This window comes from Oncorhynchus kisutch, linkage group LG5 (genome assembly GCF_002021735.2).
Source record: "Oncorhynchus kisutch isolate 150728-3 linkage group LG5, Okis_V2, whole genome shotgun sequence".
NCBI classification, from domain to species: Eukaryota; Metazoa; Chordata; class Actinopteri; order Salmoniformes; family Salmonidae; genus Oncorhynchus; species Oncorhynchus kisutch.
This window is the reverse complement of record NC_034178.2, coordinates 50547592-50619680: the sequence shown is the minus strand read 5'-3', so window position 1 is coordinate 50619680 and position 72089 is coordinate 50547592. Positions and strand designations below refer to the sequence as shown.

The 72089-nt window shown below is 42.6% G+C and overlaps 1 protein-coding gene across 2 annotated transcripts; it reads right to left on the bottom strand.

Moving 5' to 3' along the window:
• Positions 1 to 17427: 17427 nt before the first annotated feature.
• Positions 17428 to 67054, bottom strand: LOC109875941 (retinoic acid receptor gamma-A-like). 2 transcript variants are annotated; one of them, XM_031825269.1, is made up of 8 exons: positions 66689 to 67054; positions 25263 to 25411; positions 21736 to 21877; positions 21252 to 21415; positions 20885 to 21061; positions 19201 to 19405; positions 18130 to 18288; positions 17428 to 17848 (listed from the first exon to the last, which is right to left on the bottom strand). In XM_031825269.1, exons 1-8 carry the CDS (start codon positions 66855 to 66857, stop codon positions 17535 to 17537), a joined length of 1479 nt encoding a protein of 492 aa, XP_031681129.1. In that variant the 5' UTR covers positions 66858 to 67054; the 3' UTR covers positions 17428 to 17534. The 2 variants fall into 2 exon arrangements, with proteins under 2 accessions (XP_031681129.1, XP_031681130.1); XM_031825270.1 differs by lacking the exon at positions 66689 to 67054 and adding an exon at positions 41208 to 41576.
• Between the last annotated feature and the right edge of the window lie 5035 nt (positions 67055 to 72089).

Here is a 72089-nt window from a genome sequence, read left to right as displayed (position 1 = left end):
CCATAGTTTTCCTGTCTCATGATGCCACCTATATTGTGAAGTCCCTCCTGCAGCAAAGCACCCCCACAACATGATGCTGCCATCCTCATGCTTCACGGTTGGTATGGTATTCTTCGGCATGCAAGCCTCCCCCTTTTTCCTCCAAACATGACGATGGTCATTATGGACAAACAGTTCTATTTTTGTTTCATCAGACCAGAGGACATTTCTCCAAAGACTATGATCTTTGTCCCCATGTGCATTTGCAAACCATAGTCTGGCATTTTTATGTCGGTTTTGGAGCAGTGGCTTCTTCCTTGCTGAGCGGCCTTTCAGGTTATGTCGATATAGTACTCGTTTTACTGTGGATATATATACTTTTGTAGCTGGATTCATTTGCACTTTTCACACCAAAGTACGCTCATCTCTAGGAGAAAGAACACGTCTCCTTCCTGAGCAGTATGACGGGCAGTATGACGAGCAGTATGACGGCTGCGTGGTCCCATGGTGTTTATACTTGCGTACTATTGTTTGTACAGATGAACGTGGTACCTTCAGAGGTTTTGGCTGATTTCTTTTGATTTTCCCATGATGTCAAGCAAAGAGGCACTGAGTTTGAGTTTGAAGGTATGTCTTGAAATACATCCACAGGTACACCTCCAATTGTCTCAAATGATTTCAATTAGCCTATCAGAAGCTTCTAAAGCCATTACATAATTTTCTGGAATTTTCCAAGCTGCTGAAAACTTCTTATGGGCAGGTGAGATGGTAGTGTCCCACCTGGCAAACATCCGGTGAAATTGCAGATCGCCAAATTCAAAATACAAAAATACTCATAATAAACATTCATAAAATATATAAGTGTTATACATCGGCTTAAAGATTAACTTCTTGTTAATCCAGCCGCTGTGTCAGATTTCAAAAGGCTTTACGGCGAAAACATACCATGCGATTATCTGAGGACAGCGCCCCGCTTACAGAAGCATACAAACATTTTCCAGCCAAGTAGAGGAGTCACAAAAGTCAGAAATAGCGATAACATTAATTACTTACCTTTGATGATCTTCATATGGTTGCATAAACAAGACTCCCTGTTACACAATAATTGTTTGTTTTGTTCGATAAAGTTCCTCTTTATGTCCCAAAACTCAGTTTTGTTGGCGCGTTTTGTTCAGTAATCCCCTGGCTCCAGGGCGGTCAAAACATGCAGACGAATACATCCTAATAGTACCTGTAAATTTCATCGAAACATGTCAATCTGTGTTTATAATTAATCCTCGGGTTGTCTATTGTCTAAATAATAAATAATATTTAAACCAGACAATAGCCTTTTCAAAAGAAAGGAAAAACAACGAACGGCGCGCTCACGGTCAGGCGCCCAATCCAGCTCTGCATACATCCCCTGTCCACTGACCAAAAGTTATTTTTACTCATCGTTTTTCAAAATACAAGCCTGAAAGCATGTCTAAAGACCGTTGACATCTAGTGGAAGCTATAGGAACTGAAATCTGGGCACTAACTCATAAAATAGTCAATAGGCATTCAATGGAAAACAAATTGCATAAAACAAATCCCACTTCCTGGATGGAATTTCCTCAGGTTTTCGCCTGCCATATCCATTCTGTTATACTCACAGACATTATTTTAACAGTTTTAGAAACCTCAGACGGTTTTCTATCCAATACTACCATGCCTATGCATATCCTAGCTTCTGGGTCTGAGTAACAGGCAGTTTACTTTGGGCACGTTTGTCATCCAAACTTCAAAATACTGCCCCCTACCCAAGAGAGGTTAAGACATCCAGGGATTGCCATTGATTAGGCCTACATTAATAGATGTGTTTGTCTATTGTTGTGACTTAGATGAAGATCAGATCCAATTTTATGACCAATTTATGCAGAAGTCCAGGTAATTACAAAGGGTTCATATATATAAAGTTGGATTTAATTTGATTTGAATACGGCTGAAACTGTCCTGGGAAAAACGGGATGGTCACCCTAACACACACAGTCAACTTACTAAGGTAGGCTACAAGGTGTATTACCATCAACTTCAAATAGGACTACCATTAGCCAGTGATGTAGTATTAACAAAAATAGATGGGTAAACTGATTGCTGATTGCAGGGAAAAAACTAACACTCCCTATACTTTCAGTGCATAGCAAAAATGCGTTTAGAATCCACTAGGCTGCTGGTCGCCTACCCTCTCATCCAAAGCTATTTTAAACACATACACACATGCAGAATAGGTATCCTACATTCAATATAATACACAAGTTGAATCAAAACATGTTTCACAACCTAGTTCATGAGTTGTCCATAATGAATTAGTTCATGTTTTATCTTGACAGATCGTGTGACATAAAACACTACCTTTCCTTACGTTAATTACATTTATGACAGGGTTATTTGTCATTATTCAGCATTTAACAATTGAATTAGAACATTGAACATTTCAATGTTTTGGTGTGAAAACAGTTCCAATGGGCACACAAATCTAAAATAATGTCCGAAAGAGTCAATTATAGGCATACTGTCATTGACATATAATTGTTGGATGGATTGGATGCGCATTGGTGTCTAGATGTAGTTGTCACGCTGCTATGAAGAATTTGGAGACAGGCGCAGGAATTCATAACAGGGTTTTTAATACACCCCCCAAAAACAGCATACAAAACACTGGGATGTACCCAAACATAAGAGCGAGGGTAAACATTGTAGAATGACACGGGATGAGACCCGTAATACACAACGCACAAAACACTCCAACGGACATGGGAACAGAGGGCACATATATAACATCATAATCAAGGCCTGGGAACCAGGTGTGTGTAATCAGACAAGACTGTCAGGGGTTGATGATAATGAATCGAGTTCAGTGAAGCCTGGAAGGCCAGTGATGTCCACCTCTGGTACTGGTGAACAGAATTAGCAACATTACTGTTTAGATCCGTGACAGTAGGCTAGTTGTCTAGTATTATTGTTGACCATCATCAGCTGGTCCAGGAAAGAAAACAAATATTGATGGAAAATAATAAAGCTAAATAAATGGTCAACTACTTTTGGCCACGGATGGCACCAGTACCTGTGCGCACCTGAAAAACAAAGCAATGAGCCTCTAAACAGCTGACTGACAAAAGCAAACAATGATACATCAACGGATAAATCTAATGTATTGGAATAAAAGCATAGGCTATTTTTATCAAGACGCATAGCAAACAAATGGTGCAAATGAGGAAGTAGGCCTACAAAGAAAAATCTATGCGTAAAGGAGTTCAGCAGAGGCCTTAATTCAGCGCTATCAGATGGACAGCACTGCCACATAGACATAAATGGTTTAAACATGACAGAGGTGGGGGTGTTTGTTTCATTAGAATATTTTCATATTTACCACTTTAAAACATATATACCACTGCATTTTAAACAAATAGAAGAATGGTTCAATTATCATTATTTAGAGACCCCCCCCCCAAAGTTGGACTTTTGTTGAATTTATGGCAGCTAACGTCTCTTTCAGAGGAGATGAGCTTGCTCCCCGTAATTCGCACCATGGGCGCAACCAACAGACCGGGTGGCGAACTTGACGATGACTTATGGGCAGTGGGTTCCAAACAGAAATTACCAAAACATTTATATCAAAAAATATTTTGGGGGAAATGATACCACCACCCAAAAGGGTACTTTGGAGACTGGAAGGGCAAGGGGGCATGTCCTCTGCACAGGTAGAGCCAGGGCCGGTGGCAGAACAAATCAGTTGGACGGCTGATAGGTCGGCACGTGAACCTCCCATGTGTGCACACGCTTGCGTGTTTACATTTTTTAAATGAATGTTATAGTAAAGTCCATAGGCCGGCTAATGAGTTTCAAGTTTGTGGAAGCTTGCAATTTATGCTACCATTTTTACCGATCTGCATGCCAGACGGTTATGATATTTTTTTATAAGCGCATTGTCGTGGAACAGTTACATTTCAATAATAACGTTTTCGGTTCTCAAAATCATTTTCACATTGTCAATCATAACATGTTTAATTAAAATGATACACATCTAAAAGTTGAAATTCAACTAATGTGGGAGCACCAGCCTCTGCCAAATAGACACCTAAACCAGGTTTCCATCAAACCTTTTTATGCAAGTAAAGGACTTTTCGGATAAAAAATGTAATGACAGATCTGACATTTGTCCATAAACTTTCCAAACGTCGACAAAACAGAATACCATATACATGGTGGGATCATTTTGTGTCAGTAAAATGAATTATGTAAGAAATGTTTTTATGCGTAAATATTAATATAATAACCATCATATCACACAATGAATGATATGTTGTGTGGTCCTCCCACTATGGCTCGTCAGGAAAACAAGCAATTTATCAGGCAACAGATTACTTCACAGGGTGGTGAAAGTGCAAGGTGATGAGCTTGATGCTCCTTTCCAATGGTGACATCGATCCTTGGCTACCGTTTGACAAATAAAAAGAATAAAAAATAAAAAGAATCTCAGTGCACTGTTGGCTAGAGCGCACGTGCAAATACCAGAGTGGATACACGCTATATAATGCAAAAAAATTTTTGTTAGAAATCAGTGGAGTTGAAAATGTCATGGAAACCCATTTAACTTGTACTTTTTTATTCGGTACATGGGAATTCAACTTCGATTTCTACTCATCTGACCAGGGCTCTTTCTGCAATTCTGACCCAAATTTTGAGGTATGCAAGAGGAAACGCCGGCGTTCCAGAGGCAGGAAAGGGGAGGCCTGGTGAGATTAAGGCGAAGGGAAAACCGGCTACCTCTTCCTTTACTTCTTTTGATAATAAATCAAATCAAATCAAATTTATTTATATAGCCCTTCGTACATCAGCTGATATCTCAAAGTGCTGTACAGAAACCCAGCCTAAAACCCCAAACAGCAAGCAATGCAGGTGTAGAAACACGGGATATGTTCAATAAGATGGATGACCTCCGATCATAGATTTTGTACCAATAGGACTCTCATAACTTCAATATTCTCTGCCTTTCTGAAACATGGTTTTTGGACAAGATACCCCCCCATGGCTATCCAACTCAATGGATTCTCCATTCACCGAGCAGACAGGATAGTAGAGTCAGGGGAATCGAGAGATTCAACAACAAATGGTGTGCTGAATCGAGCGCAGTGGTAGTCTCAACCCATTGTTCACCCGTCTTGGAATACCTGATGGTCAAATAAGGAACTGTCTACCTCCCGAGGGAGCTGTCAGCTGTTATCATGACTGTTGTATACATTCCACCTCAGGACAAGAAATATAACACGCTGGCACTTAAACTGTACGAGGCTATAAACAAGCAGGAAAATGTGCATGCAGAGGCTGCCTTTCTTCTCGCTGGCTATTTTAATTCTGCGCCATTAAGACACGCGATTCCCAACTTCCATCAATACGTCTCTTTCACCACTGGGGGTGAAAAGGTCCTAGACCACTGTTACTTTAACCACAAACAAGCATACAAGGCCCTCCCTCGTCCGGCATTCGGGAAATCAAAACATGACTTCATACACCTGCTTCCTGTTTACAAGCAGAAGCTCAAACATGAAGTACCTGTGACTCTGTTTTGTTGAGAAATGGTCATCAGAATCAGAGATTATGCTACAGGACTGCTTTGCTAGTGCTGATTGGAATATGTTCCCGAGACTCCGCTGATAACATTGACAAGCTAACCACCTCCGTCATCGGCTTCATAAGGAAATGCATCGGGGACGTTGTCCTCACAGTGAAGGTTTGCTGAGTCCCCAATCAAAAGCCCAGGATTAACACAGAGGTTGTTGCTAAACTAAAGGACAGTGCTACCACACACAGGGCTATCCCAGACAACCCTGAAGCCATGGATGAGGACAGGAACAAGTACAAGAAATCCCACTGAAAGTGGAAATACCTATGTGAGAATGGTGTTAATTGACTATAGCTCAGCGTTCAACACCATTGCCCCCTCCAAGCTCATCACAAAGCTTAGGACCCTGGGACTGAACATATCCCTTTGAAACTGGAACCTGGACTTCCTGATGGGCCGACCCCAGGTAGAGGGTAGGCAACATCACCTATGCCATGCTGACCCTCAACATGGCTTAGTCCTCTTCTGAACTCCCTCTTCACCCGTTGCACGGTCACCATCATCAAGTTTGCTGATGACACGACGGTGGTAGGTCAGATCACCTGTGACAATGAGACAGCCTACAGGGAGGAGTTCAGTGACCTGGCAGTGTGATGCTGGGACAACAACCTCTCCCTCAACATCAGTAAGACCAAGGAGCTGATTGTGGACTACAGGAAACGAGGGGGTGGGGGGGCTCCACTCACATGCATGGGCCCTCAAATCCTCAAAAAGGTCTACAGCTGCACCATTGACAGCATCTTGACTGGCTGAATCACTGCTTGGTATGGCAACAGCACCTCCCTCGATTGCATGGCGCTACAGAGGGTGGTGCGGACAGCCTAGTACATCACTGGGGGCGAGCTCCCTGCCATTCAGGACCTCTATATCAGGCGGTGTGAAAGGGAGGCCTGTAAAATCATTAAAGACTCCACCTACCCAAACCATAGGCTGTTCTCTCTGCTTCCGCATGGCAAGAGGTACCAGTGCATCAAGTCTGACACCAACAGGCTCTTGAACAGCTGCTATCCCCAAGCCATAAGACTACTAAATAGCTAACAGAATGGCTTTACAGACTATTTGAGTTAACCCTTGTATTTTACAAAAGAATGTTGCACTGTCTCTATGCATACTAACAGGACTCTACACACTCACGTACACTAACACTCCAACACACACACATAACATGCACATATATTTATACTTAGTCCATACATGCACGCACACACTTACAATTAATCATAATTTATGCTGCTGCTACTCTGTTTATTATATATCCTGATGCCTAGTTACCTTACCTATATACATATCTACCTTTATCACTCCAGTATCCCTACACATTGTAAATATGGTATTGGAACTGACACTATATATAGTTTCTTACTTTCTTGTGATCTTTTTATTTCTTCTTTTTATTTTCTTGTTTGTTTTTGTTCTATATTGTTATTTTTAGTGCTACATTGCTATTGGTTACTGCAGTGTTGGGTTTAGAGCTTAAAAGAAAGCTATTTCACTGTACTTGTGCACGTGACATCAAAACTTTAAACTTCTTTACTTTCAATCACATTCATCTCTATTCCGCCTGTCTGCATCCCTTTCTATCTGTCTTGACTTGTGCTATCGCTAGTGAAGTCCAACATTGTATCAAATCATCAACTGGGTCCAGCATGAAGCTGTTGCTAGCGAACTTGCAACATTGTATCAACTAATCTAGAGTTTTTTATGACATTTCCACTGGATATATGGGATCATCAGATCATGATATTTTGCTCTTTCACACCAAGGCTTGGTGATTATTGAGGCCGGAAGAGTGTTGGAAAGATTTTTCAAATACTGTGAGGAACTACTATCATTCTCAATGGATGTTAAAAAAATTGACTTTGTTGATTTACTGTGTGAGATGAAGATTACTGAGAAGCTCATCTTCTTATTGGTGGATGTGTTAAGACAGAAATTAGACATCCCCAAATGGGCACTGTCCTACATTTGCGTGCAGCAGGACAGGTAAGCCTACTTCTATTCGTGCTCAGGCGCACGCACCCCCTCAACGTTATCAGGCAGAGAAGCCAGACACATGCCCATTGTTCGCATGGAGTACGCCAAACAAAAGACAATGAAAAAATTTAACAAACCTGTAAATTATGGTTATGAAATAAACCAAAACTTGTTTCTCACAAGTGTAGCAGGTTGTGAACTCTGCAATGTTTCCACTTCGATAATGTAATTAATACATGCATTAACAGAAATTAATTTATCCAAATTACGGCAATTACCAGGCCTACTGGTGACATATGCAATTGAAAATTGAACAAAATAAACAATCAAAGGGTAAACAATTCACAAACTGAAACACTGAATGTTCAAGAGTTGGCGGGAGACATCTGAGTGCATTCTGTAGAGTGACGTACCATATCATCGCCAGACACCCCTCCCCTTCTTCTTGTCTCAACATTTTAAATTATACTCAAAACACATTATCTTCACACATATTGTATACACTTTTCCCTGACAGGCGCAATTCAATAATCAGGTAGGCCTATTGCCTTCCCAAATAGACACAGGCCTACACACTAGCAATTTTAAAGAATCTAATGATCCTCTGTGGCTAAGTCAAGCTCTCTGGTAAAGTATTTTGAATGATTTTATTTAGACAGGAGTAGTTATATAATTTTGGCAAAATATACATTTACTTTAGGGGAAGCCAGCATCTGAACAGTGCAGTGGAGTGTATATATGGATGCCAAAAATGACCTGTGTTTCATAATTTTCCTTCAGTTCACAAGAGGCTGAATGTATTTTACCAGAGAAAACATCCAAGCGAGCAAAACAGCGCCCCTCTGTCTCTGTATGTGTAGCCCATCTACAGTATCTGATGCTGTCTGGTCAAAAAGAGTATGACATTGTTACCGCCAGTAGCATTGAATGCAAGGGAAGCCAGCGAGCATTTGGCCTCCCTTGATAAAAACTATAGAATAATAACCAATCAGTGTTGAACTAAATTGATTGAGCTTAACTGTGAATGGTCCTGGCGCGCTAAGGGAAGCCAGTTTGATTTGGATTCACACAAATCACACCACATCGAAAGCAAAATGTAATTGACAGAAAAAAAAGTAATTGTTGCATCTCGTTGTGTCATTATCCTGACCTCCGACGGCTGGCTATCAGCCCTTTCCCAAATTAGCCATGGATGGATATAGGGTTTGGTACTTATTGACTTATTTCTCCATACTGGCGAATGATTATAACGTAAATTCTGATTCAACCATAAATTCATACATTGTGCCTCTGGCCTGAGAGGATGGAAGTTCAATATGTAGCTAGATGTAGTAGGCTAATGTTAACTAGCTGGCTAATCATTGCCCATGAAAGGAAGTTAGGCTAGCGAGCAAGCATTTAGCCAGGTAGCTTAGGACAACAAAAACTAAAAGCGTGTCCATGACAGAGTAATCGACCGTTTCGGCAACATGAAAGAGAGGAGGATTGCATTGGTGTTCCTCTACAAATATATATTTTTCTACTTGCACTCACCACACACACACGCACACACGCACTCACCACGCACACACACACACACACACACACACACACACACACACACACACACACACACACACACACACACACACACACACACACACACACACACACACACACACACACACACACACACACACACACACACACTGTAAGGAATGACACTGGAGAAGAGAAGCAGGTACTGGGAGTCAACATTTAATAAGGAACAGACATGGAACAAGACAGGAACAGCATCAGCACACGGGTAACAAAGACAGACGACATTCAATGCAGCAGCGGGGAACAGAGATGGGGAACTGACCAATATTGGGGGAGTAATAAACAGATGATTGAGTCCATGTGAGTCCAATAATACACTGATGCGCGTGACGAGGAAAATCAGGTGTGCGTACTGATGGTGGCAGGAGTGCGTAATGCTGGGGAGCCTGGAGCCTTCGAGCTCCAGGGAGGGTGGGGGAGCGGGAGCAGACATGACACACACAGAAATCAGAACCATGGACAGCCACATCATATTTACCTTACTTTGATTGGACTAAATTGTTTTTGGTATCTTTTAGTTGTCAGTGTATTAGACTAAGCATAGGTGATTTGATTATGTTTAAATGTTGTAGTTGAAATGGTTCTAGAATAGTGGAGGCAGCTCCTGTTTTCTTTGTGACTTGCGGTAATGCTCTGTGATTCTAAATCAATAGTGTTTTTGTAGTCTGATTAAGACAAATGTGTATTTATTTAACTAGGCAAGTCATTGTAAATAAGAATTTGCTCTCCCCTAACCCAGACGACACTGGGCCAATTGTGCAGAACTACAGAACTCCTGATAACAGCTGGTTGTGATAAAGCCCAGGATTGAACCAGGGTCTGTAGTGACACCTTTGCACTGAGATGCAGTGTCTTAGACTGCTGCGCCACTCGGAGCTTGCTAGCCTAACTTCCTTTCTTGGGCAATGATGAGCCAGCTAGTTAACATTAGCCCATGCTGTAGGTCATGTAACTGTTTGTTACATGCAACATATTTTTGTGGACTTCCCTGGACAGAGGTTGCTCTCCGATTTTGTGATGAAACAAATTTATTCTGCCACAGTGTCTTCTTATTGTCTCAGCCCAGGCCTATATAAATATTCATGGTGGCAAGGCATATTAACTAACAGGTTATAGAGCAAACAACAATTACCGCAACACATATTGTAGGATGTAATATGGCTTCCTTTTTCTGGCTTCACTTCGCTAGTGATTTTACCCACTCACCGCTAATGGAACGTTGCTTTCCATTTCGCAAGAGGCTGAGATCTGTATATAATGACGATGGGAGAGCAGGCGACAAGCTTAGGTCTGCATATTATGGCCATAGAAATGCATTGGGCTTATACTGGTCAGATTCTGGCGAGTTTGAGCCCTCTCGCTTCTCCTCTTCCTCTCTGCTGAAACTATCTCAAAGGAGAAATCATCCAAGCAAGCGAAACAGGGTTCTACCTGGAACCAAAAAGGGTTCTCTTATGGGGACAGTTGAAGAACCCTTTAGGCCACTGGGTTCAAGCCCATGTAATAACAAATAAATGTGGCACATCCAACTCTGGTGTCTGCTGTCTACAGTATATTTCCATTATAGGACACATTTGGTACTTTTCACTTACATGTATTTTCTATTTTACCTTTAAAGTAGTCTATTGGCCAGGCGAAACCGCAATCCATGGTTCAGATTTGTTTAAATAGCCACCGATAAATTCAGCTTATTTAGCCACTGATAAATACAAAAAAAATGGGTAATGTCAGTATGTCCACAATTGCATGGCCAATTCAACTCAATTACTTAGTTTGATCATATCCTAATAACCTTTTCATACTACAGTATCTCTCTGGCCTGTACAGTACTGTGCTGGCTCAGATATTTTCTTTCAACATTTTCCTTTCCAGCAAAGGTTCCAGCAACTGTGGTGTATATGTAACTGTGGTGATGTAGCCAGAAGGAACATGCTAATGTTGCCCCATTCATTCCCAATAGAGTAGGAGTGGATTTAATTTACTATGGTAGAACTACATCGCCCCCCAGTGTGTTTTGACCAGGTATGCATCTGTATTGATGCTAATGACATGATGATACAGTACACATGTAATACAAATGAGCACACACATATAAAAGATACGTTTCTTTATAAAATCAAAATATTAACAACAGCATCCAAACGTACAAGAAATGACAACTGCCTTAAATGACAAAAAAAAAGTTTTTTAAGGGACAACAAAGACAGGCGAAACAAAGCGTTGTTTTGAGAAACTTTGATACGGGACAGCCGATATGGAACAACAGAAAAACAAACTACCAGTATATTTTATCTCACAAGAGCATACAAACACAAACTGGGGATTTCATGTTTTTACACAAACAGAAATACAAATCACAGACAGATTTTGAAATCCCTGAATTTAGAGTACAAAAAAGTCATAATGTTTTTACAAATTAAATTGAAAAATTAAAGTTATATTATAGTTATGAACACCAACAAATAAGAAAAATAAGAAAATTAAGACAAGTATAGTACATTCTCAAAAGCAATTATTTTACTCATAAAATACCCAACAATCCTCAAGCATTAAAAGATAAGAGCTTATCGATAATACTACAAGCTGTAAAAAGGAACAAAAATACAATAGCATACACATTTCAAATAATTGGCCTAATTGAAATTCTTCCTGAATGATAACACTGGTGTAATTGTTTTTCTTTGGTCAATCTATTTTCGGTTATCATTGCCAGCAAACAATCACTACTGTATTTCAGCTGTCTTGAAAACATTTTGTCCAAAATATATGCCCTATATTCTTCATATATATTGATCGTGCTTGCTAAATGCACAAACACCATGGTTCTTTGCTACATCCGTTTAGCTTCAAACAAAACATTGTCTATATAACAAGGAAACAATGAACACATACTTAAATCAGTACATGTCGGATAAAAATGGTCAAACAGGCCTGATAGAAACAGCACATTTGTCAGTAAACTTTCCAAATGTTGACAAAACAAAATATGCTAGACAAGGTGGAAGCACGGTGGAAACGCCTTCATGACCAAATATTGGTATATTAACTTTCATATCGAAGTAAACTTTGAGTCATGCGATGATATTGTGTGTTCATCCCACTACGACTTGGTAAAGCATGCAGTAAATAAATTATGTTGAACTTCACAGGGTGGTGAAAGTGCACGCTGATGAGTTTGATGCTCCTTTCCAATAAATATCGAGGGTCTTATTCTGGTGACATGATGATCGTCATGATGATTTGACAAATAAAAAGAATATTGCTTTTACCATGTAGGTAGCCTATACCCGCACTTTATCTGCGAGCTGTTGGCATTTCGCTACTCCTGCAATAACATCTGCTAAACACGTATATGTGACAAATGTGACAAATAAAATTTGATTTGATAGGGCGCACGTGATGTATTGTTACAAAGCCATCAGTAGAGTTGAAAATGCGATGGCAACCCATTTACCTTGTATTTCTGATTCGGTACATGGAAATTTATCTGCAAGTTATTTTTATGTGCGCACAGACTGTTATTTGCAAGTCAATTTGATGGAAACACATCTCTGGTTGGAAAATGTGCATATAGTTTTTATGCGGATTTTAGAATATTCACATGGAAATCTGTTGCCAATTGGATGGAAACCTAGCTAGTGACAGGGTCCTCTGTAGCATTCTGAGGCCACACACGCACACACACACCTACATAAATAGCCTACACACACTAAATCTGTATTTTGTTTTAAAGCAGATTTCTCACTAGAGTGGCTATGTGAACTGTGCTGCAGTGAGGGTTGAGGTTTATGCATCAGGGTGTGACTATATAGGCAAATTCTCCCCCTACTCCAAGAAGTCCTGGCTGAGTACTGAGTAGGTCTGTGCAGTGGCTGCTGACATGGAGGTGTAAATCACTCTTTCAGAATAACTAATGGTCTCAATGTACACTGGGGATTAAACTCCAAATCCATTCCTTACCCTGGAAGTCTTACTCAGCCTGAGGTCCATGTTAATGCTTTACAACCACAGACTTTTACAAGTCCACACACTGCTGTGCCTGTTGGCCATAGCTAAGAGGCAACGGCACGGTGCCGACAGTGTGGAATCTGAATACACTGTAGATGTGGAGTTTGAGACATTATGAGCATAAATACCCTGCTCCTTTATTAAAGTCAGATTGTGCACAGTCATCATTGGGGCAAGAAGATATGTTTATAGAGGAACTGGGAGGAATATCTCACTTGTGGACTTTTTGATAATTAAATGCAGTCATTCTGAAAGGACAAATTTATCTACATTTCAAATGAATCTGTAAAGCATAAAAGTAAAAAAACATAATTAAGAAAAATGACTGGAGTAATGAAATCAACCATATGGTTCTGTGAATGTTATTGGACAGAACTAGGGACTAAAAGTCCTAGAACCCAGTTCATGTAATGTATGTAGACAGTTTCCAAAATAGTATCTCATCTATTCTATGGTAGAACAAGCATAAAACACTAAATTATGTTACACAAGTAGCAAGAAACACACACAGAGAGACACATGTGGGTGCACACACACACCGACACACAAATACAGCTACATACCGCAGACACATTCATTTCCTGATTCATGGCTTTGCATATAACTCCAATATTGCTTATTCATCTATGAGATCATCCCTGTATGAGGGTGAGACTTCATTGACATCAATGATATGTGTAACTATGGCCTATACATGAGTTTTTTAATTCAATGAATGGACCTAAGACTGAACTGGTCCTGTGTTAGTGATCTAGTCCATGTATTCTGACTCATAACACTAGTAATTATGGCTTACTTTCAATGTGCTGTACTGTTATCAACACACTACCTCAGCCATGGTTTGGGGCTGGGAGCATAGCTGTGGGAAGATGTTTGGAGGTGGAGGAGTGGTGATGATTTTTCAGGGGGTGCTGCAGCACCCTCAGCATACCTACTTCCCACGGCTATGGCTGGGAGCAGACGGCTAGTTTCAGAATCACAGATGTCAGCTACAGTTGAAGTCGGAAGTTAGGTTGGAGTCATTAAAACTCGTTTTTCAACCACTCCACAAATGTCTTGTTAACAAACTATAGTTCTGGCAAGTCGGTTAGGACATCTACTTTGTGCATGACACAAGTCATTTTTCCAACAATTGTTTACAGACAGATAATTTCACTTATAATTCACTGTGTCACAATTCCAGTGGGTCAGAAGTTTACATACAGTAAGTTGACTGTGCCTTTAAACAGCATGAAACATTTTTGAAAATTATGTCATGGCTTCAGAAGCTTCTGATGGGCTAATTGACATCATTTCAGTCAATTGGAGGTGTACCTGTGGATGTGTTTCATGGCCTACCTTCAAACTCAGTGCCTCTTTGCTTGACATCATCGGAAAATCGAAAGAAATATACCTCAGAAAAAAATTGTAGACCTCCATAAGTCTGGTTCATCCTTGGGAACAATTTCCAAACGCCTGAAGGTACCACATTCATCTGTACAAACAATAGTACACAAGTATAAACACCATGGGGCCACGCAGCCGTCATACTGCTCAGGAAGGAGACGCGTTCTGTCTCCTAGAGATGAACGTACTTTGGTGCGAAAAGTGGAAATGAATCCCAGAACAACAGCAAAGGACCTTGTGAAGATGCTGGAGGAAACAGGTACAAAAGTATCTATATCCACAGTAAAACGAGTCCTATATCGACATAATCTGAAAGGCCACTCAGCAAGGAAGAAGCCACTGCTCCAAAACCACAATAAAAAAGCGAGACTATGGTTTGCAACTGCACATGGGGACAAAGATCATACTCTTTGGAGAAATGTCCTCTGGTCTGATGAAACAAAAATAGAACTGTTTGGCCATAATGACCATTGTCATGTTTGGAGGAAAAAGGGGGAGTCTTGCAAGCCAAAGAACACCATCCCAACCATGAAGCACGGGGGTGGCAGCATCATGTTGTGGGGCTGCTTTGCTGCAGGAGGGATGGGTGCACTTCACAAAATAGATGGCATCATGAGGCAGGAAAATGATGTGGATATATTTAAGCAACATCTCAAGACATCAGTCAGGAAGCTAAAGTTTGGTCGCAAATGGGTCTTCCAAATGGACAATGACCCCAAGCATACTTCCAAAGTTGTGGCAAAATGGCTTAAGGACAACAAAGTCAAGATATTAGAGTGGCCATCACAAAGCCCTGATGTCTATAGAACATTTATGGGCAGAACTGAAAAAGCATGTGCGAGCAAGGAGTCCCACAAACCTGACTCAGTTACACCAGCTCTGTCAGGAGGAATGGGCCAAATTCACCAAACTTATTGTGGGAAGCTTATGGAAGGCTACCCAAAACGTTTGACCCAAGTTAAACAATTTAATACTAATTGAGTGTATGTAAACTTCTGACCCACTTGGAATGTGATGAAAGAAATAAAAGTAGATATAAATCATTCTCTCTACTATTATTCTGACATTTCACATTCTTAAAATAAAGTTGTGATCCTAACTGACCTAAGACAGGGAATTTTTACTAGGACTAAATGTCAGGAATTGTGAAAAACGGAGTTTAAATGTAGTTGGCTAAGGTGTATGTAAACTTCCGACCTCAACTGTATGTACTGGATTCTGCCCACCCAGATATCTGATCCCCCTGGTAGACTGCATGGCATTCCACTGAGAACAAAGGGAAACTACAATAGTTCTCTTTCACATTCAGATCCCTGTAGAATGGCTTGTTGATGAAGAAAACGGGGAGAGTGGCGAACCGTCGGTGCTACCCCACAGTTCCTTGTTGTGATTGTCTTGAACATTCACGCTGGTGAGTTTTTGTCCATCTCTAGAATCATCCTGAGTCAAAGCATTGGCATTAAATTGTATAAAATTGCACACCTTTATAGACGTTAAAGGAGTGTGTTTGTGTGTTTAGTATATGTGTAGCTCACAACTATAGCTTGCAACGTGCCATAGTCCATTGGTCAAATCCTTGTTTTTGTTTCTCATCGAGCAGAGATCTACAATAAGCTCTGTCCCAATGAGTGAAGTCACAAGCACAGACGATGTAAAGATCAGAAGAGAGTTGCCCGTTTGTAAGTTGAGAATCTATCGCTAGTTTGATATTGCTCGTCAAACATGAGCATGACTGAAGCATAAACGAGACAACAATAACAGAGAAAAATACATAGTAACACACTTGAATATATGTTCAAATATAAATGTTATTTGGGGGAAAATCATACAATAGAAAAACATTAATGAAAAAAAAATGTCCAAAAACTATTCTCAAAAGGCATTTGTGGCGAATGGTTTTCACAATAAGACTTTGGATGTTGCAGTTGTCGTTTCGTCAATGCTCTTGCACTCCGAGTAGCCCTTAAGGAAAGTGGGGGAGTGCATTTCATATGGTCCACCAATCCAAGCTGCTGCCATTCAGATTAGGATCTCCTGTGTTTCTCTTTGTGTGGAGACAGCATTGTAAAGTAGCATATATGGTTGGCACAGTGATCTCTCGTGGCACTTGTCCCAACTCTGAGATTTAGTGCTTGTTTTTCTCTCTCTTCTCTTCCAGACTACATGTTCCACCTGTTTTTATTTGATTTATTTAACCTTTATTTAACTTGGCAAGTCAGTTAAGAACAAATTCTTATTTACAATGGCGGCCTAGGAACAGTGGGTTAACTGCCTTGTTCAGGGGCAGAACGACAGATTTTTACCTTGTGAGCTCAGCGATTCGATCTAGCAACCTTTCGGTTACTGGCCGAACTCTCTAACCACTAGGCTACCTGCCGCCCCAAGAAACTGTTCCTGTAGACAGTTCCTGAAACTTTTCCCGTAGACAGTTCCTGAAACTGATCCTGTAGACAGTTCCTGAAACTGATCCTGTAGACAGTTCCTGAAACTGATCCTGTAGACAGTTCCTGAAACTGATCCTGTAGACAGTTCCTGAAACTGATCCTGTAGACAGTTCCTGAAACTGTTCCTGTAGACAGTTCCTGAAACTGATCCTGTAGACAGGGCCAGTTTCACCCTGGAGTGACAGAGTAGGTTCACTACATAGAGCCTTTACTTTACTGTCTATCTAGAGCAAAGGGGAAATTCTTATGGGTATACAGCATGTATATATATGTGTGTGTGTGTGTGTGTGTGTGTGTATAGGGGTGTGGGGGGAGTTTAACAGGTGTAACAGCAGAGGTCTTGGAGTAAACAGGTGTAACAGCTAGGTCTTGGAGTAGACCCTTGTTATAGGATGGGCTGCTCATGTGGGGAGATGACTTGGTGGGTTTGTAAGGATAGGACAGGGAGTGTTGGTCTGTCTGAGGGTGGTGGAATAGGAGGTGACGAGAATGGGTCAGAGTGCATCACTATGTCACTCTCACTGGGATCTCCCAGTTGCCCCTTTCTGGGACACCGCTTCTGCCGCTGCAGCCTCCCCCCAGGGCTCCCCATCGCTGTCCGCCCCCCTCTCCCTCTCCTCGTCCCCCCACTCGTCCTCCTCATCCTCATCTTCCTCCTCGAGGCTCTTCTCCTCCCTCTCTTTCTTGATGGCTTGGATGGCAGGGGGGGCGGAGGCGCTGTCTCCAGAGTCGCTGCTGTCCTCAAAGGCCTCGGGGTTCTCCAGCATCTCCCTGATCAGAGGAGGCATGGGGCCTGGGATCTCCATCTTCAGAGTGATGGCTCTCTCAGCACCTAGAGTACACAGAGAGACCCACGCATAAACATAAGTTTACATTCACATTGACACTTTAGCCATTTAGCCATCCAGATTGACTTACAGTCAGTTATTCATTGTTAATTATTTGGGGTTCTATGTCTCTATCAATACTGATTGAATGCAGGAGTCTGAGCCTCTACTATATATGCATATTGATCTATGTGTCAGTATTGTGTTAGTATAGCCTGTGTTATGAATAAAGATCTAAGCTGTGCTATATATCTGTACTGTGTACTACATCCTTATCTGTACTGACCCTTGGTGCTGATGCCCCTGAGGTCGGTGACCTTCATCAGCATGCGGGGGAACATGTGGGGCTTGTTGGGGCGTCTGCGGCGGGCGTAGATTTTCAGGGCCTCCAGGAGGGGTTCCTGTAGCTTGTCCACCTTCTGGGGCTCCTCCAGGTCCATACGGTCTGAGGGAGAGAGCCAATCACACTGGGTCAGGAAGGGGGAGAGCCAATGATGGGAATAAAAAGAGTCAGCAGCCAATGACATCAGGGAGAAGGGTCAGGGAGAAGAAAAAAAATGAACGAAAATAGAAGAGGCAAGATTCTGATAAGTGTATTGTACCTAGGATATTGAGCCAGGGCTCTAAATTCAGAATATTAATTGGTAGCACTAGTGCTCCCAACTTATAAAAGTTAGGAGCACAACATAAAATGTGGGAGCACCAATTCAGATATAGCCTATACTGGGCCTATATGTACTGTATTCTAGCTGCTTCTGATACTGTTCCCTAGAAACTAACATGTAACCCTGTAAATAATAAATGTGTATTATAAAATACTAAAATGTTGATACAATTACCTGTCATTGAAATTACAAAGTCGTTTGTCGAATGTTAGGTTTCTAAATTGTGTAAAAGAGTAATTGTACTACTGAGATTACATCGAAAATTGTAGATGAAAGAGATTAGTCACTCATTCATTGCTATCATCATTGATCTCCTGAAGAAGCTATTCCTGTAACTTTCTTTCTGTGTCCCCAACTGTTCAGATATGGCCTACTAGTTACCAGGTTATTAGCTAGCCAGCTAGGTAACAGGGCTGAACAAAGTGTAAGCAAATGAATGTAATATGCGAAGAAACAAGACGTTTTCGCTGTAGTAATGGTACAACCATGATGCTAATGAATATGTGTTTGCTTTTTTCTCTAGGGCACTCGGAAACAACGGTAGAGCGAAAGCATTACAAAAATTATCTAGGCGCATTGGTTCTCCCAAATAAAAATTCAAGGTCTCACAGCAAAATATTTAGGAGCATATGCCACCAAAATGGTCACATATTATTATTGAGACATGTGCGTGCACACACAAACAGTAGTACCTCCACAGATCAAGCAGATGGCGCTGAGGAGGCCGGTTTCTGTGTCGTCCATCTCCAGAGGCAGCAGCTGGCCAGCAAAGGCAAACACCAGCTCTGTGAGAGGGCCGAAGCCTGCGTTGTGCATCTGGGTCCGGTTAAGGGTCAGCCCGTCGGAGAAGGTCATTGTGTCCTGCTCCGGAGTGTAGCGAGTGCAGATCCTCAGCATCTGAGAGGAGAGGATGGAGAGGTTAGGGGAAATAAATGACAACAAAGATGATGAAAAGGGAGGGTCAGGAAGAGGGGGTGTGTAAATTGTAGGGAGTGGCAAAGGATTGAGGATAGTGACATGTTGATAGTGTGTTAAGGGAAAGAGGAGTATGGATAGAGCATTGTGAGGGAAAGAGAGAAGTAGATAGGTTGTAGTGTGGGAGAGAAGAGTGAAAATGTAGGGAGAGAGCAGTGAGGGAGAGAGGAGTACAGACAGAGTGGAGGTGGAGGGAGAGAGGAGTACAGACAGAGTGGAGGTGGAGGGAGAGAGCAGTGAGGGAGAGAGGAGTACAGACAGAGTGGAGGTGGAGGGAGAGAGCAGTGAGGGAGAGAGGAGTACAGACAGAGTGGAGGTGGAGGGAGAGAGCAGTAAGGGAGAGAGGAGGACAGACAGAGTGGAGGTGGAGGGAGAGAGCAGTGAGGGAGAGAGGAGTACAGACAGAGTGGAGGTGGAGGGAGAGAGCAGTGAGGGAGAGAGGAGTACAGACAGAGTGGAGGTGGAGGGAGAGAGGAGTACAGACAGTGGAGGTGGAGGGAGAGAGCAGTGACGGAGAGAGGAGTACAGACAGAGTGGAGGTGGAGGGAGAGAGCAGTGAGGGAGAGAGGAGTACAGACAGAGTGGAGGTGGAGGGAGAGAGCAGTGAGGGAGAGAGGAGTACAGACAGAGTGGAGGTGGAGGGAGAGAGCAGTGAGGGAGAGAGGAGTACAGACAGAGTGGAGGTGGAGGGAGAGAGGAGTACAGACAGTGGAGGTGGAGGGAGAGAGCAGTGACGGAGAGAGGAGTACAGACAGAGTGGAGGTGGAGGTGGAGGAAGAGAGCAGTGAGGGAGAGAGGAGTACAGACAGAGTGGAGGTGGAGGGAGAGAGCAGTGAGGGAGAGAGGAGTACAGACAGAGTGGAGGTGGAGGGAGAGAGCAGTGAGGGAGAGAGGAGTACAGACAGAGTGGTGGTGGAGGGAGAGAGGAGTACAGACAGTGGAGGTGGAGGGAGTGAGCAGTGACGGAGAGAGGAGTACAGACAGAGTGGAGGTGGAGGGAGAGAGCAGTGAGGGAGAGAGGAGTACAGACAGAGTGGAGGTGGAGGGAGAGAGCAGTGAGGGAGAGAGGAGTACAGACAGAGTGGAGGTGGAAGGAGGGAGCAGTGAGGGAGATAGGAGTACAGACAGAGTGGAGGTGGAGGGAGAGAGCAGTGAGGGAGAGAGGAGTACAGACAGAGTGGAGGTGGAGGGAGAGAGCAGTGAGGGAGAGAGGAGTACAGACAGAGTGGAGGTGGAGGGAGAGAGCAGTGAGGGAGAGAGGAGTACAGACAGAGTGGAGGTGGAGGGAGAGAGCAGTGAGGGAGAGAGGAGTACAGACAAAGTGGAGGTGGAGGGAGAGAGCAGTGAGGGAGAGAGGAGTACAGACAGAGTGGAGGTGGAGGGCGAGAGGTGTTCAGGTACCAGTATATCCAGACAGGCTGATTTGAGGAGAGTGATCTGGTCAGCGATGGTGAGGGTGGTGAAGCCTGGCAGGCGCTTGGCAAACTCCACTATCTTGATGATGCACTTGGTGGAGAGTTCACTGAACTTATCCCACAGCCCCAGATCCAACTGTACACGGTGGTCTGCACTGGAGTTCTGGAATAGGAGAGAGAGGGCTAAGGAGTGTGTGTGTGTGTGTGTGTGTGTGTGTGTGTGTGTGTGTGTGTGTGTGTGTGTGTGTGTGTGTGTGTGTGTGTGTGTGTGTGTGTGTGTGTGTGTGTGTGTGTGTGTGTGTGTGTGTGTGTGTGTGTGTGTGTGTGTGTGTGTGTGTGTGTGTGTGACTCACTGTAGTGTATTTGCCCAGCTGGACAAGTGAGGGAAAGGTATCTTTGTGGGCCTTGCTGACTTTGTTGACTAGCTCTTCCAGTTCTCCACTGAGCTCATAGCTCTCCAGCAACACCACCTCCTCCTTCACATCCTTCTTCTTCTTGTTCCTGTCATTACGCACCGCTGCATGACAGAGAAGAAGGAGCGACGATAAGTGAGAGAGTAAGGGAAAGTGGTGGATTGGTGGTGCTTATAATATCCATTTATAGGGGCCATATTGTGATTTCAGTGTAAACCCTAGCTATCCCAAAACAAACACTTACAGACATAAACTGTAGTGAGATCCCTTTACACATTCTTTGCCACCCAATCACTCTCACAACCTCTCTGTATTCAAACAGTCTCTGATCTCCTCACACCTTTACATTTGAGCACAACTTACCCAGCAGGCAAACTGGACAAAACGGGTTGTAACGGCATCCCTCTTATGCACTGTTACTCACCTTCTTTGGACATGCCAACCTCAAAGCACTTTTGCAGCCGGCAGTACTGACAGCGATTACGGGTCACCTTGTTGATCTGACAGTTCTTGTCTCGGTGGCAGGTATACACCATGTTCTTCTGAATACTGCGCCGGAAGAATCCCTGAGAGAGTGAAGAGAGAGAGAGACCGAGGGAGAGAGACAGAGAAATACCAACAGACCAAGAGAGAGTAAAAGAGAGAGAAATAAGGCATTAAAACATCCTTAATGGTCACAAGACCATATCTCTGGAGCATAGATGGAATATGTCTCACTACATGGCCACAGGAGGTTATTTCATCCCATGCCCTCAGATAAAGATTAGACCAGAGGACAGCACAGGTGTCTTTACACCGTGTAATGTCTCAGAATAGGGAAACATTGCATGGAAGAAATGATGGTAGACTGTCTGTTTGCCCCAGTCTGACTTTCTGGCTTGTTTGTTTGTGTATGCATTTTCTGTATATGTCATGTATTTGCTTGTGTTACACATCCTGTCTGTGTAACGAGCCTTCAGAAAGTAGTCATACCCCTTGACTTATTCCACATTTTGTTGTGTTACACCCGGAATTCAAAGTGCATTTCATTGTTTTTCCCCCCCGCACCTATCTCTACACACAATACACAATAGAAATTGCATCAAATTGATTGAAAATGAAATACAGAAATATTTCAAACTATTTACTTACTTTGTAGAAGCCCCTTTAGCAGTGATTACAGCGTTGACTCGTGTTGGGTATGTCTGTATCAGCTTTGACTCGTGTTGTGTATGTCTGTATCAGCTTTGACTCGTGTTGTGTATGTCTGTATCGGCTTTGACTTGTGTTGGGTATGTCTGTATCAGCTTTGACTCGTGTTGGGTATGTCTGTATCAGCTTTGACTCGTGTTGGGTATGTCTGTATCAGCTTTGACTCGTGTTGGGTATGTCTGTATCAGCTTTGACTCGTGTTGTGTATGTCTGTATCAGCTTTGACTCGTGTTGTGTATGTCTGTATCAGCTTTGACTCGTGTTGTGTATGTCTGTATCAGCTTTGACTCGTGTTGGGTATGTCTGTATCAGCTTTGACTCGTGTTGTGTATGTCTGTATCAGCTTTGACTCGTGTTGGGTATGTCTGTATCAGCTTTGACTCGTGTTGGGTTTCCTCAAGCTCTGTTAAGGTAGACGGAGAATGACAGTAACCTGACATCGTCAAGTCGATCCACCAATTTTAAATGGGATTCAAGTCTGGGCTTTGGCTGGGCCACTCAAGGACTTTCCAATTCTTGTCTTGAAGCCATTACAGAATTGCGCCAAAGAGTTCCATTTTGGTCTCAGACCACAGAATCTTTTGCTTTATGCTCTCAGAGTCTTTCACTTGCCTATTTGCTAACGCCAGGCGTGCTGTCGTGTGCATTTTTCTCAGGAATGGCTTCCATCTGGCCACTCTTCCATAAGCCTAGATAGGTGAAGTGCTTTAGAGAAATGTCCTTCTGGCAGGTTCTCCCATCTCAGCCAAGGAACTCTGTAGTTCTGTCAGAGTGCTCATTGGGTTCTTGGTCACCTCCCTGACCAAGGTTCTTCTTACCCGGTTATTCAGTTTGGTCAAACGGCCAAGTCTAGGCAGAGTCTGGGTAGTTCCATATTTTTTAAATTTTCCAATGATGGAGACCACTGTTCTCTTTGAAACTTTCAACACTTTAGAAATAGTTATATACCCTTCCCCAGATATATGCCTCATCATAATTATCGCTGCGATCTACAGACAGTTCCTTGGACTTCATGGTATAGTTTCTACTCTGACATGCACCTCTTCTTCCTTAAAGTTTTATGGCAGACTACAACTATTTGTGTATTGCTACCACCTACTGTGCGGGGTCTTCTTCTTTGATATTATTGCCGTCCGCAAACAAATACTGTAGCTGCATGCCACCACCTACTGTTTTGGCTGTATATCAGGACATATCTTCAGCTCCCCTCGCTCATTCAACTATTTCACGTGCCTTTGTGTAGGAGACCTGCTGTATAGACCTGACCCTTACCACTTCATACTCCTTTACCCTAACCGGGCTCTCCGGGGAATTGGGAACATGGTTGCATCACAATTACAACATCCTAGAGCCTCAGATTCTTCAACAACATTCCTTTGGCACACACTTGATACAAAACAACGGCTTGGAAACAGAAGCTCTCACTGCACATATCCCAACTTCACGTGAAGCGAGATACTCTTCGTCAAACACCGTTCAGCCGGCGTGCTCCAACTACTCCTGTATGCCAGTCGTAAAGCACGAGGCCTCCACATCCAACGTGATGCCAGAGTCGACACCTTGTAACGGTGCTCTGCTACAAAAATCTAAACTCTCCACTTCATAACTCGGTAGTTTGTTGATCCTTAATGCCTTTTCCTTCTGCTCTTGTGACACACAATAAATCAAAACAAAAACACTTCTGGTCCCTCTGACCGATTCCACCTTGATACTTCAAACAGATCTCCCAAAAATCAATTGTTAGTGAACCTTACTCCAACCAAAAACCTATACTCATTAACAACTTTCACCCTTTTTATTCAATTTTCCTTTATCACTGTCTTCCACTCTTCAGCCAAACTGCAAGGATTCACTCTCTCCACCAATGTCACTCCCACTGAGCCAGAATCATTCTTCACATCCTTGGAACGAGGCCCGAACTCGGCAGTCCTCACCGTGGGTACTTCGTCCACAGTCCCGTCAGGTTCCATCTCCGAGCTACTATCGCATGTATCCCTCTTTTTACACGTCACCAATCTTCCTCAACTCAACTCATTCTTGGCTGTCGTGACTACACCTGCCACTGCAACTGATTCACCCTCACTCTTGTCACATTCAATTTCCTTTTCTAGCTCTTCCAGAAGTTCTGTGCAATCCTCCAATTCATATTCACTCTTGACATATTTCACTTTTCTTCTGTTTCCCTTGTCCGCCATCTTCTCCTTCAGCAAGTCTTCCAGAAGGTTTGTACAATCCCCCACTCCATATTTATAATATGTCCCAGGTTCTTCCTTTTGCCCTTGTCCACCCATGCCCCTGCAACCTCAGCTAGCGCTTCCTCATCTCGCCAATGCCACTCCTGTTCATCTGCGTTCCTGACATGCACTGTCAACTGTGGGACCTTATATAGCCAGGTGTGTTTCTTTCTAAATCATGTCCAAACGTTTGAATTGGCCACAGGTGGACTCCAATCAAGTTGTAGTGACGTTTCAAGGGTGATCAAAGGAAATTGGATGCATCTGAGCTCAATTTGGAGTGTCATAGGAAAGGGATGTGAATACTTATCTAAATGAGACATTTCTATATTTCATTTTCAATACATTTGCAAAAATGTCAAAACATGGTTTTAACCATGGGGTAGTTGTGTAGATGGGTCAGAGAGAGAAAAAATGAATTCAGACTGTAACACAACAAAATATGGCGGGGTATGAATACTATGAATACTTTGTGAAGGCGTTTATGACTGGGTATATTGTGTCTCTCTGTTTTGATGTGTCTCACCTTGCAGCCCTCACAGGAGCTGACCCCGTAGTGGTAGCCAGAGGACTTGTCCTGGCACACGAAACAGGGCTTGTAAATGCGGGGAGGAGGGGGTGGAGAGGGTGAACTGGGCACCATCTCCTCAGAGCTGGTGCTCTGGGTCTCCACTGCTGCTCAGAGAGAGAGAGCGAGAAGAGAGAGAGAGAGCGAGAAGAGAGAGAGAGAGAGAGAGAGAAGAGAGAGAGGGAGAGCAAGAGCGAGAGAGAGAGAGAGAGAGAGCGAGAGCGAGAGCGAGAGCGAGAGCGAGAGAGAGAGAGAGAGAGAGAGAGAGAGAGAGAGAGAGAGAGAAAAGGGGGGCAAAGAAGTCATAGACATTATCTTACTGCACATTTCAGTACTGAAGCTAATAGGTACACTGCATGTCAGAGGACGAACATGAACATATTTCTTTCTTTCTGATGGGGGGAGAGGGAAAGAGACACAATTAGCTGATGGACAGATGGCTATACTGATAAAATCATGATCATGGCTATACTGATAAAATCATGATCGGCAGATGAGATTTGATTGGTGTCTCCACTACTGGGTAGTGGGGGTGGAGCATACCTCTGACTATCTGACTGACTGTCAGCTAAATGGTGTGTGTGGGTGTCTTTTTTATTTGAATGCCAGGTCAACCCGACATGCTTATATACCTATAGCCACATTTGAACAAACAGACTGAAGGTAATCTCGTGATGGCACCACGTTCTTAGGAAACTATGCAGTATTTTGTTTTTTTATGCATTAATTCTTACACTGTTACCCCAAGAAATCTTAAGTCTTATTACATAGAGCCGGGAAGAACCATTGGATATAAGAGCAACGTCAACCAACATTACGACCAGGAATACGACTTTCCCAAAGCGGATCCTCTGTTTGGACCACCACCCAGGACAATGGATCGGATCCCAGTAGGCAACCCAAAACAACAGCGCCGTAGAAGGGGCAGACGGAGCGGTCTTCTGGTCAGGCTCCGTAGACGGGTACATCGCGCACCGCTCCCGAGTATACTACTCGCCAATGTCCAGTCTCTTGACAACAAGGTAGACGAAATTTGAGCAAGGGTTGCCTTCCAGAGAGACATCAGAGATTGTAACATTCTCTGTTTTACGGAAACATGGCTCACTCCGGATATGTTATCAGAGTCGGTACAGCCACACGGTTTCTTCACGCATGGCGCCAACAGAAAAAAAACATCTCTCAGGTAAGAAGAAGGGTGGGGGTTTATGCCTAATGATTAACGAGACGTGGTGTGATCATAACAACATACAGGAACTCAAGTCCTTTTGTTCACCTGACCTAGAATTCCTTACAATCAAATGCTGACCAAATTATCTACCAAGAGAATTATCTTCGATTATAATCACAGCCGTGTATAACCCCCCCCCCCCCCCCCCCCCAATCAGACACCTCGACGGCCGTGAAAGAACTTAATTGGACTCTACGTAAACTGGAAACCACATGTCCTGAGGCTGCATTTATTGTATCAAGAGTAATCTGAAAACAAGGCTTCCTAAATTTTATCAGCATATCAAATGCGCGACCCGGGCTGGCGAAATTCTTGATCATTGCTACTCTAACTTCGCATACAAAGCCCTCCCTCGCCCTCCTTTCAGCAAATCTGACCATGACTCCATTTTGCTCCCAGCCTATAGACAGAAACTAAAACAGGAAATGCCCGTGCTCAGGTCTGTTCAACGTTGGTCCGACCAATCTGATTCCACGCTTCAAGATTTACCTCGGTCACGTGAACTGGGATATGTTCCGGATAGCATTGGACAACAACATTGATGTTACGCTGATTCGGTGAGCGAGTTTATTAGCAAGTGCATCGGTGGAGTTGTACCCACGGTGACTATTAAAACCTTCCCCAACCAGAAACCGTGGATTGATGGCAGCATTCGTGCCAAACTGAAAGTGCTGCTTTTAATCATGGCAAGGCGACTGAAAACATGACCAAATACAAACAGTGTAGCTATTCCCTCTGTAAGGCTATCAAACAAGCTAAGCGTCAGCATAGAGACAAAGTAGAGTCACAATTGAACGGCTCAGACACGAGACATATGTGGCAGGGTCTACAGCCAATCACGGAGTACAAACAGAAAACCAGCCCCGTCGCGGACACCGACGTCTTGCTCCCAGACAAACTAAACAACTTATTTGCTCTCTTTGAGGACAATACAGTGCCACTGACACGGCCGGCCACCAAAACCTGCGGGCTCTCCTTCACCACAGCCAACGTGAGTAGAACATTCAAATGTGTTAACCCTTGCAGGGCTGCAGGCCCAGACGGCATCCCTAGCCTCAGAGCATGCGCAGACCATGAATCCCTATCCCAGTCTGCTGTTCCCACATGCTTCAAGCGGGCCACCATTGTTCCTGTACCCAAGAAAGCTAAGGTAACTGAGCTAAATGACTATCGCCCCATAGCACTCACTTCCGTCATCACGAAGTGCTTTGAGAGACTAGTCAAGGATCATATCACCTCCACCCTACCTAACAACCTAGACCCACTCCAATTTGCTTACCGTCCCAATAGGTCCACAGACGACGCAATCGCAATCACACTGCACACTGCCCTAACCCATCTTGAGGAAGAGGAATACCTATGTAAAAATGCTGTTCATCAATTACAGCTCAGCATTTAATACCATAGTACCCTCCAAACTCGTCATTAAGCTCGAGACCCTGGGTCTCGACACCGCCCTGTGCAACTGGGTCCTGGACATTCTGACGGGCCGCCCCCAGGTGGTGAGGGTGGCAAACAACATCTCCACCCCGCTGATCCTCAACACAGGGGCCCCACAAGGGTGCGTTTTCAGCCCTCTCCTGTACTCCCTGTTCACTCATGACTGCGTGGCCATGCATGCCTCCAACTCAATCATCAAGTTTGCAGACAACACTACAGTGGTAGGCTTGATTACCAACAATGACGAGATGGCCTACAGGGAGGAGGTGAGGGCCCTCGGAGTGTGGTGTCAGGAAAATAACCTCACACTCAACATCAACAAAACAAAGGAGATGATCGTGGACTTCAGGAAACAGCAGAGGGAGCACCCCCCATCCACATCGATGGAACAGTAGTGGAGAAGGTGGAAAGTTTTATGTTCCTCAGCGTACACATCACGGACAAACTGAAATGGTCCACACACACAGAGAGCATGGTGGAGAAGGCGCAACAGCGCCTCTTCAACCTCAGGAGGCTGAAGAAATTTGGCTTGTCACCAAAAACACTCAAACTTTTACAGATGCACAATCGAGAGCATCTTCGCCTGGTACGGCAACTGCTCAGAGAGCCACAAGGCTCTCCAGAGTGTAGTGAGATCTGCACAACGCATCACCGGGGGCAAACTACCTGCAGGACAACCTACACCACCTGATGTCACAGGAAGGACAAAAAGTTCATCAAGGACAACAACCACCCAAGCCACTGCCTGCTATCATCCAGAAGGCAAGGTGCATCATAGCTGGGACTGAGGTTTGATTTTTCTATATATATATTTTTCTATATTTTTTTTAACCTTTATTTTACTAGGCAAGTCAGTTAAGAACAAATTCTTATTTTCAATGACAGCCTAGGAACAGTGGGTTAACTGCAGAACGACAGATTTTGTACCTTGTCAACTCGGGGATTTGAACTTGCAACCTTTCGGTTACTAGTCCAATGCTCTAACCACTAGGCTACACTGCCGCCCCGTCAACCAACAAGGCCATCAGACTGTTAAACAGCCACCACTAACATTGAGTGGCTGCTGCCAACATACTGACTCATCTCCAGCCACTTAAATAATAAAAAATTGGATGTAATAAATGTATCAGTAGCCACTTTAAACAATGCCACTTTATATAATGTTTACATACCCTACATTACTCATCTCATATGTGCATATACGGTACTCTATACCATCTACTGCATCTTGCCTATGCCGTTCCGCCATCGCTCATCCATATATTTATATGTACACATTCTTATTAATTCCTTTACACTTGTGTGTATAAGGTAGTTGTTGGGAAATTGTTAGATTACTTGTTAGATATTACTGTACGGTCGGAACTAGAAGCACAAGCATTTCGCTACACTTGCATTAACATCTGCTAACCATGTGTATGTGACCAATAACATGTGATTTAATTTGAATTGTTTATGAGACTCTGCTGTCTCCCTTTGTCCCTCCCTTCTGTGTTGCAGGGGGAAAATGCACCACAATATAATATCATTTGATTTGCCACAGGCAAAGTCATTCAACTGCTACCAGCAAAATAAACAACGTAAAATACACACACACAGACAAACATTTTTATACACAGAGACAACATGACACCGATGGACCCCAGATGAGCGAAACCTTTGTCCATGTCTGGAAAAAAAAATTTTTTGCACCTTTTTCATCAGACTATTTCAGGTCTTTGCACAATCTAGCTACTAAATATAACTTCAAATGCACTGGGTTTTTTCCTGACTTCACAGACAAAACACATCAGCATACATTTGCATAGATATACACACACACATACATTTATAAATGGTCAAAAAGCTCATATACCCATACATTTATCCACATTCACTGACCAAGCCCCCAAACCAATCCTCTCTAACATGCATTTCAACTTTCACCTTCAGTCACCCCAACTTCACCTCCCCATGCCCATCCCCAAAACCCCCTGTTTTCTCTTGTTTCTTGGCCCTAAATTCCTCAGCGCAGGCTGGCCAGGGTTTAATAGAGGCCCAGGCTCATAAGCTGACCTATAAAGGCTGTGTCTGGGCTGGGAAGGAGGCCCCCGACCAGGCCGACCACCTCTTTATTGGGATCCAGTCACCTTGGATAGCCATTCACACCAACAGCTGAACTCTTGCATCCCTGCCCCTTATTATTATAATTTTTTAAATACAAAAATGGAGCTGCCACCTTGAATGGATAGAACAGCGCTGCCCCAAATGGGGACCTCTACCCATCCCTACCCCTCCTCCTCGACCCCCTTCCAGCCCCTTCTCTCACACTGGGGCCTGCGTTTAACAAGTGGCAAGACTTCAAAAAGAGGAGAAAAGGGAATAATCTAATAAAAGAAGAGGAGACAAATTAAGAGAGAAAAAGAGAGGGTGAAATATATGGGAGTTAAGAGGACAGAGGGCTCCCAGTAGGTAGAGAGGTGGAATAAAACTCTGACCCTTTAGCTTTGACCTTTCTTGTAAGATCACCACTACCAATACCATTAGTTCTAACTACCAACAGCCTAACAGAACTAAACCAGTTAGGCACATTTGGGCAGTCTTGATACAACACTTAGAACAGAAATTCAATGGTTCATTGAATCAGTCTAAAACGTTGCACATACACTGCTGCTATCTAGTGGCCAAAATCTAAATGGTGCCTAGATTCCTAAGTCATATATTGGCCTTTCTCTTGCATTTCAAAGATGATAAAGTGTTATATTCTCCTACATTAATTTCACATTTCCACAAACTTCAAAGTGTTTCCTTTCAAATGGTATCAATAATATGCATATCCTTGCTTCAGGCCCTGAGCTACAGGCAGTTAGATTTGGGTATGTCATTTTAGGCGAAAATTGAAAAAGGGTCCGATCCTGTGCAGACTATAAACTTTAATTTGAGGGTTTTCTCACCCATATCGGGTGAACTGTTTACAAATTACAGCACCTTTTGTACATAGTCCACCCATTTTAGGACATCAAAAGTATTAGGATAAATTCACTTATGTGCATTAAAGTAGTAAAAAGTTCATTCTTTTTTCCCATATTCATAGCACGCAAATGCATCCAAATTTGTTGGATACATTTGCTGTTTGTTTTGGTTGTGTTTCAGATTATTTTGTGCACAATAGAAACAAATGGTAAATAGTGTATTGTGTCATTTTTGAGTCACTTTTATTGTAAATAAGAATATAATATGTTTCTAGACACTTCTACATTAATGTGGATTCTACATTAATGTGGACCATGATTAGGGATAATCCGAAATAAATCTTTAATAATGATGAGTGAGACAGCGAAAACAGACATCATACCCCCAAGACATGCTAAACAATAAAAGGGGAGCTTAGCATTATGGGGAGGGGGTATGATATTTGTGAGTCTGTAACGGTTTACCTGATATGGATGAAAATACCTTCAAATTAAAGCTGACAGTTTGCACTAAAAACAAACTTTTGGATTATAGAGTCAAAAGAAGAAAAATAAAACACTGTCCCAATAATGATGGTGGTTACTGTATGTCATATGGATCTTACAGGTGAGAAATATCCAGCATACGCATGTGCGCACACACAGTCTTGTTTCACTAAACTTGCGGTGAGGGGACACATTGATTCCTATTCAAAGTCCTATTTTCCTTAACCCCTAACCCTAACCTTAACCCCAACCCTAACTCCTAACCTTAACCCTTAACCCTAAACCTTTAAACCCTAACCCTAATTCTAACCCTAATATAATTCTAACACTAACCCTAACCCCCCTAGAAATAGCCTTCTGGTCCCCAAAAGTATAGTTAAACATGTTCACACACACACACACACACACACACACACACACACACACACACACACACACACACACACACACACACACACACACACACACACACAGTGTGTTGAATGTATGCCATGATAAAGGGATCCTTTCATTTTCTGTCTTCAGCGTGGTTGTGTGGGCGACAGTGTGACGCATCGCCTGAGGGGCAGCTCAGACGTCTCAGGGTTGGGCTTCAGCCAGAATAGGGCGCTGACAGACCCTCTCAAAGTCTATATTTCTTAAAGTGGCCTTGTGATTTTGTTTACGTTTGCCTTCCCTTGTATTTTTCTCTAATAGTCCTTAAAAGAGGCACATTTTGGATCATCAACAAAATAGTTTTAGGGGCAGTAGTTTTTCCTAACCCAGTGATCTGCCCAGGAAAAAACTCATGTCCTAGTTATACCTTGGCAATACGCAATAGTAGTTTTCCCTGGTCAGGTCTGATGACGTTATGTAAGTTCTCTAATTAAACAATAAGGCCTAAGGGGGTGTGGTATATGGCCAATATAGCATGGCTAAGGGCTGTTCTTAGGCAATTATCATTACAAACTGGTTGGTTCGAGCCCTGAAGGCTGATTGGCTGACAGCTGGTGTAAATCAGACTGTATACCATGGGGATGACAAAACATGTTATACTGCTCTAATTACATTGGTAACCAGTTTATAATAGCAATAAGGCACCTCGGGGATTTGTGGTATACAGAAATCTCTAGATAATGCCATTGTGTATTTAAGCAATAATGCCTGAGGGAGTGTGGTATATGGTTAATATACCATGGCTAAGGCCTGCATCCAGGCACTCCGCATTGCGTCTTGCATAAGAACAGCCCTTAGCCGTGGTATATTGGCCATATACCACACTCCCTCAGGCATTATTGCTTAAATACACAATGGCATTTTCTAGAGATTTCTGTTGTGGCAACATTATGGAATCTCAGTACATGACTGTAGGCGCTCAGTTTTAAATTGGCCATACTCCAATCTATGGTGCTATCAGGTCTCTAAAGACTCATTTGGTTTGCAAATTCACATTTTACATAACTTCTCGCCTCACAAAATGTTCAAGAATGTGCTGTGGAATGTGTGTGTGTTTGTGAATGTGTGTGAGTGTGGGTTGGCTTCAACATAGGAACATGTTGAAATGTGTGTAATGGTTTTCAGTGTTACTTTCAGTGTGAAACAGAGGAACGACAACACACACACACACACACCACCTAAGCCTGATCTGAAGGAGAAAATGGAGACTACATTAACAGTCATCCCATTCAGTACATACCAACAAACAGGAAAATAAAATCCCATGTGTGTCTTCAAACCCATATCCTCTACCATTACCACTCACTCTTTGAACTGAGCATGCTGTGGGCAGTATGAATGTCTGAAATTATTTAATGGATGGTTGTAGGTCTATTTGTACAGATAACCTATAGGAAAAAGATAGGCCTGAACCCCAGGAGAGGATATGCTGATTGTGTATATGTGTGTGCGGGGAGATGACATTTCTGTCAAATGTGGAACAGTGGCACTTCCTTTCATCAGCCGTTATTAAGTTTAATACCTGCAACCCCCCTCCTCTCCCCTCCTTCCTCACCTCCTTTCCCCCGCCTGGCCTGTCCCATATCCCCCACTCCCTACCCCTCTCTCCCTCCTCCTGCCTTCCTGCCCTGTTGGGAGGAGGAGTGCTTCCTGTCATTGGGAGCCTCTTTGAAAGGAAAGGCTGTGATAAAACCAGGCTACTGTCAAGGAGATGGCTCCATAAAAACAGAAACACCAAACACAGAGGAAAGAGGGGGTCACACACAAACACACAAGTGCACACCAATGCATGCACACACACAATCCGGGAGGAATTATCACACCCTTACTAGAATGACACAGCGATGTGGGCTCCCGAGTGGCACAGCGGTCTAAGGCACTGCATCTCAGTGCAAGAGGCGTCACTACAGTCCCTGGATTGAATTCAGGGTGTATTACATCTGGCCCTGATTGGGAGTCCCATATGGCGTTGCACAATTGGCCCAGCGTCGTCTGGATTTGGCCGGTGTCAGCTGTCATTGTAAATAAGAATTTGTTCTTAACTGACTTTCCTAGTTAAATAAATAAAATAGAGCACACACACACACTGACAGATAACGTGGAGTTTAATGCAGCAAGTTCACCTACCAAGGATGAGTTTGTGCAATAATCCCACTCAGAAAGCCCTAATTAATGTCTTACTATTGTATATGTTAACTCTATAAATACAACTGTGCAGAATCTGATGCAGTGTTTTTAATGTAATATTAACTCCCATATGTTTTTCTCCTAACAGAGACAGGAAGGCAGGGCTTCTCTGTGTGGGTGGTGGGGGGGGGGGTAATAGTAATTACCTGTGGTTAATATCCTCTTGGCTTCATAGTTACATGATGGCGGTTTTCGATAGGCTACCTCTTGTCCAGCACGTGCAATGTCCCGATAGGAAGATTGATGTGTGAGGGATTGCCCCTCTCATTCAGCGGCCTGCAAACAAGGCAGCCTTTCTTCTTTACAACACCTCATCAAGCTACCTTTTTATTTTTTCATATTTTTTTGATGAAATAGAGTCAACATTTCCCCTCATCTCCAATACTCTCGAACTTGCCCTACTATCAGCACTTTCCTGTCAGATGACCAGCACCATTCTTCAAACAGCCACGCCTTCCTAAACCCACCTTGACAACCAACAACACTAAGACACACACACACACACACATACACTACCGAATTCCCAAATGTTCCCATTGTTTCCTAACATCCAACCATTGAAGTCAATGTGTTGTGGCTATGGATGGGAAAGACCTATGACACAACAAGGAGTGGAATTAAAGAGTTTGAGACAAGATGGAACAAGATGGAACAAGACTAGGTGGAACAGACTATTCACTTCAATGGGTGACGCAGTGCTGCCTGGCTTCTGCCTCATGCTTACTGGTTCTCAATAACTTTCCCAAGATAATGCCATTACTTTGAAGATTGTTTGAGCTATATGAAATTGGCAAACAATTTGTCATTACTTTCAAAGTGGTTCAGTCATCGCAATTACTAAATCACTCATCTGACTGAGCGAGGTTCGGGTATCCAAATAACCTAGCTACGAAACCCACAAGGCATTTCAGCTCACTTGCATCCATGACAACTACTTTGTGTTTGCATTTTAAGAGTGAAATGCTCAATCAGTATATCAACGTATCAGTCTCTCAAAATCAATACATTTTGTGTGGTCGGCTGGTATAGCACATCAGAATAGAATCCAGCTAGTAACTCGAGTGCAATTCAAACATACACTACTACTAGGCTTCACTACTACTACTACACATAGACATAATCAAGTTCGTGGAGAGTGACAGGGTGTAACATGGAGTCCTTCTCCACTGGCCCTGGCCCAGTGGCACTATATGAAGGCCAGCCTAAAGGCGTCCCAGGACAATGTGTAGGACCCATAGGAGTGGACGCACCATGGGACGGACAGCCCATATTATTTACTGTGTTCCCTTGCCCACTGAAGTCAGGCTATAAAATGCCATTAACGAATTCCATCACCGGCCTGTGAAATCTGTGCAGGCACACAGAGGGATGGCCGTCTAAGCGCTGGGACAGACACACGAAGCACACACACACGCACATGCACACGCACACGCACACACACACACACACACACACACACACACACACACGCACACACACACACTGGGTGTATTCTCCCTCTCAACCCCCTCAGCTACCATCTACCTCACAAATAGTATTTCCCTCTGTCTCCCTATCCTTGTCTGAGACAGATTCAATCAAACTGGCCCTAGTATGTTTGTGTATTTTTTTACTTTCCAAACTGCTGCCTTTGTGCATACAGGAAATGTATTATGAAAAGTAAAACATACACCTGTGAGGAGTGTAAAAGTATTTGGCATTTTTTATTTGACCATGGAAAAAGTGTGTTTATGCTTTACTAAATACTGCAATGTAGGTTTGATTCTCCCTGTCCATTGAAATATGCTCACCTTGCAGTTCATCTTCAACCATATTGTTTCATCCTGAAGCCATAGCACTTTAGTCAAACTACGTTGAACAAAAACATCAATGCAACTTGTAAAGTGTTGGTCCCATGTTTCATAAGCTGAAATAAAAGATCCCCAAAATTGTTCGTACACACAAAAAGCTTATTTCTTTCAAATGTTGTGAAAAAAATTGTTTACATCTCTCTTAGTGAGAATTTTTCCTTTATCAAAATAATCCATCCACCTGACAGGTGTGGCATATCAAGAAGCTGATTAAACAGCATGATCATTACACAGGTGCACCTTGTGCTGGGGGACAAGAAAAGGCCACAAAAATGTGCTGTTTTGTCACACAACACAATGCCACAGATGTCAAAAGTTTTTAGGGAGCATGTAGTTGGCATTCTGACTGCAGGAATGTCCACCAGAGAATTCAATGTTCATTTCTCTACCATAAACCGCCTCCAACGTCGTTTTAGAGAATTTGACAGTACGTCCAGCCAGCCTCACAACCACAGACCACGTGTATATCGTTGTGTGGGTGAGCGGTTTGCTTTTGTCAATGTTGTGAACAGAGTGCCCCATGGTGGCAGTGGGGTTATGGTATAGACAAACATAGGCTACAGACAACAATGCATTTTATCGATGGCAATTTGAATGCACAGAGATACCGTGGCAAGATCCTGAGGCCCATTGTCACGCTGCATGAGATAAATGGTGGCATTTTTTTAAGGTATCTGAGACCAACAGACGCATATTTGTATTCCTAGTCATGTGAAATTCATAGATTAGGGTCTGAAATTATTTATATTGACTGATTTTCTAAAATAAACTGTAGCTCAATAACATCTTTGAAATTGTTGCATGTTGCATGTTGTAACCCTATTTCACCTGAGCTTCCTAACATACAGTAGCTATGATGTAGCTAAGACATCAAGGGGAGAGAGTTGAGAATCAGAGAGAGTCAGGGGATTAGTGGTATACTCCTAGAGAAGACATTCTGGTGTATTCTCTGCTGAAAGGATGAAACCCCCCGAGTACAGAAGAAGTGATGGAATTATAGGGGGTAAATGTTAATCCCTGATCAAACCCCCTTCACTTCTCTTTCATCCCTCTCTTCTTACTGGCCCGTCACCGCAGGCAGTTTCATCTCTTAATTGAGCCTTTTGTAATTATAATTGAATAATTAAAGGCCTTCATTAAAGGTGAACACATTATGTTTATTGATTCTGACAAGACAAAGACCCGACTGTATGCATGATTCAGTGAGATGAACACACACACACAGCAGCAAACTCATAAGCACTCAAAATAATGCTATGTAACAGTGTTGCTTCAGTGTAAGTGTTGTATCCGCCCCTCTCCTCGCCCCAACCTGGGCCGAATCAGTATCCCTCTGAACACATCAACAACTGCCTCCCACAAAGCACCGTAACCCATCGCTGCACAAAAACTGTGGCCCTTGCAGAGCAAGGGAAACAAATGCTTCAAGGTCTCAGAGCGATCGATGCCACCTATTTAAACGCTACTAGCGTGCACCACTACCAGCAAGCCACCACCTCTTTCTCCGCAGCACCCAGTGATACTGGTCAACAGCATCAATGTAACAACATTGTAACACTTCCGTCCCTCTCCTCACCCCAACCTGGGCTTGAACAAGGGACCCTCTGAACACATCGACAACAGTCACCCTCGAATCATCGTTACCTATCACTCCACAAAAGTCACGGCCCTTGCAGGGCAAGGGAAACAACTATTTCAAGGACTCAGAGAGAGTGACGTGACTTACTAGCACGCACCGCTAGCAATCCATTTCACACCAGTTACACTTGTTTGGTGTTGCTTTCATCATTGTACAGTACAGTGCCTACTTTATACTCAGTAGTGTTTAAAATGATCCCTTTCTCTTTATTTTTTAGGGAGCCCACTATTGTGCAACAAGGGACACACACACACACACACGCGCACACACACACACACACACATGCGCACACACGCACACACACACACACACACACACACACACACACACACACACACACACACACACACACACACACACACACACACACACACACACACACACACACACACACACACACACACACAGGTCCTGACTTTGGCCTGTCTGTGCTCTCTCCATAACCTCTGACATTTAAACAAAGGGAGGCAGAGAGGTCTTGAACTCTCACATTAAAACAACAAAAAACAGGAAAGATATCCACACACAGACACAGACACACATACACACAGATGCACACAAACCCCCACACACACACCCCAGGGCCCCCTGAATGCATATCCCAGATTATGAGAATTTAGAGAAGTAACATGATCAAGTTCCACACTGTGACAAAGACTCTATTCCAATCTACCCCCTGGATGGATCCTCCACACACAGGTTGGCTGTGTTGATACTAGTGCTGATACTTTGTGCTCTCATGTAGGCCAAACATTCTATTCTGCTGGTGTCATATGAGAAAGACCTACAGCCTTCCGAATATTTACGTTATCAAATTCGTGTTTGGCAAGGTGAGGATGAGTCATAGCTAGCTCATCCATCTGAAAGAGAAACAATGAGGGCTAACCAGTGTGAATATAGTGGGGGAATTACACCTCTTCACCAGTTATTGGGAACAGAGGATTGAAACAGAACACCGGTCTAAAGAAGAACACTCAATGCTCTAGCTCTCTCTCTCTTCTCTCTCCGTCACCAGGGCCATCCACACACAACTCCACACCTATCAAAGGACATTTTTGTAGTCTATATCCTGTGTTCTCATTCTCACTCTTTCTCAAACTCACTAACAACTGATAGTATTTTGTGAAGAGAACCAAATGCTGTAGACTACAATAAGAGACAATTAGTTTGTAAACAGAACTTAATTCGTTCAAGGTGTTCGTGGAAAAATAGATCTTGTTCTCTTCAACTGAAAAGTGTTGTGATGGCCACTATGCACATTTGCACAAACATAAATGTAATTACTCTGTAATAAGGACACTATAGGACCTAACGTGTTACCAAAGGAATGCCCATAGTTTCTATGTTGAAATATAGGCTAATTGTATAGTAAGTAGTATGTTGTTGTTCTGTCCCTTCAGAAGTTGGCAATTGTATTAAGCAAGTTGAGACCGGCTGTGGCCTTGCTCACCTTGACAGATAATCCGTCTTCATTTAAGGGAAACACTGTGGGGCTGACAGCGCCTGAAACCCCAGTGTCTCCACGATTAAAGAAGATATATAGGTCTTTCACCTGCAAGAACTGAAACTAACCAGCACACAGTGTAGCCTACTGCCATGAATTTGAACTCGCCTTTATTAAACCAAAACAAAAGGTGCTAAGTGGTAGAGCCTTGCATAACTGGATAAAATGGATAAATATAACACCTTTAATCATTTTCCCTGTCTTTTTCCCCAGCCTGGTCTCATAGACTAAATGTAACATAGTAAATGTAAATCCGGGGCACTCAAATGAGTAAATAGTGGGGTACGCCATACAGGTAAAACATGAGCCTTTCATAATAATTAAAACATCAAGAAAAGTGTAGGCTATTACACCACGTTAAAAAAATCATTACTGCATATCAGAGGCATAGCCGTGGGAAGTAGGGGTCAGAGGGTGATGCAGCACCCCCTGAAAAATCTGTAACATATTGTACAAATTGCAATTTGGAAAGAAATACGAATTTTAATTTGCAACATATTATAAGGAATGGATGATTGATATCCACAAATTAATACATACCATATGAAATGTAACATATCATACTAATTGGAGTGTCCCGGATTTACATTTGCTACAGTATATTACGTCTAGGTTGGAACGTATTATTTTAGCTCAATGACAAGGCCTCCTCATCTTTCATATTCAAATGAGCATGCCAGAAACTCCATGTGTCCAGAGACAGAGTATTATCATATGAAATACAGTGGTGAGGGTAAATAGGCTACATAACAATAACAACTCCAGTTCATTTCTCACACCCATTCTCTTTCACTCCATCTCACTCAAACAGGCATTAAACAGGCTCCCGAGTGGCGCAGCGGTCTAATGCACTGCATCTCAGTGCTAGAGGCGTCACTACAGCCTGGTTCGAATTCAGGCTGTATCACAACCGGCTGTGATTGGGAGTTCCATAGGGCGAGACACTATTGCACTGGGTTTAGCTGGTGTAGACTGTCATTGTAAATAAGAATTTGTTCTTAACTGACTTGCTTAGTTAAATGAAAACATTTAAACAATGTTGTGTGTTAGCTAAGGGCAAAGCCTCCAGAAAGAGAGAGGGCCCTGTTGTACTCCAAGGCCTGGGAAAAGCCTCCAGAAAGAGAGAGGGCCCTGTTGTACTCCAAGGCCTGGGCAAAGCCTCCAGAAAGAGAGAGGGCCCTGTTGTACTGCAAAGCCTCCAGAAAGAGAGAGAGCCCTCTTGTACTCCAAGGCCTCGGTAAAGCCTCCAGAAAGAGAGGGCCCTGTTGTACTCCAAAGCCTGGGTAAAGCCTCCAGAAAGAGAGGGCCCTGTTGTACTCCAAGGCCTGGGTAAAGCCTCCAGAAAGAGAGTGGGCCCAAGGCCCCAGTTGTTACTGGGTCAAGCCGTACTGTCCTACTTATTCATGCATCTATTCATTTTTCATTAACAGTTTTGCCCTCAAATGAACCTTTAAGTTAGATAATTATGTTTTTATGTTGTTATTCGCATTGCATCAGTTACCCAGATCTCCACTGAAATGTGTTATAGGCTTTCATCATTAGGACTCTTGTGATCCCTTTAAAGGATCAATTTTCATTTTGACTTTGGTTGTTAGTTTCCTAACACCTCACAAGGTCAAGGGGCCCATATTGTGAGAGAGAGCTAAATCCTTCATCTGAAGTCATTCAGAAAGAAAACAAACATGATGATGAATAAATACACAGTCACACACACACACGCTAAGTACATAAACAAACAAACTGGAGGGTGAGAATGGGCACAGAGAATCCAATGGAATCTGGCTCTTCCTGTGGAGAGAGCTCTATGATAACAACACCAGCACTCTGATAAGGACACACATACAAACACACACACTCTCTCTCTCTCTCTCTCTCTCTCTCTCTCTCTCTCTCTCACACACACACACACACACACACACACACACACACACACACACACACACACACACACACACACACACACACACACACACACACACACACACACACACACACACACACACACACACACACACACATACTGAGATAGTCGCTCTTCCGGATGATTACAATAACACCACCAGTCTAATGAGGAGTGTAAAAATCCTGGCTCTGCACAAACACACACAAACACAACATATACACAGTCAAGCTTTTACAGTCTGATGAGTCAAGAGAGGAGACAGAGCAAACACGTCACTTACACTGAACACTGGCCATCCCAGCCCAGGCAAAGTGGTCCAGACCAGGGAAGAAGGGGGTGGCCTTGCCCAACATGCAAGCCCCCTGAGTGGATACGTCAAAGAGCGGCCGGGGGGCAAGAGCCTCCATACAGTCAAACATGCTCCTCGCTCTATCTCCACACACACTATAGTTTGACAAGCAACCACAACAGTCTTTCTTGGCTGTGGTTGTTCAGCTGAGTGTGGTTGTTCAGCTGAGTGTTCAGCAGTGACGTCTCAAAGGAATTTCCACACAGAACAAAACAAGAGCAGCTCAGAGAAGGACTGGCTCTCCAGGCTTGTGGTTGTTGTCGGTTCCACTCTGATAAAGTCCTCGACTGCCCCCCCCCCCCCCCCCCCTCTCTCTCTCACTCTGTGTGTGTGTGTATGTTGGTCTTAGAGTTGAACAGCTTTCTTTCTTTGGTTCTGGTCTTCTCTTGAGCTTTTCTCTCGAGCTCCAGACTGCTCCCCTCTCTCTCACACTCAGTCGTCAGTCTCTCAAGCCCTCTCTCCCCTCTGAGTGTCTCTCCTTTGCGGCTGTAACTGATCCAAACACCCTCTTCTCCTCAGCTCTCTGGGCCTCTCACACACAGCCAGTGACACTGTGGAGCGAACCAACTGCCTGTTCTCTCTGCAGAGACAGGGGAGAAAGAGAAGGGAGGAGGGGGGAGGGACCTAGAGAGCCAGGGGCGGCCTCTCAGAGTCAGGTTGGTCACACATTTTCTCTTGCTCCTATTTTCTCTGTCAGCTTTCCCGCCCTCTTTTCTCTTCTCTTCATATTTGACAAATGAAAACAAACACTATGCCTCCCTTTAATTCTTTCTTTCTCTTTCTCTCAGCCCCCCTCCTTTCACTCCTTTCTCAAATTAAAATCATCCCCCCTCCTCAATCAATCCATCAATCAAATGTATTTATAAAGCCCTTTTTACATCAGCAGATGTCACAAAGTGCTTTACAGAAACCCAACCTAATACCCCAAACAGCAAGAAATGCAGATGTAGAAGCACGGTGGCTAGGAAAACTCCCTAGAAAGGCAGGAACCTAGGAAGAAACCTAGAGAGGAACCAGGCTCTGAGGGGTGGCCAGTCCTCTTCTGGCTGTGCCGGGTAGAGATTATAAGAATTCGTGGCCATTTAAGGCCAGATTGTTCTTCAAGATGTTCAAACGTTCATAGATGACCAGCAGGGTCAAATAATAATCACAGTGGTTGTAGAGGGTGCAACACGTCAGTACCTCAGGAGTAAATGTCAACAGCTTTTTCAAAAAATGTTGAGAGGAATGTGAGATTCGATATAAGCCGATATTTTTTAAACATTTTCCAGGTCAAGGTTTGGCTTTTTCAAGAGAGGCTTTATTACTGCCACTTTTAGTTAGTTTGGTACACATCCGGTGGATAGGGAGCCATTTATTATGTTCAACAAAGGAGGGCCAAGCACAGGAAGTAGCTCTTTCAGTAGTTTAGTTGGAATAGGGTCCAGTATGCAGCTTGAAGGTTTAGAGGCCATGACTATTTTCATGAATGTGTCAAGAGATTTTAAAAAATGTGAGTGTCTCCATTGATCCCAGGTCCTGGCAGTTCTGTGCAGACTCGGGACAATTGAGCTTTGGAGAAATAAGCAGATTTAAAGCGGAGTCCGTAATTTGCTTTCTAATGATCATAATCTTTTCATCGAATAAGTTCATGAATTTATCACAGCTGAAGTGAAGGTTATTCTCTCTCCTCAATTAGGTTGGAAAAATAGGATGACCGAGCAGCGGTGAGAGCTCTTGGATATTGCACAGTACTGTCTTTCCAAGCTAGTAGGGAAGACTTCCAGTTTGGAGGAGCACCATTTACGTTCAAATTTTCTGGAAGCTTCCTTTAGGGGTCGGGTATTTCTGTATACCAGGGAGCAAATTTCTTGTGACAAATGTTTTTTGTTTTTAGGGGTGCGACTGCATCTAGGGTATTATGCAAGGTTAAATTACATTTGTTGCGATTGCAAACATAATAAAATGGTGGTCCGATAGTCCAGGATTATGAGGAAAAACATTTTAATCCACAATATTTATTCCATGGGACAAGACTAGATCCAGAGTATGACTGTGGCAATGAGCAGGTCCGGAGACATGTTGGACAAAACCCATTGAGTCGATGATGACTCCGAAAGCCTTTTGGAGTTGGTCTGTGGACTTTTCCATGTGAATTTAAAAAAATAACAAATATATATTTTTATATTTTTATTATCTGCCATGACTACAAGTTCTGATAGGAACTCAGGGAACTCAGTGAGGAATGCTGTATAAGGCCCAGGAGGCCTGTAAGCAGGAGCTATAAAAAATGATTGAGTTGGCTACATAGATTTCATGACTTCTTTTTTGTAAATTGAAATTTGCTGTCATAAATGTTAGCAACACCTCCGCCTTTGTGGGATGCGCGGGGGATATGGTCACTAGTGTAACCAGGAGGAGAGGCCTCATTTAACACCGTAATTCATCATGCTTGAGCCATGTTTCAGTCAGGCCAATCACATCAAGATTATGATCAGTGATTAGTTCATTGACTATGACTGCCTTGGAAGTGAGGGATCTAACATTTTAAGTAACCCTGTTTTGAGATGTGAGATATCACAATCTCTTTTAATAATGACAGGAATGGAGGAGGTCTTTATTCCAGTGAGATTGCTAAGGCGAACACCACCATGTTTTGTTTTGCCCAACCTAGATCGATGCACAGACACGGTGGCAGACTCCACTAAGCTGCCTGACCTGCACCCTATCTCATTGTGGAGCTAGAGGAGTTAGAGCCCTCTCTATGTTCATAGGTAAGATGAGAGCACCCCTCCAGCTAGGATGGAGTCCGTCACTCCTCAACAGGCCAGGCTTGGTCCTGTTTGTGGGTGAGTCCCAGAAAGAGGGCCAATTATCTACAAATTCTATCTTTTGGGAGGGGCAGAAAACAGTTTCCAACCAGCGATTGAGTTGTGAGACTCTGCTGTAGAGCTCATCACTCCCCCTAACTGGGAGGGGGCCAGAGACAATTACTTGATGCTGACACATTCTAGCTGATTTACACATGGAAGCTATGTTGCACTTGGTGACCTCTGACTGTTTCATCCTAACATCGCTAGTGCCGACGTGGATAACAATATAACTAAACTATCTACACTCGCAAGTTTTAGCCTTAGCCAGCACCATCTTCAGATTAGCCTTTACGTCGGTAGCCCTGCCCGCTGGAAAACAGTGTATGATCGCTGAATGATTATTTTTAAGTCTAATATTGCGGGAGTCGCCAATGACTAGGGTTTTCAATTTGTCCGAGCTAATTGTGGGAGGCTTCGGGGGTTCAGACCTGAGAAGGCTCGACCTCTGACTCCGACTCGTTGCTTAATAGGGAGAACCGGTTTCTGTCGGCTGAATGAGCGACACAGGTAGAGCATGCCAACAGCTTTTCTTTCCAGAAGCCTAGAGAAAATAGTCAGATTGCGGGGACTGTATGGGGGAATTTATATTACCATCTGTACTTACTGGTGGCACAGACTCTGGTTCATCCTTTCCTACACTTAAATTGCCCTTGACTAACGATTGCATCTGAAGCTGGGCTTGTAACACGGCTATCCTCCCCATAAGGTGATAGTTCTGCTGTATATTATGAGTATAGCGTCTGCAATTACAGTAGATGGCATGGTGTTAATGTTACTCCTTTTCTTTTTTCGGCTGGTGAAGGTCCTGTAGAACAATGTCTAGATAAAGTGTCCGGGGTGAAAAAGTTGAATGAAAAAAGTTGAGTGAGGACAAAAACTAAGATGTTCGTAAGTGTATTAAAGGTAAAAACTGAAAGGTTTGGCAGATAGCCAAGTAGTAACAAACAGCACAACAGCACAGAGACTAGTCTGGAAGTTGAGAGCCACACAGACTTGAGGCTCCCTGTTCCTCTCTAGGGTTCAACAATACAAATTAATGTGTCCCAAACACCACTTCATAGTGTTCCAAAGGGAGGGCACATGTACTGAGTCAAAACACAATGTTAAGAGAAGAGTGCAATCTTATTGTAAATTAATGCTGAGACTGAGTGTACCACACTTAGCTTGCATTAAGTGACAGATGGATAATTTCTGATGGTCACTGCATGTAGGGTGAAGGCACCACAGAGACTTCAGATGACATTGCCGTGGGGAGGAATCCACACACACACAGTTCAACCTGATGACCCAGAGAGGGGGTTTAATGAATTACACAGTATGTGCAACTTTCCCAAGTAAGTGGATTATGCAACAACTGCCCATGATGACGATAGCTTACAGCCTGACTGTCATTTTAAGGTGGCAATCTGATATTTACTCCTAATTTCTATATCATAGGGGCGGCAGGGTTGCCTAGTGGTTAGAGTGTTGGACTAGTAACCGAAAGGTTGCAAGTTCATATCCCTGAGCTGACAAGGTCCAAGTCTGTCGTTCTGCCCCTGAACATGCAGTTATAACCCACGGTTCCTAGGCCGTCATTGAAAATAAGAATTTGTTCTTAAAACCTCTTAAGCCTACCCCCTACTTTTTCGAACATTCTGTTAAAAATCGCGCAACATTTCAGCGTCCTGCTACTCATGCCAGGAATATAGTATATGCATATGATTAGTATGTGTGGATAGAAAACACTCTGATGTTTCTAAAACTGGTTAAATCACAGCTGTGACTATAACAGAGCGTGTGTTTCATCGAAAAGCGCAAGAAAATCTGGTCACTGAAAACTGAAAAAAGTATCAATGCGCCACTTGCATGTATTGTTGAATGGAAACTAAATTAAATGGGGCCGAGATTGCAATTCCTACAGCTTCCACACGATGTCGCCAGTTTCGTCATTTGCGGTGCCTTTGTTTCTTGGTCAAACGTACTAGAGAGATCACTTTCCATCCGGTCTCCGACAGGAAGTTTTGGAAGAGAGATTTTGGAAGATGATTTGAAATCGTGGAGCTATTGAATACACATCGCCCCGTGATCAATTTGATAGATTATTAACGTTTATTGATACCTAAAGTTGGATTACAAAGTATTTCGAAGTGTTTTGTGAAAGTTTATCGTCTACTTTTTTAATTTAAAAAAATGACGTAGCGTTTTCAAACAGTGTTTTTTTCTGAATCACACAGTTTCTATCGATGGCTATTTTGGGTATATATGGACCGATTTAATCGAAAAAAAGACCCAATAGTGATGTTTATGGGACATATAGGAGTGCCAACAAAGAAGCTCGTCAAAGGTAATGAAAGTTTTATATTTTATTTCTGCTATTTGTGTAGCGTCGGCTACGCTAATTCTTTTGTTTACGTCGCATTCAGATATTTTGGGGTGTTGCATGCTATCAGATAATAGCTTCTCATGCTTTCGCCGAAAAGCATTTTAATAATCTGACTTGTTGGCTAGGTTCACAACGAGTGTAGCTTTAATTCACTACCCTGCATGTGTGTTTTAATGAAAGTTTGAGTTTTAACGAGTGCTATTAGCATTTAGCGAAGCGCATTTGCATTTGCTGATGGCTAGATGAGACGGTTGCGTCTCAGGTGGGCTTAACTCATATCCCTGAGCTGACAAGGTCCAAGTCTGTCGTTCTGCCCCTGAACAGGCAGTTATAACCCACTGTTCCTAGGCCGTCATTGAAAATAAGAATTTGTTCTTAACTGACTTGCCTAGTTAAATAAAAATAAAATAAAATCATGCTTTTCCTTTGTTCTCTGGTTGACTATCATAAATGTTCCACCCTTCCCATCTCATCTCATCTCATCCCTCTATTTCAAACACACACAGTAGTCATTAGCAGACACTCTTATCCAGAGTGACTTACAGGAGCAATTAGGGTTAAGTGCCTTGCTCAAGGGCACATTAACAGATTTTTCATCATCAGCTCTTGGATTTAAACCAGTGATCGTTCAGTTACTAGACCAACACTCTTAACCGCTAGGCTGCACACACACAGTCTCGTTCTCCCTTACCTCTCTCTTTGTTTTCGCCTCACTCTCTCATTCTACCCTCCTTAATTATGTCCTGCTTTTATTGGAATGAGTCTCAGGTCTCGTTACTGCTGCCCATACTAGTACACACTGTGTCGTTCACTTTTCCTCTCTGATTACCAACTTCAAACACAAAAAAGGTTTTGACCAAACACATCAAAAAGCACAGCAGCAACGTAGACTAAACTGCTACTGACAAAGTTTCAGCCACTGACCCAAGTAGTGGCTGACCCGTGATGTGTTAAAGAGAGGGGAAGTCCTTTTAACTGATACAGAAGTTATTTCATAACATGTTAAGAGAGGAGCATGTTCCATAAATCAACACAAGCATGTTGTCAGCTGTGTGTACAGTACGTTCACCTGTCACCTATAATTCTCCCTCCCTGCCTCTCTCCTGCTCTACCTCCCCCTCTTCCCCTCTCTCTCCCCTCCCCTTCTCTCTCTGTCTTTCTCTCTCTCTCCTGTGGGTTTGTGTTTTCACCTCTCGGACTCTCTCTTTCCACTTCATCTGGCTTGTGTTGTTTTATAATTACATTTATTCAAATCAATTCAGTTGGTTTGCCCAGCCCTGGGGTTATTGGCTACTTCAGCCCCATTAAAACCACACTTTCCCCCGCAAGCCAACTTAACTCTGGTGCTGTGACTTTGGATACTTCATACGCTCTCTATATGGTCAACTCCACCCCCATCCCTTCTCCCTTCCCTTCCCTCGTTCAAGAGAGATGAACTCTTGAAGAAACCCCCAGTGGGGAACTAACTCCCCCCTCCAGACTTCTCCTGCCGTTCTCCTCCCTCCCTCCCTCCCTGGTTTCTGTTGTTTCCCTGGCTCACTTTTCGTCCGATCTCTTTGTTTTTACATTTCTTTTTTCATTATCCGATTAGATTTAGCCTTAGTGTATTATCACAGGTTTACTGTCAATATCCTCACCACTCGGGTTATGTACTGTTGCATTTTTCTCTCTATTATTCTTACTCCCCTACTCCTCTCTTTTTCTCTACTGTCCCTCATTTATCTCACTATGGAACAATAGTAAAACTTCAAAGGAAAAAGTCCTTATTTACGTGATGCTACGGCCTCTTTTTGCCTTTTCAGCTTTGCTTGGTTCATGTAAGCTTTCCCCTCTATGTCCCCCTCAAAGCCTTTCTCTCTCCCGGTCGCAACATTTTTACCTGTCTTTCAACACGCAGGACACACACACACACGCAGGCACGCACGTATCTACGCACGCACACGCGCGCGCACACACACACACACACACACACACACACACACACACACACACACACACACACACACACACACACACACACACACACACACACACACACAGAAGGGAGCGTAGCTGCAGAATCTCAGCCTGGTCTGTTCTCTCCACACCTTGAGACAATTACAGCCCCCCCTACCCCCTCAATAATCCCTCCCCTACAGCCCCCAAGCCCAGGACTGAGGAAAAAGAGACAAAAACTAAAGAGGGAATGCAGACAGGAAAAGGGTGGCCCATTCCCACTCGGTTTCTTTCGTTCTGTTTCTTTCGCTCTTTTTCTCTCTCTCCAACAATTTTTTGAACACACACACACACACCCACACACACACACCCACACACACACACACACACACACACACACACACACACACACACACACACACACACACACACACACACACACACACACACACATAGTGCACACATTCACATTCCAGCTCTTCACAGTATCTGGTTTCTCAGCTATTCATCCTGTTGTCATTTCTGACACAAACACACACAGGCCAGAACAATGGTCTTTCTCAGTCTCTCATAACAGCAGCACTAACAGCCTGGACACAAGTCACAATGTGTTCATCAATAAGGCTGCAGTCACAATTATGGTCGCAATTACGGGACTATAGAACTATTGTCTGCATTTTGTGTGGCATTTGCTTGTGTTGGAATGCATAGCCTTCAGTTCCTTTGAGAGCAGGCTGGCAGTGGTGTGTGTGTGTGTTTGGACATGCTGAAACTGAGCGCATGTGATGACAAAGACACATAACACCACACAAGCCCTCCCCTACACACACACATACACGCACACACACCCAAGTCGAGGCCCGACACTGAAACATTTCTGAGAACAATGTGTGACTAGCTCAAAATGGGTGTATATTGTGTTGTGAGAATAGCACAGGCCTAAAGCATTTGCTCATCAGTTCAAGCCTGTCTATCAGACTGTGGATTGTTCTAAAGTTCGAAAACTTATAGTAATCTTGACATTGGAGCAAGAAATAACAGTCAGAGGATGATGGACAAAGCCAGGAAGAGCTTTGGATCAGGAAGAGATCAGCAAAAGCATGCATTAGTGCAAATTAGAGAGCTTATGCCCCACCCTCATCTTCAGACTGTAACCAACTCCATTGGACCACCTCGCTCTCAAGACCAGACCAATTTTCATTGGTTGAGGTTTGTGTCAATCTCTTGTCAAGGGATCCTTTATCTGCATCTGTCATCATGCAGATTTGCCCACGCTCCCCGTGCGGCCCCTCTGTACATTTGTTTTGATTTTGTGCCTGACTCAAGTTTCTCTTCTAAACAACTACATTTAAAAACGAATACAAATAACAATCAGTATTTTCTTCAGAGAGAATGGACTCCTTCTCTGATTTGGGTGTATTTCCTCCTGGTATTTTGAAGTAGCCTGTGTTCTGTAGTTGCCTGTTGCCATGGCGCCAAGAGTAAAGCTTAGGCAGAAAGATCTGTAAATATTGTACTTTTGTTTGAACTTTTTTTTTGGCACCAATGTTTTGTTGTTGTTGATTAAACACTTTTATTAAGGGTTTAGTGACCAGCTGGTGGTTTCATAGTAACAGCGTCACCAGCCGAATTCCAATGGAGCTGGCACCAGTTGTGAAACTGGACTGTGTTGGCCTGGGATTCCCTTGTCCAAGCTTTCATTTGAGAATTCCATTCTAGCCAACCTTAATTTGGCCCTAATTTTAAGTGCTAGTGGAAGCGGGGCTTAAAAGCTCCAGAAAAGACCACCACACCTCGACAGTCTGGAACAGTCCCCACCACACCTCGACAGTCTGGAACAGTCCCCACCACACCTCGACAGTCTGGAACAGTCCCCACCACACCTCGACAGTCTGGAACAGTCCCCACCACACCTCGACAGTCTGGAACAGTCCCCACCACACCTCGACAGTCTGGAACAGTCCCCTACAAGGCGAGCCTCTACCATTCCCTCACACTGCAGTCCACATCCTTCCAGGAACCGGGATAGGTGGAACGAAAAGCTGGTGATGTGAACGCATCATTCAAATACCATTAGCTGGTTCCTGGAACAAATCTAACTAGCTAGCTTGTTAGCTAGCCAAGCCAAATAAACTGACTTGCCATCATTATGCCTGCAACTCTGTGGTTTTCCACCAGATATTTCAGATCAACCCTTATTCATTTACCAAAACCCCCCAAAAATGTTTCTGGAAAAATGTAATTAAAAACAAATATGTACAATGTTTACAGAGCTCTCTGCCTATGCGAACTCATGGCGTCATGGCAACCATGGAACCATGTTTCACTTGGCTACCAGTTCCTGATCATTGGAGGAGTCATCTGCAGCGTGAGAGAAATGATAGAGGAAAGAGGAATATAGCAGTACTGAGTCAGAGGGCTTGTAGTGAGGACGACGGGCTACTATTCTGAACTCTGCTGCACAGGGTGGAAGAGGAGAAGTCCATCGGCTGTAAGACTCCAGCTGGATCCCAGACTTTCCCTCTACAAGATCATCAGTAGACTCCATCACCATCATCTACCCTCCTCCAGTGTTGTAGACTACCACTCAGCCTCAAGACCACATATTGACGATTTGACACAATTACTACCATGGTCTTGAATTGGACTCACATTTGTCTGGTCTTGGTCTCGACTTGGTCTTGGACCCCTCGCCTCTCTCCCAGTCTTGGTCTTGACTTGGACTCAATTTGCTCTGGTCTTTGTCTTCAATCGGTCTCACTTTAGGTGGTCTCGAATGCAAAATTTTTCAACCAGAATTTAATCAACTGACTTAGATTATGCAATTATCTTTCTCCATAGACACAGTCCATCCTTCTCTTGAGCACTCTCACACACACAAACACACACACACACACACACACACACACACACACACACACACACACACACACACACACACACACACACACACACACACACACACACACACACACACACAGACCTCTGCTGGTTGAAGGCTGGGACCTTACCCAAAATTCCAAATCCGATTTTATATTTAAAAAACAAATTAGACACAATGTGTTGTTTGTCCTGGGTCCCTTTCAGTACTAAAGTAACCTTTACTTTTGGGCCATCCTAGTGGTTTCTTTCCATCAAAATGTGGCATTCATTTGAAACGTTTCGTCTTCCATCTCATCGCTGACCGCTTCCGACCAGACCGCCTATAAGAGGCAAAATTCCTCCAAGATCAGCAAGCTTATATGACAGCAGAATTTGTGTGTGTGTCTGTGTGTGTGTCTGTATATGTGTGTGTGTCGGTATATGTGTGTGTGTCGGTGTCTGTGTATGTGTGTGTATGTGTATTTGTGTGTGTGTGTGTTGGTATTTATGTAATTGTACCCTTCCACACCCACAAGTGGGAGCAGAGAGTGCTGTAGGTCTATGCGATATTTGGTCAAACAACCATGTTATTGATAATAATTGCTCTTCTCTGTGAGAAACATAGCGTTTTGCGATTTTAGGCTCATAAAAGTGATAATTTCTTAACCTTTACACAAACAACATATTTCAGATAACATATGTTTTCACTCTTGAATGCCATATTATTGAAGGGCTTAGTAATGCAATATAGTTTTATTGACTTCTCTTGAGGATGCATCAAATCTGCATTTAGCTCAATTTCTCCACACTGTCGACGGGACAGTAGTGGAGAGGGTAGTAAGTTTTAAGTTCCTCTGCGTACATATCACGGACAAACTGAATTGGTCCACCCACACAGACAGCGTGGTGAAGAAGGCGCAGCAGCGCCTTCGGCTTGTCACCAAAAGCACTCACAAACTTTTACAGATACACAATCGAGAGCATCCTGTCGGGCTGTATCACCGCCTGGTACGGCAACTGCTCTGTCCACAACCGTAAGGCTCTCCAGAGGGTAGTGAGGTTTGCACAATGCATCACCAGGGGCAAACTACCTGCCCTACAGGACACCTACACCACCCGATGTCACAGGAAGGCCATAAAGATCACCAAGGACAACAACCACCTGAGCCACTGCCTGTTCACCCCGCTATCATCCAGAAGGTGAGGTCAGTACAGGTGCATCAAAGCAGGAACCGAGAGACTGAAAAACAGCTTCTATCTCAAGGCCATCATACTGTTAAACAGCCACTACTAACATTGAGTGGCTGCTGCCAACATACTGACTCAACTCCAGCCACTTTAACAATGGAAAAATTGATGTAAAAAATGTATCACTAGCCACTTTAAACAATGGCACTTAATATAATGTTTACATACCCTACATTACTCATCTCATATGTATATACTGTACTTTATACCATCTATTGCATCTTGCCATCTTTGTGTAATACATGCATCCCTAGCCACTTTAAACAATGCCACTTTTATATGTTTACATACCCTACATTACTCATCTCATATGTATATACTGTACTCGATATCATCTACTGCATCTTGTCTATGCCTGTACCATCACTCATTCATATATTTTCATGTACATATTCTTCATCCCTTTACACTTGTGTGTATAAGGTAGTTGTTGTGAAATTTTTAGGTAAGATTACTCGTTGGTTATTACTGCATTGTCGGAACTAGAAGCACATAATTTCGCTACACTCGCATTAACATCTGCTAACCATGTGTATGTGACAAATAAAATTTGATCTGATTTTGACATTTCAAGTACAGTATAGTAGACCTACAGGTGCACTGCATATGAACTGTTTGGAAAGGACTATGCTGGTTGTAAAACTTAACAGGCTTTTCAGTTGTGAACTAAATGATTCTATCAGATTGTCAGACCAGATAAAGTTGTGGGTTCGGATTCAAGTCTGTTTATGTTTAAGTCACATACCATTGATCCATATTCAAGACAAAGATATACTGTGCAAAAACTGGTTGAATCAATGTTGTTTCCATGTCATTTAAACACCAAAACTCTATAATGACGTGGAAAACGGATTGGATTTGCAAAAAGTCATCAATGTAAGGTCATTTCAGATTTTTTTCCACCCAACGTTTAACCTAAATCCATTGACATGGTGTTGATTTCACGTTGAATTCACGTTAGTTGACAACAACCAAATGATAATCAAAACTAGACGTTGAACTGACGTCTGTGCCCAGTGGGATTTCTTAGACAAAAAGCGAGACAAGATGGGAAAACATTCTGTAGTTGAACAAAGTTTCAAAGGAAAGACAACATATATAAGTTAGAATAGTCCAAAATGTTCAAGGTAATGACAATTTAGAAGAAAATCTGGCTCAGCAAAAATAAGTCTATTCATAGCTTCCAAGTGGACACTAAACTAAAATATGCATATTTTCTGAGGATGCATAGCACAAATACCAAATGTCTTAATGCCGTATTCTGACTGAACGCTAAACCAACACCCCAATATTTGGCTGTTTAGGCCAGTGGTTCTCAAACCTCTCCTCGGGAACCCCCAGAAGATTAACAATTTTGTTGGAGACCTGAACTAGTTCACCTGATTCATGTTGATTAGTTGACATGTTGAATCAGGTGAGGTACCTCTAGAATAGATCAAATACATGGAACTTCTGGGATTCCCCGAAGGGGAGGTTTGAGAACCACTGGTTTAGGCAGCCAGGGCTAACTTGACCCCACTATCAAACCAAAATATCCAGCCAAGCATGTTTGAGTCCTGTCAGGGACAATTGTAGCATTTTAGCTAACTTGTCCCTAAACCCTTATTCCAAATTCAACCTAATTCACCTCACCTGCTACGTAAATTCACCTAACCTTCGTCATTTTAGTTCCCCTAACATTTGTCATTAATTCCCCCAACCCTTATGTAAATTCTCCCTGTAATTCACCTTTGTTGTTACAGCACAACAACCATGATTGGTTAAGTAATTCAATGGTATGGGGGTTTTAAGGTTAGTGGTAAGATGCAGTGTTAATTTTGTCAACAATAACTATGACGAAAAATATTTGTCAACAACCTATTTTTCCTGACTAAAACTATGACAATATCGAGATGAGAGAATTATTTTACAAATTCATTGTTGACCTCTGCCTTCCCTGACCCTGAGCATGCCTGCCATCGGGTACCGTTGCCCTTCCTCTGGTTTACTGACCCCTGCCTGCCTTAACCTGTCTATTGAATATTAACCTCTCTTGGGTAGGGGGCAGTATTTTGACATCCGGATGAAAAGCATGCCCAAAATAAACTGCCTGTTCCTCAGGCCCAGAAGCTAGGATATGCATATAATTGGTAGATTTGGATAGAAAACACTCTAAAGTTTCTAAAACTGTTAAAATGTTTGTGAGTATAACAGAACTGATTTGGCAGGCGAAACCCTGAGGACAAACCATCCAGGGAAAAACAATTGAGGTCACAGGATTTTCCAATGGTTTTCTATGGGATACCCTTATTATTAGGAACCTGGTTGCAGTTCCTATGGCTTCCAGTAAATGTCAACAGTCTTTAGAAATTGTTCAATGTTTTTAATTTTTTTAAATTAAGAAGTAGTCCCATTCATTGTAAGGGAATACCCCCCTGAAATGAACAAAAATGAATGGGATCTTATTGGCACCGTACGAAACATATACACAATATACAATACCAGTCAAATGGACGTCGTTTCATTCAAAACTGATTGCAAATGCCATATGGCAAATGCCAAGTGTCACACAGCAAAAAATCTATAGATTTTCATATTGCAAATGTAATACAAGTCAAGACCCAAGGGTCAAATTTTGAAAATGTAACAATTATTTCAAAAACTTATCACCCCCTTAAAAAAGTACTTAATTGGCAGTTTTTTCAAAATTCTTTAGATTTTTTGTTGTTGTCAATTACACATGTATATGAACTGTATGAACATAATTTATGTCATAATTTATTCTCATAATTATAAAATTTGTCCATAAAGGCATATGTTTTGCAATATGATTTCATAGGAAGTCAAAAGTCCAAGTCAAAATTCAGTAAACCATTGCCAAATAGCCCAGCAGACAAAGTCAGAAATAGAGATAAAATGAATCACTTACCTTTGATGATCTTCATATGTTTGCACTAAGAAGAAATTCATTTATTCAATAAATGTTCCTTTTGTTCGATAAAGTCTCTCTTTATATCCGAAAACCTCCGTTTTGTTATCGCGTTTTCTTCAGTAATCCACAGGCTCAAAAGCAGTCACAACAGGCAGACACAAAAATCCAAATTGTATCCGTAAAGTTCATAGAAACATGTCAAACGATGTTTCTTTTCAATCCTCAGGTTGTTTTTAGCCTAAATAATCAATAATATTTCAACCGGACAATAACGTCGTCAATATAAAAGGTAAACAAGTAAGGCACTCTCTCGGTCCCGCACATGAAAAAGCTATGTGAAACGGCAGGGTCCACTCATTCAGACTGCTCTTACTCCCCCATTTTTCAGAATCCAAGCCTGAAACCATTTCTAAAGACTGTTGACATCTAGTGGAAGGCATAGGAACTGCAATTTGAGTCCTAAGTCGATGGATACTGTAATGGCATTGAATAGAAAACTACAAAAAAAGAAATTATACTTCCTGAATGGATTTTTCTCAGGTTTTCGCCTGCCAAATCAGTTCTGTTATACTCGCAGCCATGATTTTAACAGTTTTGGAAACAGTTTTTCATCCAAATCTAATTATATGCATATCCTATCTTCTGGGCCTGAGTAGAAGGCAGTTTCATTTGGGTTTCACATGCTTTTCATCCAAAATTCCAAATGCTACCCTAGAGAAGTTAACTCTGAAATCTTAAGCATTAACTCCAAATGGTTAAGGTAAGGGTTAAGTTTTGGGATAGGCTTAAAACAAAAATCTCAAAAACAACTTTCTATCGCTGGATTCGACCTTGCAATCAGAGGCAGATGCTTACCCCCATCCACCATCCCTGTCCACAACACCATAACAAAACTGAAACCCACTTGAAGGTAACAGCATTCACTGTTGCTCCTAGTGGCTGGTATCCATGTCATCTCCTGACATCCTAAGATATGGATGGATGTCGAATACTGACTTGTACTCCAGGTGACCTGGCTGGTGTGTGTGTGTGTATATGTGTGTGTGTGTGGACACAAGGTTAGCTGTACAAGACTCTGAGTGTGTGTGTGTGTGTGTGTGTGTGTGTGTGTGTGTGTGTGTGTGTGTGTGTGTGTGTGTGTGTGTGTGTGTGTGCGTTTGTGTGTGTGTGTGTGTGTGTGTGTGTGTGTGTGTGTGTGTGTGTGTGTGTGTGTGTGTGTGTGTGTGTGTAAGTATTCCTGTATGATGTGCATGCGTTTGTTTGAGTTGTAGCCCTAATTGGCAGTGAGTAGTGGTATGTGCATCTAATTGAGCGAAGGGGTACATAAAAACATTGATTTTGGTATGTTTTTACATAATTGTTTGAAGCTATTACATTATTCATAAAAAGCGTTGTTATTCACAGGTTAATGTAATAACCACTGGTTAATTACATTTAGTGGAAAAAGTTATTACCTTTACCGTTCAACATTTAATACGTTTACCGGCAAGTTATTACATTTACCAGGTTTATTACATATATCAATGAAAAGTTATTACAAATAAAAAAGTTATTACATTTAGCCTACAGGTGTTATTACATTTTTTTTGTTACTGACCTTGTAAAGTGATCTTAATCTTGATCTTAATAAATCCTGTTGCGACTCTAGTATTTTCATTTTTTGGGAAAAAAACTTCCCATTTTAAACGGGATATTTTGTCAGGACAAGATGCTAGAATATGCATATAATTGACAACTTTGGATAGAAAACACTCTAACGTTTCCAAAACTGTAAAGATATTGTCTGTGAGTATAACAGAACTGATGTTGCAGGCGAAAGCCTGAGAAAAATCCAAACCGGAAGTGCCCCAGGATTTGAAAGCGCTGTGTTCCAATGAGTCCCTATTCAGCTGTGAATGTGCCATCAACGAGCTTACACTTTCCCCAAGGTGTCTACAACATTGTGACGTAGTTTTACGCATTTCTGTTGAAGAATAGCCGTAGGCGGCCACATTCCGTAAGTGGATACATGGTGGCTCCGAGAGAGATTCTTGCGTAAAATACAGAGCCATTACTCCAATCGGTCCTAGTGAAAAACAAATTGTCCCGACGGATATATTATCGAATAGATATTAGAAAAACACCTTGAGGATTGATTCTAAACGACGTTTGCCATGTTTCTGTCGATATTATGGAGCTAATTTGGAATATTTTTCGCCGTTTTCGTGACTGCAATTTCCAGTTGATTTCTCAGCCAAAAGTGAAGAACAAACGGAGATGACAGGGTAATTAACAAAAGGTTAAGCTGTGTCTCAATATATTTCATTTGTGATTTTCATGAATAGGAATATTTTCTAGGGATATTTATGTCCGTTGCGTTATGCTAATTCGTGTCAGGTGATGATTACGCTCCCGGATCCGGGATGGGGAGTCACAAGAAGTGATCTTAATATCATACTAAATGGAGTGTCACAGATTTTCATACAGAATAATAGAAATTGCCCTGAGACCACATTAAAATATCTGACTACAGTCTTTGTATTTTTCTAGGGCTATAAGTTCAAAAACTATTTTACCAACATAACCCTTACTGAAAAAAATAAGCCGCCAGGACCTCCTCTTGACTCTAGAGCTGTGTACACATGACACCAGCACAGGGCTCTGGAGCAGTGGAGTGTGACCACAGCTAGGTTTATTGTCTCTTATGGCGACTGAGTGGACTGTATTTTTCTCTCCCTCTCCCTCTCTATCATTCCCTCCTCCTCTATTTCACTCTTTCTCCATTTCTCTGTACCTCTCTCGCTCTCTCTCTGTCTCCCTATCTCTTCTCTGCCTTTCCCTATCCCCCCCCCCCTGCTCTCTCTTTCTCTCTGTGAGGGGTAGAGCCAAGATGTTATCAGGTATTAAATTGTGCTAATAGACTCCCTACCGTTTGGACTGAAGATTCCAGATAATGGCAGAGATCAACAGATAACAGCCACTGTGACCAGATTAGTTGATCATTTCCCTGGTAGCTCACACAAAAGCACACACAAACGTACACACAAAAGCACATACACTATATGCTGAGAGCTCTCTCTGAATGACACTGTGCTCAACAGGTATTTCTTAACATGATACCAGCATAGCAGATATGGGAGACTGCACCAACTTGTCTGTCTATACGTGTGTGTGTGTGTGTGTGTGTGTGTGTGCGTACCCCTGTCATTCAGTGTCTGTGTGTGTGTGCATCTGTTACTGTGCTCATCTATCAGTGTGTGCATCTGTCAGTGGGTGCTTGCATGCATGTGTGTGTGTGCACGTCTATTAGTGTCTGTGTGTGTGAGTGTGCGTTCTCCAGACAGGATGTGTTGTCAGATTCCACCCCGGCCCTGGCTCAGCTAGAGGGATTAGTGGGGAGTCTTCTCTACTGCGCGCTACCTCTTCCTCAAATCCCTAGAGGATTAACTGAGTATAGGGAGGAGGGAGGGAGGGAGGGAGGGAGGGAGGGAGGGAGGGAGGGAGGGAGGGAGGGAGGGAGGGAGGGAGGGAGGGAGGGAGGGAGGGAGGGAGGGAGGGAGGGGTGATTGACATGCAAAAGCCTGGCAAGGAGAACAGACAAGATTGGACATGGAGGACAGGGAGAGCAGAGTGGGAACCAGGATTTTTGGTTTTACAGTTTTATCACCACTACACTGAAGTGGAGGGTTGGCTACTGTTTTACTGCTGTCACATAGGATTGATGATATTTAGCCTGTAAAAAAAAGGGCAATATTTAAATGACCCCCTTACAAACAGGCCCATTTTTGCCACATTCTTACCTGCATACACATTTATACCTCCCGTGAGCATGCCGGCATGCTGGGGACAGTTGTAGTTGTGGTTTGCAAATGTGGGTGGGTGTCAATTTTAATAAATCCATTGAGAATTTACATCAAAAATAAAGGCAGGTCCTAAGAAACAATATAACACAATTTTAACCACTCCACAAATGTCTTGTTAACAAACTATAGTTTTGGCAAGTCGAATAAGACATCTACTGTGTGCATGACACAATACATTTTTCCAACAATTGTTTACAGACAGATTATTTCACTTACAATTCACAATCCCAGTGGTTCAGAAGTTTACATACACTAAGTTGACTGCCTTTAAACAGCTTGGAAAATTCCAGAAAATTATGTCATGGCTTTAGAAGCTTTTGATAGGCTAATTGACATCATTTGAGTCAATTGGAGTACCTGTGGATGTATTTCAAGGCCTACCTTCAAACTCAGTGCCTCTTTGCTTGACATCATGGGACAATCAAAATAAATCAGCCAAGGCCTCAGAAAAACGCCTGAAGGTACCACGTTCATCTGTACAAACAATAGTACGCAAGTATAAACACCATGGGAACACGCAGCCGTCATACTGCTCAGGAAGGAGATGCGTTCTGTCTGTTCTGAGATGAATGTACTTTGGTGCGAAAAGTGCAAATCAATCCCAGAACAACAGCAAAGAACCTTGTGAAGATGCTGAAGGAAACAGGTACAGAAGTATCTATATTCACAGTTAAACGAGTCCTATATCGACATAACCTGAAAGGCCGCTCAGCAAGGAAGAAGCCACTCCTCCAAAACCGCCATAAAAAAGCCAGACTACGGTTTGCAACTGCACATGGGGACAAAGATCGTACTTTTTGGAGAAATGTCCTCTGGTCTGATGAAACAAAAAAATAACTGTTTGGCCATAATGACCATCATTATGTTTGGAGGGAAAAGGGGGACGCTTGCAAGCCAAAGAATACCATCCCAATCGTGAAGCACTGGGGTAGCTGCATGATGTTGTGGGGGTGCTTTGCTGCAGGAGGGACTGGTGCACTTCACAAAATAGGTGGCACCATGAGGCAGGAAAATTATGTGGATATATTGAAGCAACATCTCTTCCAAATGGACAATAACCCCAAGCATACTTCCAGAATTGTGGCAAAATGGCTTAAGGACAACACAGTCAATGTATTGGAGTGGCCATCACAAAGCCCTGACCTCAATCACATTGAAGATTTGTGGGCAGAACTGAAAAAGCGTATGCGAGTAAGGAGGCCTACAAACCTGACTCTGTTACACCAGCTCTGTCAGGAGGAATGGGCCAAAATTCACCCAACTTATTGTGGGAAGCTTGTGGAAGGCTACCCGAAATGTTTAACCCAAGTTAAACAATTTAAAGGCAATGCTACCAAATACTAATTGAGTGTATGTAAACTGCTGACCCACTGGGAATGTAAAACCTGAAATAAATCTAATTTAAATTATAAAATTATTCTGATATTTCACATTCTTAAAATAAAGTTGTGATCCTAAGTGACCTAAGACAGGGAACTTTTAGTATGATTAAATGTCAGGAATTGTGAAAAACGGAGTTTAAATGTATTTGGCTAAGGTGTATGTAAACTTCCGACTTCAACTGTATACTTTATAGTAAGAATATAATGGAATTTAACAGAATAAATCACAACACATTTTTCACACACACATATTGTGTCACCGGGAATGTGTGGAACCGCTGTCATGTCAAATCTGATACTTAGAGCCCAAGCCCATGCTTTTTTTAAATTAACGTTTCATCTATGCTTAGGGAGCAGGTGTAGGCTCTTACCTTCATCATGATACAGATAGAAAATAATAGCAATCCTGTTTTCAAAAGTATGTGATTCTCATTCATATTGCACAACCTCCGCTGGCTTTTGGAGTTGCCTTTAGGCTACATTATTGTGTGCTAAATGTTTCCGATCAGTGACTGATGAGTAAATTAATACAGTATATGCGCTATATCACCTCCACTTATTTGCCCAGCCAGAAACCAAGTAACCAAATAGCCTATACAGACAGAGATTCTGTGAAACAAAATCACCAAAAAATATTGCAGTTCAGTAACCAAAGTTGACTGTGGTATTTTGGATGCAGTAATTGCAAAATAACTGCAGTGTACTGCACTGTAACTGCAGTTACACTGAAAAATTACTGCATTGAAACAAACTGTGTTATTTTGTACGCAGTATTTCAATCAAATGTATTTATAAAGCCCTTCTTACATCAGCTGGTGTCACAAAGTGCTGTACAGAAACCCAGCCTAAAACCCCAAACAGCAAGCAATGCATGTGTAGAAGCATGGTTAGAGTGCAGCATACTGTGGTTATACTGCACTCTAACTACAGTTATATTACTGTATTACAGTTATACTGCACTCTGACTGCAATCTTTTTTCATAACCTCAACTTAGCTAATGTTTTCCCAGCCTAATTGTAGCCTAACCAATATCCAAATGAAGATGCAGGGTATAAAATGTTTTGATATTTATTGATTCATCAAGATGAGTCCCCACGCCTGTCTCAAAGCAGCGCGATGGCACTGTCCCAATCAAAACGGTGCTGTCTCAATCAAAACTGTGCTGTCCCAATCAAAACGGTGCTGTCTCAATCAAAACGGTGCTGTCTCAATCAAAACGATGCTGTCTCAATCAAAACGATGCTGTCTCAATCAAAACGGTGCTGTCTCAATCAAAACGGTGCTGTCCCAATCAAAACGGTGCTGTCTCAATCAAAACTGTGCTGTCCCAATCAAAACGGTGCTGTCTCAATCAAAACGGTGCTGTCTCAATCAAAACGATGCTGTCCCAATCAAAACGGTGCTGTCTCAATCAAAACGGTGCTGTCCCAATCAAAACGGTGCTGTCCCAATCAAAACGGTGCTGTCCCAATCAAAACGGTGCTGTCTCAATCAAAACGGTGCTGTCCCAATCAAAACGGTGCTGTCCCAATCAAAACGGTGCTGTCTCAATCAAAACGGTGCTGTCCCAATCAAAACGGTGCTGTCCCAATCAAAACGGTGCTGTCCCAATCAAAACGATGCTGTCCCAATCAAAACGGTGCTGTCTCAATCAAAACGGTGCTGTCCCAATCAAAACGGTGCTGTCCCAATCAAAACGGTGCTGTCCCAATCAAAACGATGCTGTCCCAATCAAAACGGTGCTGTCCCAATCAAAACGGTGCTGTCCCAATCAAAACGGTGCTGTCTCAATCAAAATGGTGACAAGCCGCCTCAACATTATGGCTGCGTTTCATATTAAGCAGTAATCAGCACTTTACTGAAATTATTATTTTATTTATTAGAAAGTCAGCAGGATGAAATCTCTTAAATTCTCATTTTCAAGTGTCCAAATAAAGAAAAAAAACACAACAAACAACACTTAGTAAATAGAATAATATAGCAGATACTGTCTAATAATAATAACAATGAAATAATAATAATAACAAAAACACCAGAAAAAAGGTGTAATTGTGGACTTGGGTAGAACGTTGTTTTTGATATTTATGTTTTAAGATTTTCCCAAATATTAACCCTTACCTTAACCATTCAGAGTTAATACCTAACCTTAAGAATTCAGAGTAAATGCCTAACCTTAACCATTCAGAATTAATACCTAACCTTAAGAATTCAGAGTAAATGCGTAAACTTAACCTTGAAACTATACATAGAAGTAACCAAACACATATGGAACAACTTAGAAATGTGACGTTTGAGAAACATGGATGAACTTCTAATTCTGATAGGAGGCTGGGAGAGCTTGTTGCTACCCTTAGAATTTGTAATTGCTGCTGTTGTCGAAAGGAGTAGTGTGAGTCTTGTAAAGTTAGGTGTTCCTTAATACAGTATATAAGCTACAGGGAAATTTAAGTCGATACATGAAAAAAATAATTTGGTACCAATGCAGTTGTCTTCTGTTTGGGAGTGACAGCCAATTTACTGTTTCAGACATTATGCAATTGTGTGTCTTATAATGGCATCCAAGAATGAATGTGAAAGATTGTTATAAATTACATATACTTCATAAGGAAGGTCTTTGTTGTGTTTTGATAGATTATGTCACTGTAGTCTAGGATAGGATCCCAGCAGTTGGGTTATTAAGGTCTTTACAATGGATACAGTAAAATAAATCTTACATCATCTGCATAGTAATCAAAGCTTATAGTTAATTGTTTTTCTAATATAATCAATATGCTTTCCAAAAGATAATTCACAATCTTTCCTCAAACCCAGATGTTTCAAACAATCAACACTTTGAAACACCTGCATGAATTTTGAAATAGTCAGCTGTGAAGTTTTTTCTTTGCCGTGTACCAAACAGTATGATATATGACTTTGTTGGATTTAATACCAAATTATTTGGTAGAAACAATTTTTGTAAAGTGTTAAAATGATCTTGGATAGTTGCTTATATCAGAAAAGAAGGTGGGCCAATACTGAGCCTTGAGGTACACCTCTACTGAGTTCCAGGTTGTGTTTTTTTTTTTTTTTAACTAGGCAAGTCAGTTAAGAACAAATTCTTATTTTCAATGACAGCCTAGGAACAACTGCCTTGTTCAGGGGCAGAACGACAGATTTTTACCTTGTCAGCTCGCGGATTTGATCTTGCAACCTTTTGGTTACTAGTCCAACACTCTAACCACTAGGCTACCTGCCGCCCTTCTGTTAGTGAAACCAATGTTTTTAAGATTTCCTAGTAAGATAAAAGGATCAACTAAATCAAACGCTTTGATAAATCAATAAAATGATTACTAGGTTGTTTAGTGGAAATAAAGGTTTTGGCTTTGATACCAAAACTTTCAGATATAAAGAAAAGATGGAAAAAAGTTGGCGGTATGACAAAGTTGGCGGGAACACATCTTGGTATGAAATGGATATATCATTTTGGATGTATGTTTATGCTCAATGGCCTGATCATTGTAAGCATTAATGTAGTACTATTCAATAGTTGTATTGTATAGTTAGGTAGTTTTCCTGACCCTCCAACCTCACCAAGAAATACTGGGTACAATTATGAAATGTAATTAACTTAACTCAATAGTTTAAAGTTCTACTAGTTGGTATTTAAGTACTGTCAACAATGATGCGTGGTGAACTAACTCAAATGTTAATCAGGACAGAATACCCAAACTTTTAAGCTTTAAACTCAGCTTTAAACTCAGCTTTAAACAGTTCAATCTGCGTATTCCTTCAAAGCTCAGTTGTCCTGAGTCTGCACAACTCTCCCAGGACCTAGGATCAAGAGAGACGCTCAAGTGTTTTAGTAATATATCTCTTGACACAATGATGAAAATAATCATGGCCTCTAAACCTTCAAGCTGCATACTGGACCCTATTCCAACTAAACTACTGAAAGAGCTGCTTCCTGTGCTTGGCCCTCCTATGTTGAACATAATAAACGGCTCTCTATCCAACGGATGTGTACCAAACTCACTAAAAGTGGCAGTAATAAAGCCTCTCTTGAAAAAGCCAAACCTTGATCCAGAAAATATAAAAAACGATCGGCTTATATCGAATCTTCCATTCCTCTCAAAAATTTTAGAAAAGGCTGTTGCGCAGCAACTTACTGCCTTCCTGAAGACAAACAATGTATACGAAATGCTTCAGTCTGGTTTTAGACCCCATCATAGCACTGAGACGGCACTTGTGAAGGTGGTAAATGACATTTTAATGGCATCGGACCGAGGCTCTGCATCTGTCCTCGTGCTCCTAGACCTTAGTGCTGCTTTTGATACCATCGATCACCACATTCTTTTGGAGAGATTGGAAACCCAAATTGGTCTACACGGACAAGTTCTGGCCTGGTTTAGATCTTATCTGTCGGAAAGATATCAGTTTGTCTCTGTGAATGGTTTGTCCTCTGACAAATCAACTGTACATTTCGGTGTTCCTCAAGGTTCCTCAAGGTTTCTGCCTTCTTATTATTCGAACATGCTGATCATTTATGAACATTTGAACATCTTGGCCATGTTCTGTTATAATCTCCACCCGGCACAGCCAGAAGAGGACTGGCCACCCCACATATGCTCTCTCTAATTCTCTCTTTTTTCTCTCTCTCGGAGGACCTGAGCCCTAGGACCATGCCCCAGGACTACCTGACATGATGACTCCTTGCTGTCCCCAGTCCATCTGACCGTGCTGCTGCTCCAGTTTCAACTGTTCTGCCTTATTATTATACGACCATGCTGGTCATTTATGAACATTTGAAAATCTTGGCCATGTTCTGTTATAATCTCCACCCGGCACAGCCAGAAGAGGACTGGCCACCCCACATAGCCTGGTTCCTCTCTAGGTTTCTTCCTAGGTTTTGGCCTTTCTAGGGAGTTTTTCCTAGCCACCGTGCTTCTACACCTGCATTGCTTGCTGTTTGGGGTTTTAGGCTGGGTTTCTGTACAGCACTTTGAGATATCAGCTGATGTACGAAGGGCTATATAAATACATTTGATTTGATTTGATTTGATTCAAGGCATTTGGTTTTCTCAAACCATTTGAGTTAGAGGGACCATTGCAACTTACTCTAAAACGTAGTCCTTAACTTTGTCCAGTAAAACGTTGTAGTAGTGTTACATTTTTCTTTGTTCTCTCCAGCAGCATCCATCTGTCATTGATCTGAGTTCCTCTCCAAGCCTCAATCCTGCAGTATTGATGCCTATGTGTTTCATGTGGTTAGAGTCAGAGCCAGGGCACTTATAACAGAGCAGGCAGTGACATATTTCTACTGCTCATACTCACACAGCTCTATGTCTCTAAATGTCTGCTGGACAAAACAGGGGCAAGGAAATGACTGTATATTGGGACTGCTGGATGTGTGTGTGTCAGACTCTCTCTCATGTTTTAATTTGATTCACCTCTGTGTGCAGTGCCATGTTATAAAGGGGCCGTTGTTCTGCCTTCTGGTACTCCAGACCAGAGAGAGGCCAGGCTGGCCCCGGGCCTGTACCCTGCCAACCCACCGCCCGCCCGCACCCCGCCACCCGCCTGCTTTACCACATGGAACCCTGCTTTCCTGGAAGGGCCACTTTTCTACACTTATAGTTACACTCCCTCTCTTTCTCTCTGGCTTTACTGTTTTTCTCTCTCTACTTGTCCTTCTCTTTCTTTAGGGTAGGGTAATGATCACAGAGTAATGCCACATGCTGAACCCCAACAAAGAATTCTCTGTCTATGTCTGTTTTTGTATCTTTCTTTTGGCATCCCTTTTCTATATTTCTTTCACAAAGAAAAGTGAAGGGAGGGGAATTAGCTTTTTACACTTTTTAATGCCTTTGGTACACTCCTAAAACCATCCCAACCCAAGATTAAGAGTTGTAACTGAGTAACATATCACAAAAGGGTGTATTTTTGAGTATGTTAATGTGGTGTGTGTATACATTATGTCTTGAAGATGGAGAGATGAAAAGTAGAATTGAAAATGAAACATGAGTAACAGTACTTACACAATGCAGCCATTTCTTTCGGAAGGTCTGCCCCAAAACGTCCAAAGAGGCTGCTATTGGCCAGAAGGTCGAAAGGTGAGTGGCTCCTCATGGAGTTGAAGGCGAAGGGGTAAACGGCAGGTGAAAAGCCAGTCATGTGACTCACCTGCCGTTCCCTGTTGGTTGCCATGGCCTTGAGAGGATAATTTAGGTCCAGGATAGTTCCGGTCCCTTGTCACTCTTAGGCAGTCTTACTGGAGCTGGTCCTGGGGGCCTTGAGAGGAAAGGGATAAGGAGAGGTGATGAGATGAGATGAGGTGGGACCCACAGACAAGACACCAAGGCTGTGCAACGCTGCCTCAGGTCCAGGCTCTCTGGAGGGAGAGATGAGAATAGGAGGTTAGTTCCAATGCCTGTCTGTTAATCGCACACAGTTTTAAGTAGTCTACACAGCCACCTACAGACATAGGATCTTCATTTGATCACTCTTTTGTTGCTGGGAATTGTTGCTGGGAACTTGTAGTTTATTTGAGCTATTAAAAGACTTCTAAAGTTTTTTATTTCCACTTTGCAATTTCAGACTTGATTTGCCCTAAAAAAATAAATATCAGCCCCTTCAAAAAATTCCCATTAATTATAATCCACATATTAATTTACATTTCCTGTTGCTGCAGGATTATTTCCCTGCTGTAGCAAACTGGCTCAATTTAAGATCTTAAGGGGCAACAGGTAGCCGAGCGGTTAAGAGCGTTGGGCCAGTAACCGAAAGGGCCAGGAACCTAAATTGAATCCCCAAGTCGACTAGGTGAAAGCTCTGTCGATGTGCCCTTGAGAAAGGCACCTAACCCTAATTGCTCCTGTAAGTCACTCTGGAAAGGAGTGTCTGCTAAATTACAAACATTTTAAACGTACAAATACCGGTCAAAAGTTTTAGAACACAAACTCATTTAAGGGTTTTTCTTTATTTGTATTCTCTACATTGTAGAATAATAGTGAAGACATCAAAACTATGAAATAACACATAAGGAATAATTTAGTAACCATAATTTAGTGTTCAACAAAACAAAATATATTTGATATTAGAGATTCTTTAAATAGCCACCCTTTGCCTTGATGACAGCTTTAAACACTCTTGGCATTTTCTCAACCAGCTTCATGAGGTAGTCACCTGGAATGCATTTAAATTAACAGGGGTGCATTGTTAAAGGTTAGGTGGGTATACAGAAGATAGCCCTATTTAGTAAAAGACCAAGTCCATATTATCTCAATAACAGCTCAAATAAGCAAAGAGAAATGACAGTCCATCATTACTTTAAGACATGAAGGTCAGTCAATCCAGAAAATTTCAAGAACTTTAAAAGTTTCTTCAAGTGCATTCGCAAAAACCATCAAGTGCTATGATGAAACTGGCTCTCAAGAGGACCGCCACAGGAATGGAAGACCCAGAGTCACCTCTGCTGCAGAGAATAAGTTAATTAGAGTTACCAGCCTCAGAAATTGCAGAACAAATAAATGCTTCACAGAGTTCAAGTAACAGACACATCTCAACATCAACTGTTCAGAGGAGACTGTGTGAATCAGGCCTTCATGGTCGAATTGCTGCAAATAAACCACTACTAAATGACACCAATAATAAGAAGCGACTTGCTTGGGCAAAGAAACATGAGCAATGGACATTAGACCGGTGGAAATCTGTCCTTTGGTCTGAAGTCCAAATTTGAGATTTTTGGTTCCAACCGCTGTGTCTTTGTGAGACGCGGTGTGGGTGAATGGATGATCTCCGCATGTGTATTTCCCACCGCAAATCATGGAGGAGGAGGAGTGATGGTGTGGGGGTGCTTTGCTGGTGACACTGTCTGTGATTTATTCAGAATTCAAGGCACATTTAACCAGCATGGCTTCCACAGCATTCTGCAGCGATACCCTATCCCATCTGGTTTGGGCTTAGTGGGACTATAATTAGTTTTTTCAACAGGACAATGACCAAACACACCTCTAGGCTGTGTAATGGCTATTTGACCAAGAAGAAGAGTGATGGAGTGCTGCATCAGATGACCTAGCCTCCACAATCCCACAATCCCCTGAACTCAATTGAGATGGTTTGGGATGAGTCAGACCGCAGAGTGAAGGAAAAGCAGCCAACAAGTGCTCAGCATATGTGGGAACTCCTTCAAGACTGTTGGAAAAGCATTCCAAGTGAAGCTGGTTGAGAGAATGCCAAGAGTGTGCAAAGCTGTCATCAAGGCAAAGGGTGGCTACTTTAAAGAATCTCAGACATAAAATATCTATTTTCTTAACACATTTTTGGTTACTACATGATTCCATATGTGTTATTTCCTAGTTTTGATGTCTTCACTATTATTCTACAAAGTATAAAATAGTAAAAATAAAGAAAAACCCTTGAATGAGTAGGTGTATTAAAACTTTGACCGGAAGTACACGTGTGTATACTGCATGGAGTGTCACAATCGAAATGCATCAATGCAAATATGATCAAATGAAAAGTCTGTTACAAACATAGAGGGATGGCATCATTCATGGAGAAACTAACTGACACAAAATATGTTTTGAAAGTTAAAGGAGAAGAAAAAGAGGAGGAATGAAGGAAAAGGGGGAAAGAATATAGATTGGTAAGGTTATGATGAAGACAGTGGTGGCCAGAGAATGAGTACAAAAGAGGCAGTTCCAGGGAAAATAAGTACAAACTAGGTCTGAGAGGATGAGACAGAGAAGAGAAAAGTCTAATTTCTGTATTTTTTTGAAAGTGCAAAATAGTGCAATGCCATAAATCAGCCTACTTCACCAAGAAGAGTCTGTGTTCTCTCTGCCAGCCTGAAGAGTCTCTATGGCCCCTCTGCCCAGGGAACTGTGCTCAACACATGGGCACACTTAACACATTACAACATGCATGCTTTCCCCCCTCTTCTAAGGCCAATCTTCATGAGACTCCAAGGCACGTGATTCTGTAAAGTCTGGATATTTCCATGTTGAGGTCATGTGGTCAGGAAAAAACTGTTGGTTTTGATTGACAAAGATGCAGGGCCTTAAACATGTGCTGTCTTGCCTCTTCTAAATAATTTCATCAATCTATCATTCCCTCTCCCTCTCTCTCTCTCTCTCTCTCTCTCTCGTTCTGTCCCACCCCCCACAGAGTGATGTGATAAGTGGGGTCACATTCTCTCTGGTGGAGCTGTGGTAAACACACAGGAGCCAAAGAACGCAATGTTTTTGGGGGCCTGATGCAACTTATGAATCAGAGATAGGGGAGATGGAGGGAGAGAGAGAGGGAGAGAGGGAGAGAGGGGGGGGGGGGTGAGAGGGAGAGGGAGAGAGAAAGAGGGAGAGAACGATAGAGGAGGAGCTGGAGAGGGAGAGAGAGAGGGAGAGAGGGGGGGGTGAGAAGGAGAGGGAGAGAAAGGGGGAGAGAGGGGGGGGGGGGTGAGAAGGAGAGGGAGAAAGAAGGATGAGAGAGAAAGAGAGGGAAGGGTGAGGAACTTACAGTACCCTCTCAAACCAGGGAAAAAAATGTCCATGTATTAACGTGTACAGTGGAAAACACACACTCACGTACACTCGCTCTGCAGTGACCTGTTCCACACACTGGGGGGCACCACAGGGGCAGTAGCATGGCATACCGTGCAAGCAAGCGCACACACTCATACACAAAAAGACCATAACACAACAAACACAGAAAACGCACACATGACCACAAACACATACTAATCCTTCTCTTCTTCCCTCCCCCTCTCTGTCTGTCTTTCTCTCAGCCTCTCTCCCTCGTTCACAGAGCTAGTTAATTACAGCCTACTGCAGCGGGCTGCCTCAGACCACCGCTAATTTAAAGTTCCATTCCAGTAAACTGTTCCACATGTGGGGCCAGGCTGGCTGGCCAACCCAGCCACGTTACAGGAAGGATACACACACATGCACACACACAGACACACACAGACACACACAGACACACACAGTCACACACAGACACACAGCTTTATATTCGTGAAATTTCTGGACTTTTTGCAGAGTAAATATGTTTGACCATTAGAAATACTATTTCCCTAAAACCTACCCCTACCCCTAACCTTAACCTTAACCTTAGCCTTAACCTTAACCGTAACCTTAACCTCAAAACCCTAAACCTAACCCTTAAGCTTAAAATGGCATTTGAACAAATTCAGGACATGAAAAAAGTCCTGATTTTAGAAAAAAGTTATTGTTTTCCTGATAAGGTAAAAAAGAGAAAAAAAGCACGCAGACACGCGCACACACACACACGCACACACGCACACACACACACACACACACACACACACACACACACACACACACACACACACACACACACACACACACACACACACACACACACACACACACACACACACACACACACACACACACACACACACACACACACACACACACACACACTAGTTCACATATCATATCATACCAATGCCTAGCATATAATACGTAGAGCCCTGAGTTTTACTTAGTCAGCTCACAACCACCTACACCATGCAGGTATTCTTACCCTTCAACCCAATACATTCAATCCACTAAATCTAACCAGTGGATAACTCTACACCCCCTATCCATACCCGGACCCATCTATGATTTCCACAGCTGTCAAAGATACCTTCTCTCTCTTCCATCTCTTCTTCCTGTTTCTATGCCCCCCTTCTCCAACCACCTCTTCCTCCATCTCAAAACCTCCCTCTCTCAACCATTACCAATCAGTCCACGCACTACACCCCCCTCCCTTTCTACATCGCTCATCTGCCAGGGTTTTAATCTGGTTCTCATTGTTCTCTTTGTTCCATCAGGTCTGTCATTAGGCCTAGCTCTGACCCGGTGGTTTACGGGATGTTATGGTTTTCTTCTTTTGTTTGCTTTTGTCTTGTTGTGTTCTGTTCTGAATAACCAACCCCGTAACTCATTATTCAGCAATCACACACATGCATGCACACGCAAACGAAAGCATGAACTCTGTTTTTCAAGCCATAATTCTTCTTATTGAAATGTTGTATCTTCAGGGGTTTCGATTCTCTGTAAGAGCCAATGTGGTCTCTGTCCTACAAATGTTTTTACTGAGATGGAAAATGGCGTTTAGACTCCAGAGACAAGAATCTCTTATATGTCAGAAGTATGATAGGATGGTATGCACGTGAATAGACTGATGTCCAAATGAAGGTAAGTGGTGCAACGACCACATCCCTTCAGACACACATACATACTCCTGCACACACACGCATACATGGATCCTAAGCATCCTTATGGGGAAGTGTTTGGTGGGAACCAGGGTCAGTCTGAGGCTTCAGTATGGAGGAGAGATAAAGTTCATACGGGACGTGTCGAACCACTTCCCATAGGCTTAGTCACACAATTCACACAATCAGAACCACGTTTCTCTCTAGTACAATGA

Bases quoted from the DNA above. Each gene is read 5' to 3' on its own strand.
- LOC109875941 (XM_031825269.1), bottom strand. From the start codon at position 66,857: ATGGCAACCAACAGGGAACGGCAGGTGAGTCACATGACTGGCTTTTCA. The intron at 25,412-66,688 runs GTAAGTACTGTT...CTCTCTGAGCAG, and splicing joins GAAAGAAATGGCTGCATTGT to CAGTGGAGACCCAGAGCACC. The intron at 21,416-21,735 runs GTGAGTAACAGT...TCTGTCATGCAG, and splicing joins GGTTGGCATGTCCAAAGAAG to CGGTGCGTAATGACAGGAAC.